This window comes from Bos taurus, chromosome 14 (assembly GCF_002263795.3).
Source record: "Bos taurus isolate L1 Dominette 01449 registration number 42190680 breed Hereford chromosome 14, ARS-UCD2.0, whole genome shotgun sequence".
Taxonomy (NCBI): Eukaryota; Metazoa; Chordata; class Mammalia; order Artiodactyla; family Bovidae; genus Bos; species Bos taurus.
In genome coordinates, this window is record NC_037341.1 from 73,879,240 (window position 1) to 73,951,328 (window position 72,089).

At 39.0% G+C, this 72,089-nt stretch overlaps 1 protein-coding gene and 1 long non-coding RNA gene across 4 annotated transcripts in view; one reads left to right on the top strand and one right to left on the bottom strand.

The window, feature by feature from the left end:
- LOC100848958 (uncharacterized) overlaps positions 1-9,456 on the top strand; it is a 9,653-nt gene extending 197 nt beyond the window's left edge. Inside the window, exons 1-2 of the long non-coding RNA XR_237420.5 lie at positions 1-691; positions 5,032-9,456. The exon at positions 1-691 is cut by the window's left edge and continues 197 nt beyond it. This is a non-coding gene — a long non-coding RNA (uncharacterized lncRNA). The remainder of the gene's footprint in view (positions 692-5,031) is intronic.
- Positions 9,457-17,205: 7,749 nt separating this feature from the next.
- On the bottom strand, positions 17,206-57,432 carry RIPK2 (receptor interacting serine/threonine kinase 2). Of its 3 annotated transcripts, none has more exons than XM_025001635.2 (11): positions 44,782-44,897; positions 43,907-43,970; positions 40,659-40,814; positions 34,997-35,154; positions 33,635-33,684; positions 32,682-32,843; positions 27,042-27,127; positions 23,298-23,387; positions 22,168-22,261; positions 19,510-19,665; positions 17,206-18,953 (listed from the first exon to the last, which is right to left on the bottom strand). In XM_025001635.2, the coding sequence occupies exons 1-11, from the start codon at positions 44,796-44,798 to the stop codon at positions 18,610-18,612; spliced, it is 1,377 nt and encodes a 458-aa protein (XP_024857403.1). In that variant the 5' UTR covers positions 44,799-44,897; the 3' UTR covers positions 17,206-18,609. The 3 variants fall into 3 exon arrangements, with proteins under 3 accessions (XP_024857403.1, XP_005215727.1, NP_001029782.1); NM_001034610.2 differs by lacking the exon at positions 43,907-43,970 and adding an exon at positions 56,990-57,201 and having other exon boundaries at positions 18,600-18,953; positions 44,782-44,935; XM_005215670.4 differs by lacking the exons at positions 23,298-23,387; positions 43,907-43,970 and adding an exon at positions 56,990-57,432 and having other exon boundaries at positions 44,782-44,935.
- Between the last annotated feature and the right edge of the window lie 14,657 nt (positions 57,433-72,089).

Sequence of the window (72,089 nt, forward strand, 5' to 3'; positions counted from 1 at the left end):
CTCCTGCTGCTTTTAATAGAGGACTGATTTCAGGGAGAAAGTAATCTTGAATGAGATATTAAATAAAAGGAAAATGTTCTTCAGAAAATTCAAGAATACACAAGATAACATAGATACTCACCAAACACTAACTGAACAGTGATTATATGCTGGACTCTGGGGATACAGTTATAATAGAGACAACCCTGCTCTCAAGGAGCTTATCAGTCAATGAAGGACAAAAGTAGTAATAACAGCCGTTTATTAAATGCTTACACTATGTGGAGCTTGTTTCCACTTGACGTAATCTTCACAGCAACTCTATGATGTAGTTAGTAATATTTTCACTTTGGAGATACAGCAGCTGAGGGACGGAAAGGAGAAGTAGCCTTTCTAGGGTTCCACAGCTGGCAAGCGACAGAACTGGAAATTTGAATCCAGGGAGTGGGATATCACAGTGTTGACCTGGCCCTGTTTTCCTCCTCAACAGTGCTTCCCTGATGGAAAGGAGGAAGACGTGACATTGAATGCCGTGTACCAGCATTGCGGTGGGTTCTGGGGATTCCTGGTGTGTAGGATTCACTGCGAAGATGGAGGCCAACGGATAGGCATGACGCAGTTGTCTCAAGTGGAAGTACATGTTGCGAAAGGAGCTTGGAGAAAGAGGTGGTTATGAGAAGCCTCTGTAAGAGTCGATGCCGAGCCTTGATGGGTGAGTAGGGGCCAAGCAAAGAACAGAGGGAAGCACCCTCCAGGCAGAGGACGCTGGATGTCTGAATGCTTGAAAGAGCATAGTTTGCTGAGAGAATGCAAATAATCTGTATAATACGAGGCAGGGGCTACAGTAAGGACTAGGAGAATAAGAGGAGAAATGGCAAAGCTCACTAGGCCAAGAGGAGATAGTGAAGTCTATTTAGTATTTTTAATGTTTTATTGTTTCTTCAAAAGTGAAAATTTTATTTTTGAAAAGGATTTAAATAGTGTATGATAATATATAAAAGTAAAACAAGCAAAAATCACTTGAAAGTCTTCTCAATCTGAGGTTACAACTGTTGATCCTTTACTGGGCATCTTTCTATACTCTTTCTCTCTATATATGTAATTTCATGCAAGTAGAAATATACTATGCACATTGTTATGCAACTTCCGCCCATTTTTTTGTCAATGATGAGAATCTTGGACTTTATTCTAAAGAGCATTAGTGATTTTCAATGAGGAGATATCATAATAATATTTGTAAATTATGAAAAAACACACAACGGTATTGTACAGGGTCAACTTGAGGCCGTGGTGGTGGGAACACCAAAGAGCCCAGGGAAGGAATGATGGTGATATGAATCGGGCAATGGTGATGGGCTGGAGAAAGGGAGGCGTCCAGATGGCACAGGAGTAAGCGTGGCGTGCTCTGCGATTGTGGAGGTGGAGTTGTCAAAAGGAGGGAGGTGCTGAGGAAGAGAGACAGAGGAAGAGAAATCGCCAGTGATTCCCAGGTTGCTGGCTGGGAATGTGTGGGTATTAACCAGCAGTTTGGAATGCCTGTGGGATGTTCAGGTGAAGAGAGCAAGTAAGCATTTAAATATACAGGACTGCAGCTCAAGGTAGAATTCAAAACTGGAGATAGAATTCTGGGCATATCATCAGTGGTTAAAGCTAAGAGAGCTGAGGACTGGTGACACAGGCCAAGCAGGAAACGTTGAGTGGGGACCTTGTTTTGTTCAGTGTTATATTCTCAGAACTGCCCCTAGCATGTAGCAGGGGCTAAGTGTTTCTTGAATGAGTAATTAAATAATAATAAACGTTTTTTCTATTTCAACAGGGAAGCTTCTTATTGTGGCAGCATAATGTTCCACTGAGTAAATATATTACAACTTGCATATCCGTTTTCTTATTTTTCCAGTTACTGATAGCTGTATGAAAACCCACCCCAAATCTAGTGGCATAGGAAACCACTTTGTTATGCACACAGATTCTGTGGGTCAAGGATTTGGAAAAGGCACAGAAGGTTTGTGTATTCTCCACAAAGTTTGGGACCTTAGCTGGGAAGATTTTTAAGGCTGAACTAATCTGTAAGCTTGTTAACTCATTTGGCAGTTTATTCTGGCTGTTAACTGAGGCCTCATCGGAACTGTCCATGTAGCATCTTGGGTTTCAAGAGCTAGTGTCCGGAGAGAGCCAGGCAGAAACTGTATTGCCTTTTATGACCTAGTCTATGAAGTCACAAGATGGCATTGCTGCCATAGTACAAACTAACTCAGTTTCAAGGGGAGGGAACGCAGATCCTATTCCTCAGTGGGAGGAGCGTGCAAAGTCAAAGTCACACTGAAAAGAGCTTGTGGGATTAGAGCTGTTGTTACAGTCATCTTTGGAAAATGCAATCTGCCACAGCTCCCCTTTGTTCCTCACTATTTGTTCATTACGATAGCCCTTTCTTAGCTTTCCGGTCAATCATGTCACAATGTCAACAACACTAAGTAGGTAATTAGCTAAGACCCCCGTATTGTTCCTGTAAGGTAAGGGAGTTAGAGAAGGTGAGGTTTGGAAAAAGAACCAGACTAGCACTTTATAGGAACAGATCACCTTTAATGAGGCGAGAAGGGGCAGCAATCAGATTAGTGAGCTGCCGCACTAACCCAAGAAAAGAGTGAGTATATATAGGCATATATGTGGAAATCTGCTGTCTTAGGGGGCCTGTTCTTCTCTGAGTTTGTTCCCAGTAGTTACCTCTTAAACGCCTGGGGCAAGGAATTCTGGAGACCAGCCAGAGGCTGGACCAGCTGGGAACTGGGTGTTATCAGCCTTAAAGCCCATTTTTTTCCCCCAGCTGAGAGGGTTCTCTGTTTTGCATAGAGTGGTGGGGAGGACAGGAAGGGAGTTTTAACTCCAGGCTATTTTGAGCCGTGTAACTTTCCTTCAGTTCCCCAACGAACTGAGAAGCTAGTATTCCCCTTGCATCTGATGCATAATTTTACACTTAAGTTTTGTGTTAGTTACCATTAAACTTAATTATCACTCAATACACATTTATTGAGAATCTGCCATTTTTCACTCTAGGCAATTGGGATAGATTGAATATAATACAGAAAAATGGTTCCTTCTCTCAAGAAGTTTATAATCTAGAGGAAAAAAATAATTAGAGATGTCCATAGTAGGTGTGGACTTCCTGGCGGCTCAGACGGTAAAGCGTCTGTCTGCAATGTGGGAGATCCGGGTTCAAGCCCTGGGTTGGGAAGATCCCCTGGAGAAGGAAATGGCAGTCCACTCCAGTACTATTGCCTGGAAAATCCCATGGACAGAGGAGCCTGGTAGGCTACAGTCTATGGGGTTGCAAAGAGTCGAACACGACTGAGCGACTTCACTTTCACTTTCATAGTAGGTGAACACAGACTTCTATTAGCTTGCTCCTCTATCAACAAGCAGAGAAGGCAATGGCACCCCACTCCAGTACTCTTGCCTGGAAAATCCCATGGACGGAGGAGCCTGGTGGGCTGCTGTCTATGGGGTCACACAGAGTTAGACACGAATGAAGTGACTTAGCAGCAGCAGCTACCAACAAGGATGCATGCATGCGTGCTAAGTTGCTTCAGTCGTGTCCGACTCTGTGACCCCATGGACTGTGCCCGCCAGGCTCCTCTGTCCATGGGATTCTCCAGGGAGGAATATCAGAGTCGGTTGCCATGCCCTCCTCATCAACAAGGAGAGGTAGGATATAATTTGTTTTTAGGGTATTGAGTCCAGAAAAATTGTGTTTAGTAGCTTGCTAGACTCCAGACAGGTGCGCTGCCAGCGTTCCCCAGTCCCGGCAGTCTGATGACCTCTCAGAAAAGGAAGTGAGCTAACTGAAGAGTGACTTATGCTTTGTGAGTTCATGCTGGTTTGGAGTGATCACTGCTTCCCTTTTCCCCTTTTTATAGATCTCATTCTAATTTGGATAATCTTAAATAACTTTCTCACGTGTTTAGTAGTCATCCATATTTCATTTTTTAAAAGGTTCAGAACCCCCTAGAATCTCTCTGGAGATACTAACATGCTTATTTTAGCATTTTATTCTATGTTCCTATATTGTGCATCCTCTGGGGTTAGATGTATTCACTGAGTTTGGTCCTTTTATTTCCATTTTCTTGGTTGTTTTATCGTATTTGTAGACAAAACCCTAACTTTGTGGCTGGTGAGTAAGAATTCTTATTGGCTTGACTGGAAGCTCAAGTTTGGATTAAATCAGCTTTGACTTAAGTGGGGACGTGTGGCAGGAAGGTGGGCTTTCATTTAAGATGTGGATATGGCTTGTCTCAAGGATATGAAGCTCTCTTTTGCCGGTGACAGAGTCCTGATTCTCTGGATATGTTGTCCATTTTGAAAGCCTCTTGCGTAAAAAAAAAAATCTCACAATTCAGCCTAAGGCAACAGAGCTCTGCCTTTGCTAGCTACCTGGCCCCTGGCCAGGACTCTCTTCTTCTTGCCAGCTTCTGCTTATTTTGATTACAAGGCTTTTGCAGAATTCTGCTGGGACAGCTTGTATTTTTGAAGTTCTTTTTCATGAGTCAGGACTTGCGGATTGCTTATTCCATTGTATTTTGGCATCAGTATATCCCAGAAATTTCTCATTATTTGGGTTGACTGTCAATAACTCCCTTCTGAATTTTCTAAAAATTTTTCTAAATATTTACCCTTTTAAAAATATTTCTATCGGTTTTGGGAACAGAGGTAAATGCATGTATTCAACCAGCTCTGGTGGGAAGCCCTGATTTCCTTCTTTGGTGACCAGCAGAGAGTGCTACTGGGAATCACAGCAACCTCTCCCAACGTGTTTCTAGAAGACATCGATTTCTTCGTTCTTAAATTAGGGCACGCGTGTATCCATGTATCTTGCATCTCTCCCATTCTCTGTAGGTTTTCAAAGATTGCCAGCGGTCCTTTGCTGACACTGACAATTCCTTTTAGTGCCCTGGAAAGTATTTCATGGGGACACTGAAAATAGCTAAATGGTCTTAATACTCCTCACCTATTCAAATGAACTTCAGTTCTCTCTTATATGTGCTTGTTTTATCTTTTCAGGTGTTGGAACTTTTCACCGAAGATCTTCTTATTGATTAGAAAGAAGGCGGCCAGACCGAAGTTGTATAGTTCTACATTTCCCCCCTGCCTATTAAATATTACACCATCACCACTAATAATAAGGAATTGCTTTTGTCCTTATTATCTCTGACTTTTAATTTTTTCTCAGGGATAAACTCATTTCAAGCTTTGGCACTCCTGGCATTGGTCACAGAGGCCTGGCCATGACTCTAAACTCGTTCTTGATTTTTACCTCTGCCGCCGTCTTGTGTACCTGTTCTTTTAAAGTCTGAGGGCTTGAAACGACTCCTTGTACCATCTTAGCAGCTCAAGGGCAGTAAAGGTAGAAGGAGAAACTAAAGGCCAGGAAGTAAGAAGTAGGAGTAAATCACTGGTGACGAAATACAGGCAGTGTGAATAATAAATTCTGAAGCATTTGCTGATAAAATACCATGTATGCAATAACTCCCCTGCTGAGGCGCTGGGTCCCACCCGTCACCTCTGACTTGTGTCGTAATAACTCTGTTCTACTGACAAGAATGAGTCATCTAGACCAAGAGGCTTCACCGTGTACCCCGTGTCTGTCGTGTATGCTATTGCAGTTCAGTTCCTTTCTATTTTGATAACACTCCTTTGAAAGGAAAGAGGGGACTGGTAGCTAGGGGAGAGCGGACTGTATTTTCAGGCCCAGAAGAAGAGATGAGAGAGGGAGGTGAAATAGTCTGGTGAGAATGGGCTGTAAGTGACCTCCTTCTCAGTTCTTTGCTGTCTATAACTGCTCTCTCTACTCCTTGAAACCCTGTCCTTGGCTTCATCAGTAGTACACTCTCTTGATTTTCCTTTTGCCTTTCAGGCCCATCACAATCCCCTTTGCTGACTCCCCCCCCCTTTTTTTTTAATTCATCACAAATGGAAATCCTTTTGAAAAGGCAAAATGCTTTTGATATAGCCAAAATGTCATGTTTTAAATGAAACTTAACTCAGAACATTATTTTTGCCGTGTGAGAATTACTTGCAGATTATTCAAAAGGAACTCAACTGGAAAGGAAACAAAAGCAACCAAAAGTCTGGAAGGGTTAAAAAATGTTCTGAGACTGTCCTTAGCTTGAAAATAAAGGTGATTTCTTAACAAATGGCAGAAATACTCTGTCACTTTGACTCATTCATTTAAAATGTGCTGACAGGAGACCAGATGGTAGAGGAGAATGATGGGGGCTTACCTCCTCCAACCAAAACACTGAAATCACGAGTGCCTGCTGAACAGTCAGTGACATAAAACACTGGAACCTACCAAAGAAATATTCTACATCCACAGATGATGAAGAAGCCGCAACAAGATGGTAGGAGGGGAAGTTTTGTGATATACTCAAATCCTATACCTGCTGGGTGGGCAACCCACAAACTGGAAAATACTATATCATAGAGTTTCTCTCTAAGACTGAGTGCTGAGTCCCATGGCAGGCTCTCAAGCCTGGGGGTCTGACGTTGAGAGGAGGAAGCCCTGGAGCTTTCGGCTTCGAAGGCCAGCGGGGCTCGAGTGCAGGAGCTGCAAGGACTAGGGGAAGAGAGACTCCACTCTTGGAGAGTGCCCGGGAGGTTTCACGTGCACTGGGACCCAGGCAAAGCAGTGACTCCACAGGAATCTGGGCCAGACATATTTGTGGGTTGTGGAGGGTCTCCTGGGGAGGCAGGGTCAGCTGCTGCTCAGTGTGGGGGCGAGGACAGAAGTGGCAGAGGCTCCGGGGAATATCCATCAGCGTGAGCTCTCTCAGAGGCCACCATTTTGGCACTGAGGTCTGACCCTACCCAGGAGCCTACAGCCTCCAGTGCTGGGCTGCCTCAGGCAGACAACCAACAGAGTGGGAACACAGACCCACCTCTCAGCAACAGGCTGTCCAAAGTCACCCTGAGTGCACAGCTCCCTCTCCACACACCCACTGACATGGCCATGCCCACAGAGGGACACACCTAGCTCCACCCACCAGCGGGCAGGCATCAGTCTCTCCCACCAGGAAGCCTGCAAAAGCCCCTAGAGCAGCCTAACCCACCAGGAGACAGACACCAGAGCAAGAGCCGTAAGCCTGCAGCCTTAGAAATGGAGACCGCAAACCCAGAAAGTTAGACAAAGAGAGATAATAGAGAAATACATTCCAGATGAAGAAAAAGATAAAACCCCTGAAGAAAACCTAAGTGAAGTGGAGATAGGCAGTCTCCCTGGAAATGAACTCAGAGTAATGATAATAAAGATGATATAAGGTCTCAGGAAACAAATGGAAACATGGACCAAGAAGATACAAAAACTGTTTAACAAGAACTAAAAGATTTAAAGAACAACAGAGATGAACAATACAATAAATAAGAAACACACTAGAAGGAATCAATAGCAGAATAACTGAGGCAGAAGAACCAAGGTGAGCAGGAAGACAGAATGGTGGAAATCACTATTGCAGAACAGGGTAAAGAGAAAGAATGAAAAGAAATAAGGACAGTTATGAGACCTCTGGGACAACATTAAATGTACCAACATCCACATTATAGGTGTCTCAGAAGGAAAAGAGAAAGGACCCAGGAAACCATTAATATTTGAAGAGATAATCGCCAGTAACTTGCCAAAATGAGCATGGAAATGCTCACTCAAGTTCAGAAAGTGCACAGAGTTCCCTGCAGGGTAAATCCACAGAGGAATGTGCCCAGACACATATTAATCACATTGACAAAAATTAGAGTCAAAATAAAAATATTAAGACCAACAGGGAAAAGCAACAAATAGCAAACGAGGGAATCCCCATAAGATTATCAGTTGCTTTTTCAGCAAAACTCTGCAGGCCTAAAGGGAGTGACACAATATATTTAAAGTGGTTAAAGGGAAAATCTATAATAAACATTGCCCATCAAGGCTGTCATTCAGATTCAATGGAAAAATCAAAGGTTTTACAGATAAACAAAAGCTAAGAGAATTCAGCACCACTAAACCAGACTTTTACAAAAACTAAAGCTTTACAAAAAATGCTAAGGGAATTTATCTAAGTAGAAAAGAAAAGGCACAACTGGATGAAGAAATCATGAATGGGAAAGGCAAAGATACAGTAAATGTAGAAAATCACCCACACAAATATGGTATCAAAACCAGAAATCATTAGAAAAGGAGAGTATTAGAAACTGCAGGTTATTAGAAATTATTTGAAATTGAGACCAACAAATTATAATACAATCTTGCTTATATACTACTATATCAAAACCTCATGGTAACTGCAAACCAAAAATCCACAATAGATACCCTCACACACACACACAGCAAACCAAACACAGCTCTAAAGATAGTTATCAAAAGAGAAGAGAAGAAAATAGGAAGGAAAGAAAACACACCTGGAAAAACCAATCACAGCAACATCTTTTATAATCCATCTCCCAGAATAATGGAAATAAAACAAACAAACAAACAAAAAAACACACACAAAAACAATGAGACCCCCTTAAAGTCAAAAGCTTTTGCACAGCAAAGGAAACAATAAACAAAACAAAAAGACAACCTACAGATAGGGGGAAAACATTTGCAAATGATGTGACTGATAAGGGATTAGACTCCAAAATTTACAAACAGCTTATGACACATAATAGCATCAAAACAAACAACCCACTCAAAAATTGAGCAGAAGATCTGAATAGATATTTCTCTAAAGAGGACAAACAAGATGGCCAATAGGCACATGAAAATATGCTCAAAACCACTAGTTATTAGAGAAATGCAAATTATAACTACAATGAGATATCACCTCACACCGGTCAGAATGGCTATCATCAAAAAGTCCACAAACAACAAATGCTGGAGAGGGTGTGGAGAGAAGGGAACCCTCCTGCACTGTTGATGGGCATGGAAACTGGTACAGCCACTCTGGAAAACAGTACAGAGGTTCCTTCAACCAAAAATAGAGCTACCACATGACCCTGCAATCCCAGTCCTGGGCATATAGCCAGAAAAATACATGGCCGGAAAATATACATGCACCCCAATGTTCATTGCAGCACTGTTTACAGTAGCCAAGACATGGGGACAACATAAATGTCCACTGACAGATTAATGGATAAAGAAATGGTGTATATATATAAAATGGAATCTTACTCAGCCATTAAAAACAGAATGAAATAGACTTCTGGTTCAAGATAGTGGAGTAGAAGGTTGTGTGCTCATCTCCTCCTGTGAGAGCACGAAAATCACAATTAGCTGTTGAACAGCCATCAGCAGGGGCTTTCCTGGTAGCTCAGCTGGTAAAGCATCTGCCTGCAATGCCGGAAACCCCGGGTTGATTCCTTGGTTGGGAAGTTCCCCTGGAGAAGGGATAGGCTACCCACTCCAGTATTCTTGGGGCTTCCCTGGTGGCTCAGATGGGAAAGAATCTGTCTGCAATGCAACACTGATTTTAAAAACATGCAGTTTAAGATTTATCTAGCAAGTACAACCCGCAGATTGTAAAATCGATACTTTTCACAACTGCAGAAGTACACATTTGAATGACACAGAAATTCCCAAATTTAAACGCCATTGGTATACATCTTGAGAAACAAATGAAACTTTCAAAAACATAATGCCATTTCTACAAAATTTAAATGTTAATGGCACTTTTGCCTAAGTCAGATTTTAAAAGTTTAAAATCATTTAACCTCAAATGATATGCTTACCTACAGTGAGCTTATTTTGCAGACATCTGCACTTTTTCCACAATGTCAATGTGTTAAAAAATGTGTTACAAAAAAATAAAGGTATAATTCTTATGTTTTCCGTACTTTCATATTTAACCTTCCTTTTTTTCCTATGCAACCTATGCAATACTCACTCCAGAACATTACTGGTAGTATCAGGGCAGCGTCTTTCTCCTAGTTTCTTGGTGGCACTTTTGAACAATTGTTCTTTTCCATCCCTCAGTCACCTGTCCTCAAGTCATGTTGCTCCCAGTTTTCTGTCAACTCTGGCCTTGGGGTAAAGAGGCAAGCACGGAACACCAGGATAAACTGTGTCATTTCTCCTTTCATTGATACACTCAACCTCAATCAACTGTGTCTTTGTTTTCACACCTCACAGTGGAGCTTTGTATGCTTTCTCACCCAATTTGTTGTTGTTTAGTTGCTCAGTCGTGTCTAACTCTTTGAGACCCCATGGACTGCAGCACACCAGGCCTCCCTGTCCATCACCAACTCCTGGTGCTTACTCAAACTCACGTCCATCGAGTCAGTGATGCCATCCAACCACCTCATCCTCTGTCGTCCCCTTCTCCTCTTGCCTTCAATCTTTCCCATTCAGGATCTTTTTCCAATGAGTCAGCTCTTCACACCAGGTGGCCAAAATATTGGAGTTTCAGCTTCAGTATCAGTCCTTCCAGTGAACATTCGAGACTGATTTCGTTTAGGATTGACTGGTTTGATCTCCGTGCTGTCCAAGGGACTCTCAAGAGTCTTCTCCAACACCACGGTTCAAAAGCATCAATTCTTCCACGCTCAGCTTTCTTTGTAGTCTGACTCTCACATCCATACCTGACTACTGGAAAAACCATTGCTTTGACGAGACAAACCTTTGTTGACAAAATAATGTCTCGGCTTTTTAATACACTGTCTAGGTTAATCATGGCTTTTCTTCTAAGGAGCAAGTGTCTTTTAATTTCATGGCTGCAGTCATCATTTACACTGATTTTGGAGCCCAAGAAAATAAAGTCTCTCACTGTTTCCTCTCTTTCCCCATTTATTTGCCATGAAGTGATGGGATCAGAGGCCGTGATTTTTGTTTTTTGAATGTTGAGTTTTAAGCCAGCTTTTTCACTGTCCTCTTTCACCTTCATCAAGAGGCTCTTTAGTTCCTCTTTGCTTTCTGCCATTAGGATGGTGTCATCTGCATATCTGATGTTACTGATATTTCAATTTCTCATCCAATAAGGCAACCCAAACGATACACGAGAGCCCAGAGCAGGCAATTTTTTTTCCTTTTCCTTCTAGATGATAATTTTGGACTTATGAATTCATGTTAAATGCAATATTCTGTAATGCCTAGTGGTAGAAATTTTAGGCAACTTCAGAGAGTTAAATAAAGTATATGAATTAGGGACATGTCCAAGGTCACGCTGCTGGACCAAGTCAGGGCTAGAATCCAAACTCCAGTTATAGTGCTCCTTCCTCTGACTCATAATGCCGTGGGCGTGAAGCCTAACTGAAGAGCAATAGCCTTGAAATACTCTTGGTTTACTCAGAGGAGTGAGGAAAAATGATAAAGCATGTGTCATTTGATTCTCTCTAAATGTTCAGGACCCTTATCTTAAAATATTTCTTGAAAAACAGCTAACATTGAAGTTGGATGATTCACAATGGTCGTTTACAATATTTTTTTTTAAATGCCCTAGGGATTTTCATAAAAATTTCCACTTTCCTGAAAGGCTTTTATTTCCTCATCTTTCTCTTTCTGCCTACATATATACATGCAAATTCTTCATTTCCTACTGTCTGTACAGAAACAGGCTCTATTGAAATAGGTAACCTAAGTGGAAAAGGGTCACAGTTACTATAAATCATGACTAGATCAGTGAAGTGAAAGACCAATGGCACAACGTCATTATTGTTAGTATTGAGAAAACATTAGCAGAAGAAACTGATGTTGGTTTACTGTGAGCTAATAAGAGCAATAACTACTTAAGAGTTTAGGGCTGTAGTTTCATTCACTATTCACTTTTATGATCGTAATGCAACTTAACTTTTTGTTAATGAACTAAGATCATAAATATATGCCCTTGATATAGGATACCCTCCTGCCCAAATTATAGATATTGGGTGAATTTTTGTGGAAAAATAAAGAAAAAGAAGTATAACTATGTAGTCAAGTATTTTTAAAATTCCACCAGTAAAATAAGCCCTCTCCAGCAGAGAAAGGGTATTCACAGTATATAAATATATATACACACATATAAAGAAACTGATAAAGAAACTAGGTTACAGACAAGTTCAAGTCATTTTAGAAAATGACGATTGTAAACATCCAATGAGTTGTACTTAGATTTTTCCTCTCTTTTCCTCTTGTTCACCATCCAAATTCTTCAGGTAACACTAGCACAGTAACTGAACGTTATTTTGTTATTGGAGCTACAGCATATACAGGGAAACAAAACATTGGAAATCAGAATAATGAAACACAATTCGGGGAAATATTTACTCTAAATATTGCTAAGTATGACTCCCAGAGGCATTTCAATAGAGGTTTTCTTTTTTTTTTTTTTTAATTTTATTTATTTATTTGGCTGCTCTGGGTCTTAGTTGTAGCATGTGGGATCTAGCTCCCTGACCAGGGATCGAACCTGGGCCCCCTGCACTGGGAGCTCAGAGTCCTAGCCACTGGACTACCAGGGAAGTCCCTCAATAGAGGTTTTCCCCAGCATACTTTAAGATATGGCAGACCTCTTATTAAAAATTCCAAGGAAAAAATTTCATTATTTACCTTTGGGGAAAAAAAATCAATTATCATAGAAGCCTTATTGTACAAAACTTCTTCCATCTCCCATCTTATATGGCATAATTTTCTCCCTTCTGTTTGGAAGCAGAAAGAATCAGGTTATCACCTTTTATAAATATTTAAGATTATCTTTAAAGGAAGAACAATGAAGAGAACACATTCCTGAGCCATACTCAAGACAACTACCTGCCCTTAAAAAACATTAAACTATTTTCTTATTTTAAGTAATAAACTATGGTTTATCATTTGAAATACATGTAAGTGTCATATTTTCACTCTGAATGTAAGGTTTATCTCTTACTTCCCTATATTTAACATTGACATTCAAAATAAGACTAACAGTAGATAGCAAAATAATAAATGATTAATCCTATGAAAACTAGAATCATGGCATCCATTTCTGTCACTTCATGGCAAATAGAAGGGGAAAAATTGGAAGCAGTGACAGATTTTATTTTCTTAAGCTCCAGAATCACTGGGGATGGTGACTGCAGCCATGAAATTAAAAGACATTTGCTCCTTGGAAGGAAAGCTATGACAAACCTAGACAATGTATTAAAAAGCAGAGACATCATTTTGTCAACTAAGTTCCGTATAGTCAAAGCTATGGCAGAGACATAAGAGACACAGGTTTGATCCCTGGGTCAGGAAGATCTGCTGGAGGAGGAAATGGCAACCCACTCCAGGATCTTTGCCTGGAGAATCCCATGGACAGAAGAGCCTAGGGGGCCACAGTCCACGAGGTTGCAAGGAGTTGGATACAACTGAAGTGACTTAGCAAGCATGCACGTGGTGTTTTCAGTACTCATGTATGGATCGAACCATAAAGAAGGCTGAGAGCCAAAGAATTGATGCCTTTGAACTGTGGTGTTGGAGAAGACTCTTGAGAGTTTCTTGGACTGTAAGGAGATCCAACCAGTCAATCCTAAAGGAACTCAATCCTGAATATTTGTTGAAAGGACTTATGCTGAAGGTGAAGCTGCAATTCTTTGGCCACCTGATGCAAAGATCCTACTCGTTGGAAAAGATCCTGATGCTGGGAAAGGCTGAAGCCAAAAGAAGAAGCTGGGGGGACAGAGGATGAGATAGTTAAATAGCATCACTGACTCAATGGCCATGAATTGGAGCAAATTCCAGGAGACAATGAAGGACAGAGGAGCCTGGAGTGCTGCAGTCCATGGGGTCACACAGAGATGGACATAATTTAGTGATTGAACAACAACTAAGCCCTATGAATAGGCATATAGAAGTTATTTATTATTTTTCCCTGTTGTGGTCATTAAGCTTGAGTTTGTTTAGATGTAAAAGCCACAGGCATGGTATCCAGTCCCATCACGTCATGGCAAATAGACGCTTGCTCCTTGGAAGAAAAGCTTTAACAAATCTAGCCAGTGTATTAAAAAGCAGAGACATTACTGACAAAAGTCTGTCTAGTCAAAGCTATGGTTTTTCCAGAAGTCATGTATGGATGTGAGAGTTGGACCATAAAGAAGGCTGAGCACTGAAGAACTGATGCTTTTGAACTGTGGTGTTGGAGAAGACTCTTGAGAGTCCCTTGGACTGCAAGGAAATAAAACCAGTCAATCCTAAAGGAAATCAGAAAATTTCCTTTTCTGCTGGAATTCCATCACCTCCACTAGCTTTGTTCATAAGGTCCACATGACTTCACACTCCAGGATGTCTGGCTCTAGGTGAGTGATCACACCATCATGGTTATCTGGTCATTAAGAGCTTTTTTGTACAGTTCTTCTGTGTATTCTTTCCACTTCTTAATTTCTTCTGCTTCTCTTAGATCCTTGCCATTTCTGTCCTATATCGTGCCCATATTTCCATGAAATACTCCCTTGGTATCTCCAATTTTCTTGACGAGATCACTGTTCTTTCTCATTCTATAGTTTTCCTCTATTTCTTTGGACTGTTCACTTACGAAGACTTTCTTATCTTTCCTGGTTACTCTCTGGAACTCTGTATTCAGTTGATCATATCTTTCCCTTTGTCCCTTGCCTTTCGCTTCTCTTCTTTTCTCCACTATTTGTAAGGCCTCCTCAGACAACTACTTTGCCTTCTTGAGTGGTATGAGCCACAGTCAGCTCCCGGTCTTGTTTTCAGTGGCTGTATAGAGCTTCTCCATCTTTGGCTACAAAGAACATAATCAGTCTGATTTCGGTATTGACCATCTGGTGACGTCCACTTGTACAGTTATCTCTTGTATTGTTGGGAAACAGTGTTTGCTATGACCAGCGTATTCTCTTGACAAATTCCTTTAGCCTTTGCCCAGCTTCAGTTTGTTCTCCGAGGCCAAACTTGCCTGTTACTCTGGGCATCTCTTGACTTCCTAACTTTGTGTTTCAATCCCCTGTGAGGAAAGGCTTTTTTGTTGTTGTTGTTGACCCTGTGTAGACTGTATGTGCCGACTTTTGGTGCAAGCGCTGTTTTCAGTGTGGATGCTTGCCACATATTCCTCAGGGTGCACTGGCCCTTGTTCCCTTGTTCGGGGGTATGGCCAGGGTCATGGTGACCGGTGCTTGCAATGAATGTTGGGCAGGAGCTCTTCTTCGTGGTTGTCACCACCTGCTGGGGGCAGGATCTTTTGCCCAGTTGTTGTAGAAGTTTCAAGCAGTTTTAAGCTGAGCTGTGAGATGGACGGGACGGGAGGGCTCTCTCTGGGAAAGAAGCGACTGCATTTTCTCCCCAAAAGCTGTTTTGCTAGTAAATGCGGTTCTGTGATGCCACCTGCCATTGGGTGTGCATGCCAACAAAGACCACCATTGCTGGCCTGTCGTCTGTGCCCGCTTCCATGGCGGGGGGTGGGGTGCCGTCATTGGCTTGGAGGTCCCTTAGGCCTGCGTGTGTCCTCACAAAGCCACTGGCATGAAAACCTGCAGAAGCTGGTTCCTGTGCCCAGCTTGGGAATGCTAGTAATTTGGACCAGCCCCGCCTCCAGGTGTTCACACCCATAAAGTCTGCAAAACTTGCTGCACCTGGCACCCTACCCCACCGTGAGCAAGCTGATAATGGCGCTGTTCCGGTGGACCCACACCCCGGCCCTGCCTTCTGTCGACAGCGTGGCTCCTGTAGCAGACCCACACGGCCCCGTGCACACCCCGGGCCCTCAGGCTGGCTGTGCAGCCAGACTGAGTTCCCTCCCCTGGTCTGTCTGCCGAAGCCTAGGTCTCAGAGCTGAGTAGCTGGGCACGCCAACAGGTGTGCCTCTGGGGCGGGGAAGTGTGGAGACGCATCAAAGACCGACAGTGCTGGGCTCTTTTCATCCTTCGGTGTATAGGGCAGCTTCTGCACTTGCTCTGAAGCTCCTCTGTCCTGGCAGACCTCCCCACCAGTGAAGGGAAGTTCCCAGAATGAGGAAACATTTTCCCCAGTTCTCTCCCAGGGCAGTAGATCCTGTCCAGATTCCTCTCCCCTTTATCTTACCTGGTTATCTGGGGGTCTCAGTTGTAGCCTAGGTTGTATGAGATTTCCTGCAGACTTTCAGTAGGTCTTCTGCAAGGATTGCTTCACATGTAGATGTATTTTTTATGTATTAATATTTGTGGTAGGAGGTGAGTTGCATACCTCTCTACTCTGCCATCTTGATCCCCTTCTCTCTGTTTCTTAAAACAAAAGGTCTCAAACATCAGAGATTGAGTCTGAGTGATTGGAAAGATCTGAGTGAGTTAGGGACCATGAGTTTGTACATCTCACAAGTTCTGGCTGATTTTCATGCAGCTGCTCTGTGGACCAATCTTCTGGGTAGCACTGCCTTAACATATAGTGCAAAGAATGCATAAGCATTACCTATTACTACCTAGTTAAAAAATATATTATTATAAAATTTTAGGTCCCTCCTTAGAGTGACTGAATCAGTGTCATTTTATTCTATTGTTCACATTCACATATACTACCTATAATTTAGTACTTCAAATTATTTGAATATTATAAAACTTTACATAGTATACATTATAAATAGAAAAATGGTGACACATATGTAGGTCATCTTCAAATGAAATACAATTCAAAAAGTTACAAAATTCCTGCTAAACACTGTTCCTGAAGTCGTTTCTTTTTAATAAAGGATGATAAAGAGGATAAAGGATGATAGCACAACTTTAATGTTCTCCTTTACTTAATTAGAAGACTTGATTAAAAAGAACTTCCTATGTGACAAAATGTTAATTTAGTGCTGCCTGTCTACATACTACCTAAAACAATCTCATCCACTACCAGCTGTATTCGCATTACATCTTGGGAAGTGTGATTTCAAGGAAACCTCTTCCTTCTCTCTTCTCAGCTTTCATTCCAGTGACATTCATTAAGGAGATCTTCAGACAGTGTCTCTGCCAGGCCCTGTGCTATACTGACAGGTCAGACTCAGAATACTCTGTGGCACCTTCCCCTAAACATCACTGCATTATCAGGTATTAGTGTAATGGAAACTGGCTGCTGAGACTGCAACGATTCTATCAGGGGCTAAGAGCTCATTGTAGATTCGTCTTGATCCTCGTCATCACCATCTTTGTCAATACGTTGTTATTATGCAGAAGAAGGCTGCAGAGCTGAAACAGACGGCTGCATCTGTGCTTCGCATATGTAAGCTAGGGAAGAAAGTGGTTGATGTGCACGCAGTCATATGCATACAGACTGGAAACCTCGAGTTTTTAGATCTGGGCAGAAAATGAAAAACAAAAAACAAAAAACCAGGGCAAAGTTCACTTTATCAATCCAGGTACCACATCATTAAACTGATATAAAAGTTAATCTGAAACCGTCAAGATCCAATTAAAAAAAAAAAAACAACAACAACTGTATAAAGGGGAAAACCTCCAAATAATTTTCTCCCTCATTTCCCAAATTAAGTCTTTATCCAAACACTTTAAAAATAAAATATAATAAAAGATAACTCATATACTAGGTTTCCACCTTTCCCTAGTAATGGCCATATTTCTCAGAGACAGTGAAGAGGCACCAGAGGCCCAACTCCAAAATGGAGACTAAAATATCTATTTTAATAAAACATTTAATTGCCTCAGTGACATCTATTGATTTTACTCTTTTTTTTCAAACTGTGGGTCATACTGTATAGCCCAACTTCAAAGTTTGTCCTTTCAAATTTATCTTATATCACACTTTTTGCTGACATTGCTAATACACCTCTTCAGAAAAGGGCTATTATTTCTTATTAGTTTTCACCTTAGTGACATAACGCATTAACCAAAAACAAAAAACAAAAAACTCACACTATATATACCATTGGTTTGAACAAGAAAATGAAAAAAAATAGCTCTAATAATATTATACAGCAATCAAAACTTATGAATTAAGCTTGAATGTGATCTGGAAGGCTTCACATGATGTACTAAGTGCAAAAATCAGGTTGAAGTATGATGTGTTGTAACAACGATAATATTAAGAAACAATCCTTCCCCAAAAGAGCATATATTTTAAATATAAGTAGGAAGAAAGCGATAGAATGATACATATTAATCTGTTAATTTTGGTTGTTACCTTGGTTGACAGTTCAGGCTAGAAACAGGAGTACAAACACATGTTGAAGGATTTTTTTTCTTTATATGCTGTACTCCTTTATCTTTGAAACATTTTAAGGAGGTCAATAAATAACATTTAAATGTGTAATGTGGATAACAGAGCTTAATGAACAACTCTGAAGAGGACTGGAACCTGAGACTGTAGGGTAGGAATGCTATACTACCCCTGATTTAAGTCTAAGGGGTACACCTCAAAAAGCCAAGCATCTCAAACAAGTAATAAATAATCCACAAAGAAAGCATATGTGAAAATGGTTTCCACGAGAAACATGTGGAACCTGAAAACATTGCTTTGTATAATAAACATATAATTATTAATTGAAAAAAGTTTTAATTAACCAAAGAAGACAAAAATTGAACTATGCAGCAAAATACAAACTTTCTATGGTTTTAATTAAAAAAATACTATAATATCATGGAAGGAGACTAATATTTATCTGAAGAAGAAACTGCATTGAAGTTTTAAATACTCATATGAATCTCATAAAAACAACATTATCAAGGCAAAAGAAATATAAAATACTCTTATACACTGACTTCTTTTCTTGGAAAGAGTTATTTTTTATGGCTTTTATTGTGAAAGAAATTTAAAGATGGTGATTGAGAAAGCACAAGTATTTCTGGGTAAGGCTGAAGACCCATTTGCTTATTATCTTTCAACTTTTGTACTATAACTCTGGCAAATTCTTCTCCTTGAATGTCAGTGGTATCCAATAACTGTCTGACTTTTGAGGTCCTTGTAGGTTTGGTACTAATGAGTTCATAGTCCTCCTTCATTATCAAATCTCTGGACAGGAGGGCGTCTAGAGATTGGTTAAGGCAGGCTTCAGTCATCTGGCTCACAATGTCTTCCCTTTTACTCTGGATCCACTGTTGGGCTATACCAGGCTGAAATCGCCCTGCAGAAAAGCAATGACAGGTAAAGAAGTGGGGACAGATACACAGTTATGAGTAAAATCAGATGAAAAACAAAATAATAAGACATAAAATCTAATTTTTCTGTAATTAAGCTAATATGGAACAGCACTATTTTGAAGGATGCTATTAATTTTCAGGAAAAATTCAGATATTTGGGTTATCTCTTCCCTTCCCCTCCAAGAAAATGCACTGCATTTTTACTCTCTGTAAATCGTGGAGGCAAATGTCACTTTTTTTCATATTTTTTTTTTAAAACATAAAGGATACTTGAATATTTGATAAATAAAAATGTATTTACTTTAGTGACATATTAAGTCACACCTTCTCTGAGCACTCCTTCCCTAGACAGATGTTCATGGAATACCACTTAGGCTTGTGTTTACATGTTAACACTCTTCAGGGATTGGCAGTGCTTTCCTACTCACAGTATGTATATACCATACTGAAGAACATAAAACATTAAATAGCATATCTACTGAATATACAGTTGTGAGGTAAATGGCATCATTTACAAAGCATTTCACAGCACATATTTACCTGAGTTTCCCTCAGCTGAGAGAGGATTCACTATTGCTAAAGAGCATGGGGCAGTCCTGTGGTCACAGAACGCTACCTGACAATCCACACAGAAGTCACTGTTCCGACTGTGATTCACTGAACATTGATGGAGCGCAGAGAAATCTTGAGTTTTTGCTATAAAACACAACATCTCCATTAGGGGTAGAATATTCCTATTAGCTAAAATATGAACGTCTGGATCACACAGAGGGTGGTATTTAATGACTTTTAATTTTCATTGTATAAGCTCATTCATAAACCTAACTCACAAGAAAATAGTGTTTAGATCAAAAAGGTTTATGATGAATTTTTTTAAATTTAATTTTATTTTTAAACTTTACATAATTGTATTACTTTTGCCAAATATCAAAATGAATCCACCACAGGTATACATGTGTTCCCCATCCTGAACCCTCCTCCCTCCCCATACCATCCCTCTGGGTCGTCCCAGTGCACTAGCCCCAAGCATCCAGTATCGTGCATCGAACTTGGACTGGCATCTCGTTTCATACATGATATTTTACATGTTTCAATGCCATTCTCCCAAATCTTCCCACCCTCTCCCTCTCCCACAGAGTCCATAAGACTGTTCTATACATCAGTGTCTCTTTTGCTATCTCGTACACTGGGTTATTAAACCATATTTCTGTCTGTGCTTGTCTGTCCTATATAAATTATAAATCACAGAATTTTACTTCTTTATATCATATTTTTTCTTCTGTGTCATCTTCCCCCTTCTGCACTTCAAATGTGTCCTGTGAATTTATATGTCTTTCCACAGTTTCCTTTGGCATTCTTATTAAACATCAACGTCTCAATGGTCACCTCCCTTCCCAAATCCATGAAATTGAATTTTCTGTCTTCACTGAACCTTAAGTCTTACATTTTCAACAGGATATAACCCTCATATATGCTAAGCACCTCAAATTGTAAAAAGTTAAAAAAAATTATTCATCTTAGCTCTAAAACCCATTTCAACTCCTATTTCTGTTAATATCACCAATGTTCTTCCAACTAAACTTGTTCAAAGCTTTATCTTCATCTTTTTTTCTCTATTCCCTCCTACAAGTGAAAAGTTGTAGTCCTATCAGTGTGTCCTCTGTAACATTTCTCACACCATTCTCCGCTTCGTATCCTCTGGAGCAGGTTTCATAATTTCTCATGGAGTACATTAATAGACCAATAGTCTCCTAACCCGGAGAAGGCAATGGCATCCCACTCCAGTACTCTTGCCTGGAAAATCCCATGGACGGAGGAGCCTGGTAGGCTGCAGTCCACTGGGGCGCTAAGAGTCAGACACAACTGAGCGACTTCCCTTTCACTTTTCACTTTCATGCACTGAAGAAGGAAATAGCAACCCAGTCCAGTGTTCTTGCCTGGAGAATCCCAGGGACGGGGGAGCCTAGTGGGCTGCACAGAGCCTATGGGGTTGCACAGAGTTGGACACGACTGAAGCGACTTAGCAGCAGCAGTAGTCTCCTAACTGGGCTCCCCACCTTGAATCTCCTTTCCCTTCCAAAATATCCTATATATTCCAGCCAGGATGAATCTTTCTAAAGCAAAAAAGTTTATCATGTCACACACACCCTTGCTCAAAAATTTGCAATAGTTGCTTCCTACCCAAGCAAATGAGTCCAAATGGCTTAGCCTAGTATTAGAATTCATCCTGATGACTCCACCCTCCTCATCTTTGATGACCTTTCCATTCACCGTCTTCGCCAGCTGGACCCAACTACTCACTGTTCTCTGGGTTTTCTTGCTTCTTTGCCTCTATGTAGTTCCTTTTGCCTGGAATGCCCATCCTTTATAACTATAGGTCCAACTTTCAGCCAGAAATAATTTCTTCATGATGACAACATGGTGTAGTAGAGTGACATGAAAATATTTATCAAAAAGACCTGGGTTCAAATCTTGGATTTGCCAGTTACTAACTATGTGATCCAGCAGTCTTGATCTTAAGAATCTGTAAAATGAGGAATATCTCCCTCACAAGGTTGTTGTGAAAGTACTTTGTAAAAATTTACTTTTCCACTATACTACCATAGCTCTACATCCCTATATCTCGTACAGTATATTACTTTTTATCTAATACTGTGGTGACTTAGTGGAGAAGGCAATGGCAACCCACTCCAGTACTCTTGCCTGGAAAATCCCATGGACGGAGGAGCCTGGTGGGCTGTAGTCCATGGGGTCCCTAGGAGTTGGACACAACTGAGCGACTTCACTTTCACTTTCATGCATTGGAGAAGGAAATGGCAACCCACTCCAGTGTTGTTGCCTGGAGAATCCCAGGGACGGAGGAGCCTGGTGGGCTGCCATCTATGGGGTCGCATAGAGTCGGACACGACTGAAGCGACTTAGCAGCAGCATGGTGACTTAGAAATATTTTTCTTCTTTCTTACAAGATATTTTTAAAAATATCTTTCTGTAGTGTCTAACAGAATGCTTTTTATACTTAAATGTATTTGTTTAACATCCCATTACTATTTTCACATCTTTAGACTGTCACTTTTAAAAAATAAGTTATGAATGCAAACGAAAGACACGTTCCATACGAACCATGACTACCTGCAAGAATATAATCTTGAAAGAAAATTGAAAACTTGTAAGTAATAACTGGCTGAAAAATATACACACCAGATAAAAAGTCCTTGTCTTGAGGAGCTGACAGGGACCTTGAGGTTCCAGGAGAACCACTAGTTTTATGGAGCTGAGAGGATCCACATGACTCCTAAAATAAATAGAAGATAAATTGTTTATGTTAATGCAAAATTATTTAAAAAGTTATACAGCTTTAATTTCTAAACAGGTCTTGCTTTTGGCTTATTATAAACAAAGAATCAAGACTAACACAAATTATACTTTACAAAATTAAACACATATATGAAATAACAAAAAGCAAGGTGAACTTGATTTATCAGGTCAATTGGGTGAGTGGGGCAATAGTTAAATACACTAGAAATCATTATTTTTTCAATATTTTGTATATAATCTCACAGACTGTCCAGCTGATGAAAAACTTAACATCTGTAGCTCTGACTACCTAATATTGATTCAGATCAAATGCCTATTCTCAAGCCTCAGGTTCCTTCAACATGGAGGAGCAGAAATTCATGGAAGAAGTAATACTGAACTTAGCTCCAATCCCAGCTGTGTCATGGAATTACTGCCTAACCTTTGACAAGGCATTTAAATAATCTGGTTCTCAGGTTCTTTCTGTACACCTATCTAAAAACGTGCATGTATGGGCTCAAAGATCCAAGAGACAGCATATGTAAAGACTACACACTGTGTTTTATGGTTCATTTTGAAGGTATTATTACATTTCTGAATCTGTAAAGAGAACATATTTTATATGTTGCTAAAAGAAATGATTAATATGAAATAATTCTGAATAAATGCTACCAAAGAAATCTATTTGAATAGCCACATAAATAGCATTTTCCTTTATCCAGTCATTGTAAGAAGTTAAGAACAAGGCAGGTAGTGCAGCTTATAGTGGCCAAAGTGTATCAGTGATTTGCCTATGTACTGCCCTGGGACACCAGTCTTCACATAAAATGATGACAGGGACAGAATTCAATGCCCCAGAAAGAAGCGAGGACTGTGATTTGATGAGATGAACCAAACTGGAGATGGCCATCTTAAAATCTTAAAACCTCCCTGGACTTGAGCTTCCCATCTATAAAAGAGCAAGACAGACTAAATGATTTTTCATATTCTTCTCACATTTTGAGTTTAATTAGCATAATTTTTTTTTTTTTTACCTCCCGTGGACCAGAATTTACAGGTATGTTCGGAGATAACTCCCTTTTCTTCTTGTCACTTAAGTGAACAGTTCTTGATGCATTCTGTAACTGAAATACATACATACATACATGTGTTTGAATTAGAGGTGATGTATAGAACAGTCTTTTGGACTCTGTGGGGGAGGGTGAGAGTGGGATGATTTGGGAGAATGGCACTGAAACATGGATAATATCATATGTGAAACGAATCGCCAGTCCAGGTTCGAAGCATGATACAGGATGCTCAGGGCTGGTGCACTGGGATGACCCAGAGGGATGGTATGGTGAGGGAGGTGGGAGGGGGGTTCAGGATGGGGAACACATGTACACCCATGGTGGATTCATGTTGATGTATGGCAAAACCAATACAATATTGTAAAGTAATTAGCCTCCAATTAAAATAAATAAATTTATATTAAAAAAAAAAAGAATTAGAGGTGATTACAAAGTTATATGCGGAGAAGGCAATGGCACCCCACCCCAGTACTCGTCTGGAAAGTCCCATGGACGGAGGAGCCTGGTGGGCTGCAGTCCATGGGGTTGCTAGGGGTCGGACACGACTGAGCAACTTCACTTTCACTTTTCACTTTCCACTTTCATGCGCTGGGGAAGGAAATGGCAACCCACTCCAGTGTTCTCGCCTGGAGAATCCCAGGGACGGGGGAGCCTGGTGGGCTGCCGTCTATGGGGTCGCACAGAGTCGGACACGACTGAAGCGACTTAGCAGCAGCAGCAGCAGAAAGTTATATGAGTAAAATACAATCTACTTAACATAATTTTATATAGTTATGCAAAATCAATGGAAAGAAAAGCTCAATCAGTTGAGAATATAATACCTAACTTAAAGGTAGAGATAGCGTAGAATAGGGGAAATAACTTTAGAGATATATGCTTTGAATTCTGTCTCATATTAACTGGTTACCTTGAACAAATTCATCTTTTAAAATGGAATGATATTTACATGCAGGGTCATTCCAAAGATTGAGATAATAAAGTACCTAGTTCAAACTAAGTACTTTATATATTTTAATTTGTGTGTACCTCTATCTATCCATAATTATTAAGCATTTACTATATTTTAGGCACCATGATTCTAAGTAATATTATTATTTCTATTTTAATGATAAGAAGTTGAGGGCTGGACTAAGTAAAGGAGGCAGAGTGACCTAACAGAATGATGGGGGCCAAGCAGATCTGATCAGAATGCAGGAACCCTGTCTGATTTGGGGCATGAGACTTAATCTTAGTTTCCTTATCTGTAAACTGGAGATAAGAGTATCTATTTTTGTGAATTACTGCAACAAGGATTAGAAGTAATATATGCAGAGGCCCTAAGATTACTTTCTAAGCATTCAATATATGATATCCATTACTAAATAGATGATTTATTTAAATGCTATGCCTTTGTACTAAAATCATTTAGTGATTCACTCCTGTCTCTTTAAGCCAGGTTTGGATTAACTGCCATCACTATTGAGTGATTTAAAAACAAACTCATCAGTCTGGTTTTCTTCCTCAAACCAACATAATATCAGCTGCTCTACAGAACTTTAGAAACTGGTGGGATCCATACCCAACACTTCATTATTCACACTTAACAACTGTCTGCTCTGTAACATGTCTAAGAACTTTTAAGAGAAAAAAAATTACTATTCATCTGTGTACATAATCTATCTGACAGTATTTTGCACACAGCAGTCCAATGAAAATTTGTTAAACAGATTTTTATATGAACCTTTTAAATTCATCTTTAGATCCATTTCTGTTATATAAATCTTTTCTGTGCTTTTAAATTTATTAAAATATTTCTGATTATGCATTATCATTAATTACAAACACCATTTTTCATAACTCATCAGTTAATTCAAATTATTTATGAGTCAGACCCGAGAAAGAAATACAATGAAATATGAAGAAAAAACTTTGATTCAGTTTTTACTATTGAAGATATAACAGATGCTATCCATGAAAACATGTATTATAGGAGCCAGTTTCAAAGAAAAAATGAAAAAAATGTGTGGAATTCAAACAAAACAACTACCCCAAATGGTGATCTTTATTTTCAGGAATTTCTTTGTGAAAAATCTTATTATCTTATTAAATTTGTATTCCATTCTTGGCCCTGCCATTAGTTAGCTGTGTAGTGTTATGTGACTTACTTCCTTATACCTCAGTTATTTCGTCTATGAAATGGAGATGATATTCTTTCCCTAAGAGTTTTACAGAATTGATACAAAGATTCCAAAAAAATAAAAATGTAACTAAAACAACTCTGAGTGAAAATAATACTGCAACTTAAAAACACTGACTAAAGACAGTAATGTTATTATTATATGATATTCATGTATTTGAAAATACATACTTTAAATTACTTTAAGAAGCAAAAATTTCTCCCCAAAATTAACAGTTTTAAATATAGATCCTAGTATTTAAGTTGGCTGGGGATAAAAAAAGGAACTGAACTGCTTCTCTTCCAGTTCAGTTTCTTATAATCAAGGTTGTAGGAAAGGTACAAGAAAACAGATCCTTCTATCCATCTTTGCTTGGCAGAAGAGCAGCAAGTTGTAAGGAGAGAAAAGGGAACTGAAAAGACAAAGCAAAAAGAAATATTATCAGAAGTTTGTTTCTACTGAGAAGTGGAGAGACTGGAATGTTCTGGAAAAGACTACCTACTCAGAACCAGGGAAGTAAATGAAAATTTATCAAAATATTAAAACACAGTTCCTCAAAACATTCAGGCACTGATATTGCCAACATTTTTTTAAGTTTGAGTGAGGGCAATTGTTTCCTTTATATACTTCCCTTTAAACCAAAATTTTATGGTTATCCTTTATGCACTTCCCTTTTAAACCAAAATAAAGTTAACAGATCCACAAACTGCAAGAGGCAAGCAATGTCATTTAGTGATAAATCAATGGTAGATTATGCCTGTCACAGCCCAAGAATTCAGCTAATAAATGACAGTTTTTATTATCATATCCCAAATGCTATTTCGTGAAACCCAGCAAGTGTTAAACTAAGCTGACTTTGTCCCTAAATGACTGTAGTTGCTTTTTAAACAATTTTTAATAACAGCAAGAAAACCCTGCAGTAATAGGTCCCTTCAGTTGTTCTTCTGATTTACAAGAGCCAGAATGAGTAAATGAGACAACCATTCTAGGTAATTCATATCAACTGCTGCTTTGGTCCATGCAACATGGAGTGTCTGAGTGGGAAAACAAAATAAATACACAAATAAGCAATAAAACATTCACATTTTGGTCTCAATTATTAATAAAAATTCTATAGCTTAATTTGGCAATAAACCTCTGAAAAACCCAAGAAACCTGAAAAAAGATAAGCACAATCATCCAGGCATCTTTTACTCTGTATGTATCAAAACTTTTGGGAAATAAACATAGATTAAACAACAACAACTGTGGTAATTTAGGGTAAAATTATACACAATTCAGGCACTCATTGCACATTTCAAATTTACATTTGATATATGGGAGGTCTGAAAATGTCTTGGAAATCTGGAGGTGGCTGTTTGAATAAAATGGAGAAGTTCTTTGGTGACAGATTTAAGACTGCATTCATACTCTCTAATAAATTCTACTGCCTCAGTACTGTAGCCTATATCTGTGGAAGGTATAAAACTAAAGGAAAAAAGAAAAAAGAACTAAACTACAAGTCTCCACGATTTAAAGTTTTAAATTTCTAACATTTCATATGACAATTTACCTTTGTTTTCTTTAGCTGAATAACAGCTTCAAGAAAAGTTATCTCTTCAAATGTTCTCAAAACTGGTTCAAGTTCTATTAAACATTCTAAATAAGAAAAAAAGAGTTCAGGTTGCTTATAACCATTAAAATGAAAAACATAAATGCTAATATTAAGTGATAAGGCCTTAAGTCAATTTTTTCCCAAACTGATGACATTCAAAATCATTAGAATGTTTACTGCCAAAATAAGAATGCTTATTATAGGCATAAAGATAGATATATCTAAATAAAGACAGATCAATGGAATATAATTTAGAGTCTAAAAATAAGCCTTTGCAAGTATGGTCAATTATTTTTTGACAAAGTTGCTAAGATAATTCAACGAGGAAAGGACAGTCTTTTCAACAAATGTTGGATACCCACACGAAAACAGATTTTAGACTCTTACCTCACAACATACATAGAATTAACTTGAAATGGACTATGCACCATGGACAGAGGAGCCTGGTGGGCTACATACCATGGGGTTGCAAAGAGTGGGACATAACTGAAGTGACTTAGCATGCATACACAGACTATGCACCTAAATGTAAATATTAAGAAATCTTCATTGCCTTGAGTTAGGCAAATAATTCCCAGGATATGGTATCAGAAATAGGATCCATAAAATATCTTTGATAACTGGACTTCAAAAAAGTTGAAACACTTACATTAAGAAAAATGATGCATTAAGAAAAACAGTGCAATTAAGAAAAATGAAAAGACAAGCCCCAGACTAGGAGAACATTTTTACCTATCATGGATCTGGTAAAGAACTTATATCTAGAATATAAAAAGAACTCTAACAACTTAAGACAAATAACCCAATTTAAAAATGAGAAAAGGATTGAATTTCAGCAAAGGAGACACACAAATAGCTAAAAAGCACATGAAAATATGCTTAAACACCATTAGACATTAGGAGATGCAAATTAAAACTACAGTGAGGTATCATTCCATACTCACTAAAACAGCTATAATTAAAAAGACAAAATAACAAGTACTGACAATGATGCAGAGAAAAGGAAAACCTCACACATTGCTGGTAGGAACGTATCACAGTGCAGCCGCTTTGGAAAACAGCTTGGCGATTTCTTTAAAATGAAGGATATATTTACCACACAACCAATTGCACTCATAGGTCAGAGAAATGAAAACATATGTTCACATACACACGTGCATATGAACAGTCATAGAAGTATGATTAATAATAGCCAACAAGGAGAAACAAGTCATAATTCTGCTATTACTACAGTAATATACAGACAAGCTGCTCAAGGGAGAGGTCAGGGCTCCAGAAATAAAACTGGGCATCAAGAAGGTAGAGATGGTACAAAAGCCATGGTTTGGCCTGGATCGTCTAGGGAGAGAGTGCAGGTGGAAAACAGTAAAGAAGCCATATTTAGCTCTAAGCCATTTTCAACAGTTAGAAACTGAGCAGAGGAGGAAAAAAAGAGAGGAAGAGATGATAACAGGGAGGGACGCATAGTCTCTTGTGCCTTTGAAGCTATCAGGGGGAAAGTTTCAAGGAGGGAAGGAGTCAGCCAAAACTCTTTACTGAGAGGCTAAGTGAGATCATCAGTATTTCAACACTGCTTTCCTCGGTAACTTGAACAAACACAGCTTTAGTGGCAATATGAAACAGAAGACTGTTGTACGTCTGTTAATAAATAAATTAGAAGGGAAGAAGTAGAGACAACAAGTATGGGCAATTCTTACCAAGTGTTTAGATCCAAATGCAAGTGGAAAAATGATACCAGACCACCTGACCTGCCTCTTGAGAAACCTATGTGCAGGTCAGGAAGCAACAGTTAGAACTGGACATGGAACAACAGACTGGTTCCAAAAAGGAGTATGTCAAGGCTGTATATTGTCACCCTGCTTATTTAACTTCTATGCAGAGTACATCATGAGAAACGCTGGGCTGGAAGAAGCCCAGCTGGAATCAAGATTGCCGGGAGAAATATCAATAACCTCAGATATGCAGATGACACCACCCTTACGGCAGAAGGTGAAGAGGAACTAAAAAGCCTCTTGATGAGAGTGAAAGAGGAGAGTGGAAAAGTTGGCTTAAAGCTCAACATTCAGAAAACAAACCTCATGGCATCTGGTCCCATCACTTCATGGGAAATAGATGGGGAAATAGTATCAGACTTTATTTTTGGGGCTCCAAAATCACTGCAGATGGTGACTGCAGCCATTTAAAAGATGCTTACTCCTTGGAAGAAAAGTTATGACCAACCTAGATAGCATATTGAAAAGCAGAGACATTACTTTGCCAACAAAGTTCTGTCTAGTCAAGGCTATGGTTTTTCCAGTGGTTATGTATGGATGTGAGAATTGGACTGTGAAGAAAGCTGAGTGCCCAAGAATTGATGCTTTTGAACTGTGGTGTTGGAGAAGACTCTTGAGAGTCCCTTGGACTGTAAGGAGATCCAACCAGTCCATTCTAAAGGAGATCAGCCCTGGGTGTTCTTTGGAAGGATTGATGTTAAAGCTGAAACTCCAGTACTTTGGCCACCTCATGCGAAGAGTTGACTCACTGGAAAAGACTTTGATGCTGGGAGAGATTGGGAGCAGGAGGAAAAGGAGACGACAGATGAGATGGCTGGATGGCATCACCGACTCGATGGACTTGAGTTTGAGTGAACTCCAGGAGATGGTGATGGACAGGGAAGCCTGGCGTGCTGCGATTAATGGGGTCACAAAGACTCGGACATGACTAAGCGACTGACCTGATCTGATCTGAAGGATGATGTGGGGTCAAGAATTTTTGTCCTATATAAAGATAGGATCTAATAGTATAATAGATCTGTATGACAAAGGAAGGATCCAGTACACAGGTAGAGACTGGCAATGCAAGAGCGGAGAGAGAATGTTAAGGAACAGAATGCTGCAGAGGAAGAAAATGGCATCCAGAGACAAAGAAACACTGCTGAGAGTTGTATAAGAACACTTTTCTTTCCACTGTAAAAGAGAGAAGCAGTAAGACAGGTCAAGTACAACTAAGTTGATGGATCGGGTGGTAGAACTATGAGGGAGTTCTCTCTCATGGTTTCTATTTCCTCAGTGCTCAAAAGAAACATGGAACATGGGGTGTAGGAAACTTAAGAAGGGAAGATAAGGTACAATATGGATTACCTCTGTCTTCTCTGAGTTCAGAATCTATTAAGAAAAGCTACAAAATTATGACAGATGTTGATCAAAATATCACCTTTATTACAGATAAAACTAAATGGAATTATGTCCCTTTTCAGATCTGTAGCATATAGGCTTACTAGTAATATTTTGCCCCTTCAACTGAGTTTTACTCACTCAGCTACAGGCCTCACCTGCTTCCATATGGAGAAGCAGAAAAATGTATGCATCTTTTAGACAAGCTTGCTTCCAAAAGTAGGAGAAAATTGAGAATGGATTAGCTAAGTATGGTTAGTTTTTCTCCAAAATTAATGGATGAGCAGGAGTGTTGAGGGGCAGACAGAAGCTGGAAATGTTCCTCCCATGCTTCTCTTCTTGGAGATTGAAATGGGATTTCATCTCCACTTTGGGAACATAAAGTATGGGACTTATGCATCTCCTGCAGTAGTTCAAGATGATCATCTAGGACAGTAATGTTCAAACTTTTGGGTCTCAGAACTTCAAAATTATCCCAAAGAGCTTTTGTGTATGTTGATCATATCTATTGACATTTACTATATTAGAAATTAAAACTGAGAACATTTTAAAACATCAGAGTATATGAAAATACAGTACATTATCCCAATGATATCATTACACCTCATTTAGTCTCTGGAAACTATTTTTCCAGAGGATGAGAGTGAAAAGGGAAAATAATACCTTAATATTTATTAGTTTGAAAAAGTTTTGATTTTGTGAATCCTTTATAAGTCTCAGGGACCAACCCACCTTCAGGGGTCCCTGTACCACCAATTAAGAATAGGTGATCTATGAGAATGTATTTGAAAACATAACAGAATGCTAGTAGTGTTTAGAGTTCAGTTTTAGCTATTAAAGAAAAACCAATGAATTCCATTTCTGGACAAGATGAAGCAACAACGACCAATGCATTCTCCTGTCTTAAATACCTAACAGTCAGACAAAATGCATGAAACAGTGGTTATTAAGACACTAGGTATCAGGCAACAAAAAGGGACAGTGATCTCTGAGTGACTGAGGTGAGCCCTACCACAGCCTGACTGCCCAAGCATCCTGCCTTGAGAGTTTCCAGCTATACTACAGGGATAGGCAAATAAAGGTGAGGCCTGGTGGAACCTCAAGCTGAAGACACCGGGCTTGGAGTTAGGGTAGACCACAGCACAGCAGACAGAGTTCATGGGACACTGTAGGAAAGAGGAGAACGCGTAGAGAGAACTCCAGAGATCTGCAGAACATTCCTCTCAAATATTCAGCAGCACTGACCAATGCAGGACGTAGAAGTCACTAAGCCAAAAGCCAGTGTTTTCGATGAACAATAGGGAAAAGCTAGGAAGTCTGTAGAGAAGTTAAGTGAGTATTAGTCTTAGTCTTAGTATTAGAGAAGAGAAAAAACTATTAGTTGCTCAACTGTGTCCAGAGTGTCTTTGCGACCCCATGGACTCCACCCCATGTAGCCCACCAGGCTCCTGTGTCCATGGAATTCTGAAGGCCAGAATACAGGAGTGGGTAGCCATTCCCTTCTCCAGGGGATCTTCCTGACCCAAAGAATCATCCTGCAATGCAGGAGACCAGGGTTTGATCCCTGGGTGGGGAAGATCCCCTGGAGAAGGGAATCGTTACCCACTCCAGTATTCTTGCTGGAGAGAAGTAAAGTAAGTTTTGACTAATGGCATGATCTTCAGAAGAGCTAGAATCTTAGGAAATGGAGAAGAAATTACAGTTTGAAAATGGCACCGGGGACAAAGGAGATATATATATATCTCCTATTAAATGGTGCTTGGAAATAAGAGAGAAAATGCTAATCCATTATTACAGCATATTTTGATTTTTTTTAAGTACAATGCAGATAAGCACTAGACATAAGTTTTGAATGCAAAATATATTTCATTTTTTTTTCTAGTTGGAAAGAAGATTCCCAGTCTACAGCTTGTCTTTTAATTTTCTGTAGCATCTTTTGAAGTGCAAATTTTTCAATTTTTTTGAAAATCAGTTATCAAAAATTTTTTAATAGATCTTGTTTTTGATGTTATATATAAGAGCTCTTGGCTCAATCCAAGGTCATGAAGATTTTCTTCTATGTTTACATTTAGGTGATGATCCATTCTACCTCTGAAATATATTTTAATTCTATCTGATTTTTTTGATTTCCAGGATTGGTCTAGAGATTCTACTCTTGCCCTTCTCCAATCAATTTTTTTACACAGCAACAAATAGCTCCTAAACTTAAATTTATCATGTTCTTTCTCTGAAAATTTGTATTTGGAATAATCTTCTAATCTTTTTATGATAGCCAACAGTCTCTCCTTACCACTTCAATCTCATCATCTAACAACTGAATCAAAAAAAAAATAATGAACTTTTGACTTTATCATCTAACTTGTGTGACTGTTCAAGGAATACTTTATTTACAGCATATTCGCTATTTTTGCAATTCAAAAGGTCCAGATTAAAACTGTACACTTACTTAAGAAAGACGGTCTTTCATCTGGATTTTGCGCCCACCCACTTTCTATTAGAGAGATCATAAGTGCTCGATGAGGTATATCAAATGGCAAACTTTCTTCATTAGTGTCAGGTCGATGTCCTTGTGACACACTATACATAATCTGCAAAGGATTGGTGACGTCTGTCAAAACAAATGAAAATATATTTCATTCATTAGAAATATATTATGATCTAACATATTAATTACATTCTAAACTCAACCAGATGAAAATCAGAGAATCTTAAAAACCTTAGGTATAATTCATTACCTCCCTTTCTGTCAAAGGAATATTTATATCCCAGCTATTCCCAGACTTACAGGAGGAGTTTATAGCTTCACCTCTTTAATTCTGGGCTTGGCCACATGATTTGATTTGGCCAATGGAATATGAAGACAGCAGAGCAAAGCAGAGCTCAGCAGAGCTGAGTAGAACTAGCAGAGCCGAGAAGAGTCACAGCAACTAATCATCTAGTGTGAATAAGAAATAAGTGTTTAGTTTGTTAGCTACTGAGATTTTGAGGTTGTTACACAGCAAACTGACCTAAACGAACCTCAAAGAAATAGACAACATTATCAGAAAATGTGAAAATTATTCTTCAATGTCTGCTGGTCTTTAAAGGAGCACTAATTAAATTTTCATATAAAGAATTTTATAGTTGGAATGAACCTTAGAAATAAGAATTCAAAATTCTTATTTTGCAGATGAAAAAAATGAGGACTTAAGAGATTCAGTGGCTTAATAATGGAGTTAATTATTATCAGAACAAATCTATATTTTTCTGATCCTTAATTCAGTATTTTCCAATATACACGGGATTCAAGTGTGCTTTCCACAAAATGAATGGTAGACAGATTTAAAATAGGTGATCTTTATTTAGATAGCTCTTAGTGTGATTTACCAACATGATGTCATAACAAGGAAGTACACTTACCTTCAAAAGGCTGTTTTCTGGATAAGACTTCCCATATAATAATTGCATAGCTGTTTAAGATAAAATATACATATAGTAACTATGCATAATAAACTACATAGTACCGATTTAAAAAGCTGACAGTTGAGATACCATTTTTGAAAATAATAATGTAGTGAAATGCTGCTTAAAGAATCGCTATATAGAACCAAGATGCTGAATATTTGTATACAGTTTTACTTTGAAAGGAAAATAATTCAATTTGAAAAATTAGGAAATTGGTACAATAAAAACAAAGTAATAGGCAAGGATAACTTGTGGATGATTCATTAATACTATGTCCTTTACTTACATGATTCTATCATTCACACAAAATAAAGAGTAATAAAAAAGACTGTCTCATGTAGCCCTATTCTACTGACTTTTTTCTGGTGTGAGTACTGTCTCTTTTGGTAAAGTTAAATGTTATTCACACTTTTCCCTCCCTCTCTCAAGGTCACATATGATAAAAGCCCTTGAATATTACAAATTAATAGAATGTAAAAGTAGCTTAAAGCGAGGCACCTTTATTTTTATATGTTTTTATTTTTATTTTTTTGGCTGCTCTGCACAACTTGCGAGATCCGTTTCCTGACCAGGGATTAAACCTGGTTCATGGCAGCGAAAGCCTGGAATCTTAATCACTAAGATGCCAGGGAATTCCTTAAAGCAAGGTATTTTTAATTTGAAAAATATTAACCACTGTCTCTAATTTATTTTCACTACACCTATGAGAGAAGCATAAGAATCATACTTTTAAACTGTAGCTTCAAAAAAAAAAAAATAATAAACTGTAGCTTCAAAACTCTGATTGATTAATCTTGTGGAGAAGAAAATGGCACCCCACTCCAGTACTCTTGCCTGGAAAATCCCATGGACAGAGGAGCCTGGTGGGCTATGGTCCACAGGGTCACAAAGAGTCGGACACGACTGAGCGAGTTCACTTCACTTTCAGTTCAGTTCAGTTGCTCAGTCGTGTCCAACTCTTTGCGACCCCATAAATCGCAGCACGCCAGGCCTCCCTGTCCATCACCAACTCCCTGAGTTCACTGAGACTCATGTCCATCGAGTCAGTGATGCCATCCAGCCATCTCATCCTCTCTCATCCCCTTCTCCTCCTGCCCCCAATCCCTCCCAACATCAGAGTCTTTTCCAATGAGTCAACTCTTCGCATGAGGTGGCCAAAGAACTGGAGTTTCAGCTTTAGCATCATTCCTTCCAAAGAACACCCAGGGCTGATCTCCTTCAGAATGGACTGGTTGGATCTCCTTGCAGACCAAGGGACTCTCAAGAGTCACTTCACTTTAGGCAAAGTTAACTCTGAGCAAAAGTAACATACTGTACCTATATATATCATGCTTGACAGAAGCCCTTGCTTTCTGTCCGGGTTCATAGTTTTCAGGTGGCATATAGACAATTGTCCCTCCTTCAGGTGCAGACTTACTACTTCGTGATTGTGAGAGGGACATCATGCGCCATTTTGATAAACCGAAATCTGCAATCTGGAAGGGAAAAGAGTAATTTAAATCCAGGAATTGTTTGCCTTTCTTTATATTTACTGTGTTTAGACATGAGACCAGAATAAATGCTATATATACACATATATATTAGTATTTTATTTCTATATATTCCACCAATCTCTTAACAAATTGGATTCCATAGTGCTGAACCCCACCCCACAACATCCTTAGAAGCAACACAAACTGACTGAGAGTTCAGAATAATATCACAAGTTTTAAAAGAAACTAAGATTTCAAAAATTAAACAGGAGTATTTTTTGCATTTAGAATAAAAGAACAGAATGAGTATATCCACTTTACTTTTTGTGACAAGTAGCTTTATATCATATGCTTTCAGAATTTACCTATACCTCACAAGACTGCTGAACTACTCACGTCTGATATGACCATCACTGTGTACATGTTCTTCTTTATATGTGCTTAAAACAGTACTTTCATATTTTGAAATAAGTAAAATTCCATTAAAGTATAACTCATTATTATATGAGTTTTGCTTACCACTAAAAGAATATCTGTTGACAATAGTGTAGTTAGCAATATAACATAGTTATGTCCATGCCAAGTGGTACCTAAAGAATTGTCAGTGACAGACATTCTGTACTTCTGACATGTCCTTTGTAGTTTACTTCACTTGAAAATTTTGTGCAGATACTACACAATATTTTGTGACTATCTAAAATGTTGTAATATTTTTAAAAAGGGAGACAAAAATGTAAGAACAGAAACAATATTTAATGAACAAAAAAGTATAAGGAAAGCTTTGAAGACATTTAATTTAAATTACTTAGACCTTACACTGTGCCATTTAGGAGTTGACAGAGTGGAATGAGCTCCATCCACCATACCATTTGTGTTTCAATCGTTTAACTCTTAAAATACTTACAAGCTTTAACAGAAGAAATAATTTCTTTAGTGTTTAGATGAATTTGAGATTAAAAAATTATAGCCCCACTCCAAAAAGGGACGGAAGACTATACAAATCTTTCATATATTACCATAATGAAAGGGTAAACTTAAGAAAAAAATTAGAAAAGACCAGGAGAAAAAATGGTGCCACGACATGAAGAGCTAAACTGGACTGATTTCTGAAGGCAATGCAAGATGTTATTTAGTCACGAAGTCGTCCAACTCTTTTACAACCCCATGGACTGCAGCCCGCCAGGCTCCTCTGTCCAGGGGACTTCCCAGCAAGAATACTGGAGTGGGTTACCATTTTCTTCTCCAGGGGATCTTCCCAACCCAGGGAGTAAACCCAAGTCTTCTGCGTTAGAGGCAGATTCTTTACCACTGAGCCACCAGGGAAGCTCCACTCAGGACCGTATTTGACACATAATGGGTGAACGATGTGTGTTAGTATTATTAATGTTTTATACATAAGAATAAACCTCTAAAGCTTGCTCTTATTCATACAATACCAACAACACAGAATGCAGTTTGAGGGTCTTTAATCTAAGGGTCTTTAAACTTTAATCTAAACTCTGCGCAACTGTATCCCAGTTACTCTTACTTGCCACTACAAACTCTTATTCCTCTCACTCATCCTCTAAAAGCAAAAACAGTGCTCCAGTTACACATTGGCTAGGATAATAAGCATTACTATGAGAAGGCAAAGAAGGCTGAGTGCCAAAGAATTGATGTTTTCGAATTGTGGTGCTGGAGAAGACACTTGAGAGTCCCTTGGATTGCAAGGAAGTCAAATCAATCAATCCTAAAAGAACTCAACCCTCAATATTCACTGGAAGGACTGATGCTGAGGCTGAAGATGCGAAGAGCTGACTCACTGGAAAAGACTTTGATGTTGGGAAAGACTGAAGGCCAAAGGAGAAGGAAATAGATAGCATGGCCTACTCAGTGGCCATGAATTTGAGCAAACTCTGGCAGTTAGTGGAGGACAGAGAGGCCTGGCGTGCTACAGTCCATGGGGTCGCAGAGAGTCCAACACAAATTAGCGACTGAACAGCAACAGGTTCTTACACCTAAACCATAAACTGCAAGCTACTGGGCTAAGCACTGGTGTGAGTACAGTGCTGCAGAAAATGTATTCTTAGTTTGCTTATGTGCTCCGTTTACTTCACATTTGTGTTTTGAAACCTTATCTAGAAAAATTAATCAGAACTCCCTTTATCAGTCAATTTAGTTTGGTGTTCACATGGAACTACATTTCTTCCCCTTCTCTGTCACAAACACCATATACAAAAGACATGATTCATTAAATCTGGATCTTCCAGAGAAGAGAAAAAGTGAAGAATATGAGAGGGATGCAAGTTCTATGGTTTCTTGAGGATCCGGAAATATTTGGCATTCAACAATGAAGACAGAGAATAGGAACTTTTTATTTCTACACAAGATCTTAACACACATTTTAAAGGTAAAGGATCTGTTTAGTTAAAAACAGATGATAACGCACCAAGAATTTATTGTATAGCACAGAAAACTATATTCAGTATCTTATAATAACCTATAAAGGAAAATAATCTGAAAAACATAAAATTGAATCACTTTGCTGTATAACTAAAACTAACATAATACTGTAAATCAACTATACTTCAATTAAGAAAAATTTTAAAACCAGAGATTAAAACACTTTGCTCATAAAAATCATCCCTAATCCTACCACCCTACCAGAATAGCTATTTTCGTTTACATAGTAATGTCTGTCTCTTTAAAACTATGAAGTTATCATCAGTAAGAAGCTATGAGGAAGAACTTCCAAGCATTCTGGTTTCCACACAGGACTGACAACAGGAGAGAAACCAGACACGGTGCATGTAAATGTTTACTTCAGACAAGCCTGTCACGGGCTCATTTGTATTTAAGGTGCACTAACAGATGCTGACCAGCAGACCATCAAGTTGGGCGTATTCTTTTTAAAGTAGAAGTAGATTGATCTTAACTAGTGGTAAAGATTTTTATTTTAGATACTATTAATATGTTTCTGATTAACATTACAGTGAGAAAATTTACTTAAAAAAAAAAAAACTAACAAGGTGTGAGGTTCCATTTAATCTCATTAAGTACTTCAAGAGATTTTGTTTTGTATTTCATTTAAATAGCCCTTTCAAGAAGACAGGTAGAAAGGATAACTTAATTATTTATGAGTCACTGAAACTCTTACTTTTAAGGGACATTTACAAAATAACAAGTAGAGACACACAAGACACATATAAAAGAGTGTCACTAATTTATAAGAACTGTATTAGAAAGGTCACAGTTTTGAATGTTCTAAAAATAACAAAAATTAAAAAAACACACAAAGCCAAACTATTTTAAATTCTATTCATGTCAAATAAATACCCTACTCATCAATGAAAAAGAGAAAGTAGGGATCGTCATCACCTATTACTTTGCTTGGGTCTTCTCTAGCAAGAATGGTTTCTGGACTGAGATGAAGGAAATAAGGTCCAAGGAGGTTGAAAAATTTATATAGTACAAGTCTCAGTTCATTTTACATATATTTCAGGTTTAGTTAGAACACTAGCAAATACCTCCACAGTGCAGAACAGAGAATAAATAGTATTTGTTTTGTTGAAGGTCTGTACGAACATCATGACCTGACCCCTAAGGACAGCTGCAAACCCAAAAGGTCCAAGAACCTTGCCACCACCATCCACACCCTCTCGCCTTTTAGTATAAAAGCAAAAGCCTGAATTCTAGCTTGGGTGTGCTGGTTCTTTGGGACACTAATCCACCATCTTCTTGGTCTACTGGCTTTCCAAATAGGGTTGCTGTTCCTTGCCCCAACACCTCATTTGTTGATTTATTGGCTCTGTTGCATGGTAAGCAGTATAAAGTTGGACCTGGTAACAAGGACACTTGGGAAAGCAGTCAAAGAAGGACTTTTGTAACATTTGTATGAAAAAAAAAGGAGAAACATGGGCTAACAGTTCTTTTAGGAGTATGCCAAACAAAATGAATGCTTATTCTCCAAAAGTCCTAATTAATAAAAGGCCTGAACTTGACCTGAAGGGAGGTTTTTAGCACCATGTTGTGTAGCTCTGATTTGAGCACTGTAATGGTTAATAGGTAATCATGACTTGAAGACACAAAAAGTAGCTAATTAAATTTAAGGATGACACTAAGCTAGAAGACAAAGTTAAAAATCCTTGGACTACAGAAGAAAAAGGTCATGACAGCAAAAGCATGATCATAAAAGAAAAAAATTAAAACTTTTGCTCTGTGAAAGACCTTGCTGAAAAGGATGAAAAGAACAAACCTTGGACTGGCAGAAAAGGTCTCCCAACTATCAGTATGTATCTGATGAAGGACTTACATCTAAAAATACACAGAACTTTTAAAACTCAATAGTAAAAAAGCAAAGAGTCCAAGTAGAAAATGGTCTTAAGATCTGAAGACACACATCACTGAAAAGGATATAGAGATGGCAAATAAATAAATAACACTATTCAACATCATTGGAAAGTGAAAATTAAGATCATGGTATATATCACTATACATCCATTAGAATACCAGAATAAAAAACGGTGATAAAACCAAATGCTGGTGAGGGTGCAGAAAAGCTGGGTCTTTCATACGCTGCTGGTGAAATGTACAATGGTGCAGCTACTGTAGAAAACAGGCAGCTTCTTAAAGACCTAAACATACTTTACCATATGACCACACAGTTAAACTCCTGGGCATTTATCTCAGAGGAATAAAAACTTACGTTTGTTCAAAAAGTTGTACAGGACTATTCAATGGAGTTTTATTTTAACTGCCAAAGGCTAAAAGTAACTATGGTTAAACAACTCTAGTACACCCACACCATGGAATATTATTCACCAACGAAAAAGAAAACAATTCTTGACACAAGCAAAGACTCAAATGGATCTCAAAGGCCTTATGCTAAATGAACAAAGCCAATCTCAAAATATCATACATTGTATGAGTCCATTGTCAAAACAACAAAATTATAGAAAAGAAAAACAGATTACTGGTTGACAGCGGTTAGGGACGATGGAGGGAAGGTGAACATGACTATGCAGGGATAGTATAAGTGGTATCTTTGTTGTGATAGAATAGTGCTGTATCTTGACTGCTATCATAGCCACAGAAATTTACACAAGATAAAGTGAAACAGAACTACAAACTACATATGTGTACTGTACCAATGTCAAATTCCTGGCTTTGAAATGGTACTATAGTTATATGTGACGTAACCACTGGTAGAAACTGCGTGAAGGGTACATGAGACTTCTTTACTCTGCAACCACCTAAGAATCTCTAATAATTTCAAAATAAAAAGTAAATAAAGGTATACTTAACAATTTAAATTAAGAATATAATGACTTTGTATCTGAACCATACTTTTATGAATATCTGTAGTCTAGGAATAACTAACCCACTGCAGCAGGAAGAAGTGGCACTGAATTAGGGGCCATGGAAAAGGCAGAGACATTAAATTGGCAAGGTAGAAAAATTAACTAAGAAGTCTTTAAAACTATTAAACACAAGGATGCAGATAAGCTTTTTTGAAAAACAGTAATTACCTTAACATGAAATTCATTATCCAATAAGATGTTTTGAGTCTTCAGGTCATGATGAAGTAGAGGAGGATTCATATTGTGCAGGTAATTTACACCTAGAGCAATTTCATGCAGAATACGAAATCTCAATGGCCAAGGAACATCAGGATATTCGATTTTCTTTATATGAAAATAAATAAAACCAAAATTAGTGGCCAAATTTATTTCCACTTTGAAAATGAAATATTCCATGAGAATAGTATAAACTAAATATCTAGTATAACTAAGTATAGGGCAAAATATACTTATTTTATTACATAGTATCTATCTGACATTCTTTAACATCCTTGGATCTTATTTTCCTTATAGAGAAAATAATGACTTTACAGTACTAGTATTTCCTTTTAGTATTTACTGGCAATGCACTACATGGTATGGGGTCTCTCTTCAGTTGAGTAGTTTATTTTTATCTATATAATACCCAGACACATACATTTATACTCGACATATCTTCTCATTCTAGGTTGTTCAGTTGCTAAGTCACATCCCACTACTTGTGATCCCATGGACTGCAGCATGCCAGGTGCCTCTGTTTTCTACTGTCTCCTGGAGTTTGTGCTCAAATTCATGGCCATTGAGTTGTTGATACTATCTAATCATCTCATTTTCTGCCACCCCCTTTTTTTGCCTTCAATCTTTCCCAGTATCAGGGTCTTTGCCTACGAGTCGGCTCTTCCCATAAGATGGTCAAAGTATTTGAGCTTCAGCTTCAGCATTGGTTCTTGCAATGAGTATTCAGGGTTGATTTCTTTTTAGGATTTACTGAATTGATCTTCTTGCTGTCCAAAGGGCTCTCAAGAGTCTTCTCCAGCACCACAGTTCAAAAGCATCAATTCTTCGGCATCCACCCTTCTTATAGTTCAACTCTCACATCCCTATGTGACTACTGGAAAAACTATAGCTTTGATTACATGGACCTTTGTAGCAAAGTGATGTCTCTGCTTTTTAATACGCTAAGTTTGTCATAGCCTTCCTTCCAAGGAGTAAGTGTCTTTCAATTTCATGGTTGCAGTTACAGTCCACAGTGAGTTTTGGAATCCAAGAAAATAAAATTCATCACTGCTTCTACTTTTTCCCCTTGTATTTGCTATGAAGTGATTGGACCGGATGCCATGATCTTAGTTTTTACAATAGTGAGTTCCAAGCCAGCTTTTTCACTCACCTTTTCAACCCTCATCAAGAGGCTCTTTAGTTCCTCTTCACTTTCTGCCGCCATTAGGGTGATATCATCTGTACGTCTGACGTTGTTGATTTTTCTCCCAGCAATCTTGATTCCAGCTTGTGATTTATCCAGCTTAGCACTTCACATGATGTACTTTGCATAGAAGTTAAATAAGCAGGGTGACAATATACAGCTTTGTTGTACTCCTTTCCCAATTTGGAACCAGTCAGTTATTCCATGATTGGTTCCAAATGTTGCCTCTTGACCCACATGCGGGTTTCTCAGGAAACAGGTAAGGTGGTCTGATGACTCCCATCTCTTTATGAATTTTCCAGTTTGTTGTGATCCACACACTGAAAGGCTTTAGCATAGTCAATGAAACAGAATATGTTTTTCTGGAATTCCCTTGCTTTCTGCATGATCCAATGAATGTTGGTAATTTGATCTCTGGTTCTTCTTCCTTTACTAAATACAGCTTGCGCATTTATAAGCTCTTGGTTCATGTACTGCTAAAACCTAGCTTGAAGGATTTTCAGCATATCCTTGCTAGCATGTGAAATGAGCACAACCGTATGGTAGTTTGAACATTCTTTGGCATTGCCCGTCTTTGACACTGGAATGAAAACTGATGTCTTCCAGTCTTGTGGACACTATGCATTTTCCAAATTTGCTGACATATTGAGTGCAGCACTTTAACAGCATCATCTTTTAGGATTCTAAATAGCTCAGCTGGTATTCCATCACCTCCACTAGGTTTGTTCACAGTAATGCTTCTTAAGGCCCACTTGACTTCACACTCCAAGATGTCTGGCTCTAGGTGAGTGACCATGGTTATCCAGGTCATTAAGACCTTTTTTTGTGTAGTTCTTCTGTATACTCTGGCTACCTCTTCTTAATCTCTTCTGCTTCTGTTAGCTCCTTGCCATTTCTGTCCTTTATTGTGCCCATCCTTGCATGAAATGTTTCCCTTGATATTTCCAATTTTCTTGAAGAGATTTCTAGTCTTTCCCATTCTATTGTTCATTTAAGAAGGCCTTCTTATCTCTCCTTGCTATTCTCTGGAACTCTACATTCAGTTGGGTATCTTTCTCTTTCTTCCTTGCCTTTCATTTCTCTTCTTTCCTCAGCTTTTTGTAAAGCCTCCTTGGACAACCACTTTGCCTTCCTGCATCCTTTTTGAGATGGTTTTGTTATTGCCTCCTGTACAATGTAATGAACCTCTATTTATAGTTCTTCAGGCACTCTGTCTACCAGACCTAATCCCTTGAATCTGTTCATCACCTCCACTGTATAAACATAAGGGATTTGATTTAGGTTATATCTGAATAGCCTAGTGGTTTTCCCTACTTGCTTCAATTTAAGTCTGAATCTTGCAATAAGGAGCTCGTGATCCGTGCCACAGTCAGTTCCAGGTCTTGTTTGGCTAACTGTATAGAGCTTCTCCATCGTTGGCTGCAAAGAACATAATCTTTTTTTGATATCGACCATCTGGTAATGTCCATGTGTAGAGTCATCTCTTGGGTTGTTGGAAAAGGCTGTTTGCTATGACCAGCATGTTCTTTTGACAAAACTCTCTTAGCCTTTGCCTTGCTTCATTTTGTATTCCAAGGCCAACCTTGCCTGTTATTCTGGGTATCTCTTGACTTCCTACTCTTGCATTCCATGTATAATATAGAAACATTACAAATGTAATGCCTTTATTTCCTGGTACTTACAAGTAATAGTCATCTGAATTTTCTTAAATGTTTTCCTAACTTAAACATTATTACAGCTTCCCAGGAAGAGGAACATACTCAGAAAAAGTAGATAATCATTGGGGAAGAAGGTAGATGAGTGCTCAACCTGTATTTTATGATTCCTTCCAGAAATTAGCAATGCCCCTTAGGAGGCTCTAGAATTTCTAATGGGCTCCAAATTTGGGTACCACAGTATCTACTGGGGTGCTGGGGTATGAGAGGAAAACATTAGTGTCTATGCTTACATTCAGTCAAAAAAAGGAAATTGTGTTTTGTATCTTAATTGCTATGTTGGTTACACAAATCTTACTCACTGACACTAGTCTCTTTACTCTGCCCTTGTTTTCGATTGTGCCGTCACAGACAATGTGTTGCATCCTAAAATAAAGAGGAAGTCACTCCATGAGTGGTGATAGGGGCACCCACGCTCCCTCATTTGCTTATAGAACATTGTGATGCACCAGAATTTAGGAGTGTTCAGTGACTGGATTTTACAGATTATGTTACTACTCAGTTTTAACTAAAGCAACCTTAACAAAACAGACCCAGGTATTTAAAAATATCTCTTGAGGGAACCTGTGGGCTAGAGATAATCTTAATAAGGTCAAGCAAACAACAGTAGATGAATACACACATTTTGAGAATGAGGACCTCGCCCCCTCAAAGTTGTTTACTAATGGTTTTCATAGTTAAAGACAGAGTAATTGGTACCTTGAGCAAAAGGTAATACGGCTCATGCCATTGCCTATTATTGGAAAAACTCAGGTATTTGATACTCAGAGATAGATAATTTGGTCTATTAATTCAGAACTTTGTGAATTGATACTACTAACATTTAATTAGAATACTAAATTATCTTTAACATAAAATAAAAGCTGGCTTAAGCCAACAATAAACTGTACAGTGTACAGAGTCTGTCTTTTTTCTCTCCCGCTCCTCTCCCACATATATATACCTGTGGATACTGGAATTCAGTGTAAGCCTCAGGAACCTAAGCAGCATAATCGAGGTGACTAGAATGCAGGGTCTGGCTGCACAGTATTTTTAACAACACAAAAGAAGCCAGAAATGGTGAAATTTTACCACTGCAACTGTTTGTCATTATTCTTATTTTGGCTCACATGTAAAACCAAAGCACTGTATAGGTTAACTAACAGAATTCTAGCCACTGAAAATGTATAGTACTTACCCTATGTAGGAGCTCATTTAATGATCCATTTGGCATGTATTCGGTAACTATTCCTAAAAATTCAGGCTCATTGCAAATTCCCAAAATTGGAAGAATGTAACTAAATCGAGCTTTGTGTAAAATTTCAGCTTCTCTTAAGACATCATTTCTTTCACTAAAGAAAAAAAAAAGCATAATTATTTCAAAATAATGAAAAATACACAATTATCATGCCCATAATATTAATTAATTCTGGATTTTTCCATTCATTCATTAGCTTTTGATCTCATGTAAATTAGGCAACTTTTCTTAGTTTCTTCATATTTAAAGGAGGGATAATCTCTACCTTACATATTCCATAGGTCTGTTTAGAGACCAAAATAACATATAAACCACTGACAGAAAGAAGTGCTACACATAGATCAAAACTGTACTTTTCCTAGGAAAGGCAAAGAACACAATGTTTGTTTATAAAGTCTATTTGTATTAAAACGATAGGTGCTTGAACCAATTACATAAGTTTCTGTTGTATTAAAATGATAAAATTTTATTAGACTGTTACATTAAATTTTACGGTTGCATATCATGTAAAAATTTTCTAAATATCCTGAATATTAAAACACTTAAATGTTGTAGATTTTAATGACTAGATGATAATAGTCGCATAAGGGTCAATAATACTCAGAAATTATAGGCTGGAACTCAGGAAAAGAACACTGAGAAGAGATAAATGCTTATAACATTCCTGGGCTAACTCTGGATTCCAGATTTATTTCCTTATTCATTCATAAAAGAAATAAGTGTTGAACTTTCATTATGAATAAACCACAGTGCTCAGCCTTATGGAGACAATTAAGTTAAAAAAAAAAAACCCCAAAACATAGTTTGGTGAGTTCCCTGGTGGTGCAGTGGATAAGAATCTGCCTGCCAAGGCCGGGGACATGCATTCACTCCCTGGTCTGGGACAATTTCACACGCCATGGAGCAACTAAGCCCATGGGCCACAATGACTGAGTCCACTCACCCCAACTACTGAAGCCTGCATGCTCCAGGGCCCTGCAGACACAACTAACGAGCCCCTGGGCCACGACTACTTACGCCAGGGCACCTAGAGTCTGTGCTCCACGAGAGAGGCCACCGCAATGAGAAGCCCACGTGCCACAACTAGAGTAGCCCCCACTCTCTGCAAATAGAGAAAGTCCATGTGCAGCAACAAAGACCTAGCCCACCCGAAGATAAATAAAGCAGTGTGTACATGTCAAGTAAATAAAAAATTAGATAAAAAAATACAGTCTGTGATCTCAAGCTGTCCAGAAACCTTTTTAAGAAACATACATACTCATCGTGATCTTGACTGGTACATTTCCAATGACTAGTGGGCTTCCCAGGTGGCGCTAGCAGTAAACAACCTGCCTGCCAATGCAGGAGACAAAAGAGACTCAGTTCAAACCCTGGGTCAGGAAGATCCCCTGGAGGAAGAAATGGCAACACACTCCAGTATTCTTGCCCATATTACTGATGAACACAGACGCAAAAATCCTCAACCAAATATTAGCAAATCAAATACAACAACACACTGAAAGCTTCATACACCATGATCAAGTGGGATCTATCCCTGGGATGCGAGGATTCTTCAATATATGCAAATCAGTGAATATGACAAACCATATTAACAAACTGAATAAAAATCACATGATCATCTCAATAGATGCAGAAAAAACTTTGGACAAAATTCAACACCCATTTATGATATAAACTCTCCAGAAAGTGAGCATAGAGGGAACCTACCTCAACATTATAAAGGCCATATATGACAACCTACAGCAAATATTCTCAACGGTGAAAAACCTAAAAGAATTTCCCCTCAGATCAGGAACAAGACAAGGGTGTCCACTCTCAACATTATTATTCAGCATAGTTTCAGAAGTCCTAGCCACAGCAATCAGAAAAGGAAAAGAAATAAAAGGAATCCAAATTGGAAAAGAAGATGTAAAACTGTCACTGTTTGCAGATGACAATGATACTTTACATAGAAAATCCTAAAGATGCCACCAGAAAACTACTAGAGCTCATCAGTGAATTTACTAAAGTTGCAGGATACAAAATTAAAACAGAAATTTCTTGCATTCTGATACACTAACAAAGAAAGATCAGAAAGAGAAATTAAGGAAACAATCCCATTTACTATTGCAACACAAAGTATAAAATACCTAGATATAAACCTACCTAAGGAAGCAAAAGATCTGTACACAGAAAACTGAAAGACATTCAGGAGACATCAAAGATACAAACATATGGAGAGATTCTTAGATTGGAAGCATCAATATTGTGAAAATGACTATACTACCCAGAGCAATCTACAGATTCAATGTAATCCTTATCAAATTATCAATGGCATTTTTCATTGAACTAGAACAGAAAATTTTACAATTCGTAGAAAATACAAAAGATCCTAAATATCCCAAAACAACCTTGAGAAAGAAAAATGGGAGCTGGAGAAATCAGGCTCTCTGACCTCAGATTATACTACAAAGCTACTGTCATCGAGACAGTATGGTACTGGTACAAAAATGGAAATACAGACCAATGGAATAGGATAGAAAGCCCCAAAACAAATCAGTGCATATACAGTCAACTAATTTATGACTAAAGAGGCAAGAATATACAATGAAGACATCCTCTTCAATACGTAGTGCTGGGAAAACTGGACGGCTACTTGTGAAAGAATGAAATTAGAACTCTAATGCCATACACAAAAATAAACTCAAAATGAATTAAAGACCTGAATGAAGGCCAGACACTGAAAAATTCTTGGAGGAAAATATAGGCATAACATTCTTTGACATAAATCATAGTAGGATCTTTGCTGACCCACCTCCTAGAGTAATGTCAATAAAAACCAAAATTAACAAATGGGATCTGTGCTTATTATGTGCACATGAGCTCATTCGCTCAGTCGTGTCTGTTTCTTTGCCACCCTATGGACTGCAACCCACCAGGCTCCTCTGTCCATGGGATTTTCCTGGCTAGAATAGTGGAGTGGGTTGCCATTTCCTCCTCCAGGGGATCTTCTCGACCCAGGGATCAAACCCACATCTCCTGTATTGGAGGTGAATTCTTTACTGCTGAGCCACAATTGAACTTAAAAGTTTTTGCACAGCAAAGGACACCATAAACAAGACAAACAAGGAAATATCTGCCAATATTTTCTCCCTCAGAATGGGAAAAAATACTGGCAAATGAAGTAACTGTCAAGGAATTAACCTCCAAAACATACAAACAGTTCAAGTAAAAAAAAAACCAAAACACAAAAACCCAATCAAAAAATGGGTGGAAGACCTAAATAGACACTTCTCCAAAGAAGGCATACACAGGGCCAACAAACACCTGAAAAGATGCTCAGCATCATTAATTATTAGAGATGTGAAAATCAAAACTGTAATGAGATATCATTCACACCCATCAGAATGACCATCATTAAAAAAAAAAATCTACGAACAATAAATGCTGGAGAGGGTGTGGAGAATGGGAACTCTTGAACTGTTGATGGGAATATAAACTGATAAAGCCCTATGAAGAACACTATGGAGATTCCTTCAAAAATTAAAAATAGAACTACTGTATGACCCAGGAATCCTACTACTGGGCATATACCCAGAGAAAGGCTATAATTCCAAAAGATAAATGCACCCCAATGTTCACAGCAGCACTATTTACAAGAGCCAGAACATGGAAGCAACCCAGATATCCATCTACAGATGAATGGATAAGGAAGATGTGGTACATATGTACAATGGAACATTGTTACTCAGCCATAAAAAAGAACTAAATTGGATCATTTGCAGAGATGTGGATGGACCTAGAGACTATCCTACAGAGTGAAGTTAAAAGTCAGAAAGAAAAAAACAAATAGCATATTTTAACGCATATATGTGGATTCTAGAATAATAGTATAGATGATTTTATTTGCAAAACAGAAATGGAGACACAGACAACAAACATTGGACACCAAGGCGGGAAAGGGGGTGGTGGAATGAACTAGAAGATAAGGACTGACATATATACACTATTGATACTATGGGTAAAGTAGATAACTAACGAGAACCTACTGTATACTTTAGGGAACTCTACTCAGTGCTCTGTGGTAACCTAAATGGGAAGGAAATCCAAAAAAGAAGGGAGACATACATACATATATATATATATATATACACATATATACACATACACACACACATATACATATATAGATGATTCAGTCTGTAGTACAGAAGAAATACAACATTGTAAAGCAACTATTACTCCAATAAAACCTCCCAGAATATTGGAAATAAAAGCAAAAATAAACAAATGGGACCTAATTAAACTTAAAAGCTTCTGCACAACAAAGGAAACTATTAGCAAGGTGAAAAGACAGCCTTCAGAATGGGAGAAAATAATAGCAAATGAAGAAACTGACAAACAACTAATCTCAAAAATATACAAGCAACTCCTAAAGCTCAACTCCAGAAAAACAAATGACCCAATCAAAAAATGGGCCAAAGAACTAAATAGACATTTCTCCAAAGAAGACATACAGATGGCTAACAAACACATGAAAAGATGCTCAACATCACTCATTATCAGAGAAATGCAAATCAAAACCGCTATGAGGTACCATTTCACGCCAGTCAGAATGGCTGCGATCCAAAAGTCTACAAGCAATAAATGCTGGAGAGGGTATGGAGAAAAGGGAACCCTCTTACACTGTTGGTGGGAATGCAAACTAGTACAGCCACTATGGAGAACAGTGTGGAGATTCCTTAAAAAACTGGAAATAGAACTGCCTTATGATCCAGCAATCCCACTGCTGGGCATACACACTAAGGAAATCAGAAGGGAAGGAGACACGTGTACCCCAATGTTCACTGCAGCACTGTTTATAATAGCCAGGACATGGAAGCAACCTAGATGTCCATCAGCAGATGAATGGATAAGAAAGCTATGGTACATATACACAATGGAGTATTACTCAGCCATTAAAAAGAATTCATTTGAATCAGTTCTAATGAGGTGGATGAAACTGGAGCCTATTATATAGAGTGAAGTAAGCCAGAAAGAAAAACACCAATACAGTATACTAACACATATATATGGAATTTAGAAAGATGGTAACAATAACCCTATATACGAGACAGCAAAAGAGACACTGATGTATAGATCAGTCTTATGGACTTTGTGGGAGAGGGAGAGGGTGGGAAGATTTGGGAGAATGGCATTGAAACATGTATACTATCATGTATGAAACGAGTTGCCAGTCCAGGTTCGATGCACGATACTGGATGCTTGGGGCTGGTGCACTGGGACGACCCAGAGGGATGGTATGGGGAGGGAGGAGGGTTCAGGATGGGGAACACATGTATACCTGTTGAGGATTCATTTCGATATTTGGCAAAACCAATACAATATTGTAAAGTTTAAAAATAAAATTAAAAAAAAAAAAAAAAAGCAAAACTACAAAAAATGTGAAGCAATGACGGTCTGAAGCTATAAAGGTTGCAGTGGAAATGGGAAGAAAAACATTAGCTGAATAGAATGCCCAGGCTGTGATGACTGACTGACTTTATTGATTAAGGGAGTATAATATACCTTATTAAGGAAGTATAACATACTGCACTAAAGGCTACCCACTCTAGTATTCTGGCCTGGAGAATTCCATATACTGTAGAGACCATGGGGTTGCAAAGAATCGGACACGACTGAGCGACTTTCACTTTCACTCTCTAGTAGAAGCTATTTGGCTAGTGGAGGTGATGGAATTCCAGTTGAGCTACTTCAAATCCTGAAAGATGATGCTGTGAAAGTACTGCACTCAATATGCCAGCAAATTTGGAAAACTCAACAGTAGCCACAGGACTGGAAAAGATCAGTTTTTATTCTAATCCCAAAGAAAGGCAATACCAAAGAATGCTCAAACTACCACACAATTGCACTCATCTCACACGCTAGTAAAGTAATGCTCAAAATTCTCCAATCCAGGCTTCAGCAATATGTGAACCATGAACTTCCAGTTGTTCAAACTGGTTTTAGAAAAGGCAGAGGAACCAGAGATCAAATTGCCAACATCTGGTGGATCATCGAAAAAGCAAGAGAGTACCAGAAAAACATCTATTTCTGCTTTATTGACTATGCCAAAGCCTTTGACTGTGTGGATCACAATAAACTGTGGAAAATTCTGAAAGAGATGGGAATACCAGACCACCTGACCTGCCTCTTGAGAAATTTGTATGCAGGTCAGGAAGCAACAGTCAGAACTGGACATGGAACAACAGACTGGCTCCAAATAGGAAAAGGAGTACATCAAGGCTGTATATTGTCATCCTGCTTATTTAACTTCTATGCAGAGTACATTATGAGAAACACTGGACTGGAAGAAGCACAAGCTGGAATCAAGATTGCCGGGAGAAATATCAATAACCTCAGATATGCAAATGACACCACCCTTATGGCAGAAAGTGAAGAGGAACTAAAAAGCCTCTTGATGAAAGTGAAAGTGGAGAGTGAAAAAGTTGGCTTAAAACTAAACATTCAGAAAACGAAGATCATGGCATCTGGTCCCATCATTTCATGCGAAATAGATGGGCAAACAGTGGAAACAGTGTCAGACTTTCTTTTTTGGGCTCCAAAATCACTGCAGATGGTGACTGCAGCCATGAAATTAAAAGACGCTTACTCCTTGGAAGGAAAGTTATGACCAACCTAGATAGCATATTGAAAAGCAGAGACATTACTTTGCCAACAAAGGTCTGTCTAGTCAAGGCTATGGTTTTTCCAGTGGTCATGATGGATGTGAGAGTTGGACTGTGAAGAAGGCTGAGTGCCAAAGAATTGATGCTTTTGAACTGTGGTGTTGGAGAAGACTCTTGAGAGTCCCTTGGACTGCACGGAGATCCAACCAGTCCATTCTGAAGGAGATCAGCCCTGGGATTTCTTTGGAAGGAATGATACCAAAGCTGAAACTCCAGTACTTTGGCCACCTCATGCGAAGAGCTGACTCACTGGAAAAGATGCTAATGCTGGGAGGGATTGGGGGCAAGAGGAGAAGGGGACGACAGAGGATGAGATGGCTGGATGGCATCACTGACTCGATGGACGTGAGTCTGAGTGAACTCAGGGAGTTGGTGATGGGCAGGGAGGCCTGGGGTGCTGCGATTCATGGGATCGCAAAGAGTTGGACACGACTGAGCGACTGAACTGAACTGAACTGATGACTGTCATTTAGTCACTCAGTTGTGTCAGACTCTTTTGTGACCCCATGGACTGTGGCTCATCCAACCAGCTCCTCTATCCATGGGATTTTCTTGGCAAGAATACTGGAGAGGGTTGCCATTTCCATCTCCAGGGACTTACTCCACTGTACAACAGCAATCCAAGTTCCCCCTCTTAAAAGGAATCTTTCTCCTCTGTCAATAATGTTTCCCCCACCCACATTGGTTAATGACAGGAAAAAAATCTTGCCAGCAAGCCATGTCCACTTCTAATTCACTGAAACCATGTTTCCTAGGAAACATACCTCCCTTAAGTACTAAAACCTCCAAAACCACTAAGACTGAGGCTTCAGGGACCAAAAAATTCCTCAAATTCTCTTACTAGGCATAGTAAGAGAATACAATGCAAAAGCGTACGTGTGTACATCAAAAGACATACACAACAATGTTCATAGAAGCTCTCATCCTAATAGCCAAAGAATGGAAACATCTCTATCAACAACAGAATGGATAAATAAATGTGTTATAAAGTAGAATACTGAATACTTTATAGCAATGAAAATGAAGGTTACCTGCTCCAGGTAACAACATGGATAAATCTTACAATGTTAGATAAGAGAAGCCAGAAATTAAAGATACATTATGTATTCAATTTATGTAAAGGTTAACCACTATCAAGCCTAATCTTTGGTTTTAGAATTCAGGATAGTATTCACCCTTGGGAAGGATGACGAGTAATGACTAAGAAGTGATATAGTTATTTATGTGGGTGGTGACTGTAGTTATCTTTACTTTGTGATATCATGCTGAACAATTATATTTGTGTTTTTCTATACACATGCAAAGAGTCGGACACGACTGAGCGACTGAACTGAACTGAACTGATACACATGTTATGCTTCCATTAAAAAGCTTATTTAAAAGAAATTCATATAACTGTCATCTTGCATATAATGTAAAATTTTTCTGGATGCTTTTGTTTAAACCACCCAAGATCTTGACGAATGGCTGCTGAAAAACACATTCCAGACCAGACTATGAGGCTTCCTTTTAAAAACAAACAATAAACAAAATAAAGAAAAAATATCTTAGCCATCCATGTTTTGAACAGGTAATATATTTACATGTTTCTAAATTCAAGAGTTACAAAAATACATCAAGAGCCTCTATCCTTCCTGTTCTTTAGACACTTAGTACCCCAACTGTGAGACAACCAATTATACCGGTCTGTGAGACCAGCTTTAATTAAATTTGTTCCCTAAATTGAAAGAGGTGTGTGTTTGCCTTAGGAAAGGTAGATCAACAAGACAGTTACAGAGTAGCACCTTTGCAGGGAAAACCCAGGATTGACCTGAAGGTTCCTAGATACCCTGAGAATTATAGAGAGGGCATGCTAGGGGAAATCTTGGTGATACTTAACATACTAATTCCTCCTCCCATTAGGAGTATGAGGCATTCTCCCTTCTCTTGTGATCCTACTATGTCACTTTACCAAAGTTGGTTTTATTATCCCTATGAGAGCACTGCTGCTGCTGCTGCTAAGTCGCTTCAGTCGTGTCCGGCTCTGTGCGACCCCACCAGGCTCCCCCGTCCCTAGGATTCTCCAGACAAGAGTACTGGAGTGGGTTGCCACACTGGGCTTAGATAAATGAATAATTTTCTAATGGTCATGTTAATAATAAGTGGCAGGTTTGGAGTCAGATTTGAATTGCAATTGTGGGTTCTAACACCTTTGTTTTTTCCTATTACTGCTTAATCAGAGAAAGAAAATTCCTGAAGTTATATTTTGAAAAGAAGGAGAGAGTGGGAAAACAGAATAAGCTACAACAATTTAAAAATAGGTTTTTATTGAGTTGGCCAAAAAGTTCATTTGGGTTTTTCCATGCCATCTTGCAGAAAATATGAATGAACTTGTTGGCCAACCCAATATATTAAAAAACAAAACAAAACAAAAACCCAGAAACGTAAAACACAGCTTCTATAGACATATTGGCAAAAAATAAATTTTCAGTCACAAAACAGTTAAATTGTTTACACAAGGTGTTTGAACAACCAGTCAAACTCATGTACTCATAGGAGCTGGGAGATTGCTGGGGAAGGTCCATTCATTGGGCAGAAGTCAGGTTATAGAGAATGACTCATCAATCACTAAAATAAGAAAATGTAATAGCACATAAACTTATTTTTCTTTCCTCTCAAAGAACAATGCAAACATTATCCACACGAGAGCCCAAGAAGTACATGTATTTGTTATTCCTACTTCATAAGTGAGGACACAGCCATCCTTTGAGTCAACTGCATATCCAGTGCTATGCTGAGATGTCATAAACACAGATAATGTTAACATTCTAGGTAACGAGCAGGAGGAAATACACGGTGCAGTAATGCCAGAGTGTTGTGTTGGTCCTTAAGGCTTCTTTGAAGGCAGAATTAATTTCCTACCCAATTTGGTAGGAATTTTGGATTATGAAAATTGTTAATGAACATGGAAAGTGAACTCCCGCTTCATTTCTTGGCTCCAAATGGCACAAAACTTAGATAAATTAAAATCTTGAGAAGCAGCATCCAAAATGGGAGGATCAATCTGCTTTAAAATACCTAATGAGTCCGTAACTGCTCGATTTCCATATATTTTAAGTTGATTCTCAAATACATCCACCCTCTCTAGTCAATTACCACCCTTCAAAGTTGACTACATACACATACATATATATGTAATTGCCCCATACTTGCTACACAGAATTCAAGACCTAGGGTAAACATACCCTGTGTATCACTCAATCTGAATTATGGTACACAAAAAATGGAAGCAATCCCTAGAGGTATCTCAAACTTACTGTGGGACCTTGCCCATCCAAGCCTGATAGCAAGAGAACGAAAAGAAACCACAGGCAGATGAAAGTCAGTAGCATTAGCAGGGCTGAAACTGAGGAATTTAACTGCTGTTGGATACTGACAACTAATCAGGCATCTCAGTTCAGTTCAGTTCAGTCGCTCAGTCGTGTCCGACTCTTTGCGACCCTGTGAATCGCAGCACACTAGGCCTCCCTCCCCATCACCAACTCCCGGAGTTCACTCAGACTCACGTCCATCGAGTCAGTGATGCCATCCAGCCAGTGATGCCATCCAGCCATCTCATCCTCTGTCGTCCCCTTCTCCTCTTGCCCCCAATCCCTCCCAGCATCAAGAGTCTTTTCCAATGAGTCAACTCTTCGCATGAGGTGGCCGAAGTACTGGAGTTTCAGCTTTAGCATCATTCCTTCCAAAGAAATCCCAGGGCTGATCTCCTTCAGAATGGACTGGTTGGATCTCCTTGCAGTCCAAGGGACTCTCAAGAGTCTTCTCCAACACCACAGTTCAAAAGCATCAATTCTTTGGCGCTCAGCCTTCTTCACAGTCCAACTCTCACATCCATACACGACCACAGGAAAAACCATAGCCTTGACTAGACGGACCTTTGTTGGTAAAGTAACGTCTCTGCTTTTCAATATGCTATCTAGGTTGGTCATAACTTTTCTTCCAAGGAGTAAGCGTCTTTTAATTTCATGGCTGCAGTCACCATCTGCAGTGATTTTGGAGCCCCAAAAAAGAAAGTCTGACACTGTTTCCACTGTTTGCCCATCTATTTCCCATGAAGTGATGGGACCAGATGCCATGATCTTGTTTTCTGAATGTTGAGCTTTAAACCAACTTTTTCACTCTCCACTTTCACTTTCATCAAGAGGCTTTTTAGTTCCTCTTCACTTTCTGCCATAAATCAGGCATCTAGCATGATGTATTTTCACTTACATGATATAGGGGGAAGACCTGGGTTCGATTCCTGGGTTGGGAAGATACCGGGGAGAAAGGAACGGCTACCCACTCCAGTATTCTGCCCTGGAGAATCCCATGGACTGCATAGTCCATGGGGGTAGAAAAGAGTCAGACAGGACTGAGCAACTTTCACTTTCATTGGGGGAGGTGGGAGAGGAGAATGTTTGCAATCATGGGTGTTAACTTGCTAAGAATTGAATGCAGAGCCTAGTTAGATTTCTACCGGAAGGAAAACGCACTGACTAAACACACTGACCAATACACATAGTTGAAAGGTTTTTCTGGAAACAGAAACTAATGCTAGCCCTCCCATGAAATCTAGATAGTGCACTAAAATTGTTCAATGGGAGAGGCATTCAAAAGTTTTGTCATTTAACAGTCTTCTGATTCCAGTTTATTGTTAGTAAAAATTACACAAGTTTCCTCCAGAGACAGACTTCCTTTCCCGTGAGAGTGAGGAGAAACTAAATTGAGTTGAGTTTGATGTCTAAACTTCTCTGACTACACGTAGTAAACCAAAACCACAACAAAAAGCCCAAAGCAAAACGTCCCAGATTCTACAGCAGTGCTGGTCAATAAAAACACGTGACCCACATATACAATTTGAAATTTTCATGTAGCCACTTAAAAAAAAAAGGTAGAAAGAAATATGCAAAGTGAACTTTACCAATATATTTATCACAACATATCAAAAGATACCATCTAAGCGTATCATATAAAATTATACATGAGATATTACAAGTTTTGATAGTAAGTGCTAGAAATCGAACGTGTATTTCCCACTAAGAACACATTTCAGTTCAGACAGCCATATTTTCAGCACTCAACAGCTATGTGTGGCTAAACGCTACCCATTGGGCGATGCGACCCTAGAGTTAGACTTCAAAAGAAAAAAACGAAGTCAACGCAACTGAATTTCAGTAGAGAGGACGTTTAGAGTTGGGCTGTGATTGTTGGCTCTGGTGTCTGGAGAAAGGAAGCCTAGGAAAAAAATAACAAAGCAGTGACAAGAAGCGAGACTGTGGCATCTCCAGAGAAGCCGGCCTTTCCCCCAGGTGAGCCTAAGCCTCGAAGGGCCGCTTCGAGGGGAAGCGGTCACCGCCGTCGGGGCTCCGGAGCCCAGGTGCCCGGGGTGAGAGCCAGTGAGAGGGGCAGGACCGCGGCCCTACCTGTCGAGCAGCGGGCTGTGGATGTGCAGGTGCTTCACGGCCACCTGAACGCGCCAGTCGGCGTGGCGGGCGGACGACACGGTGCCGGACGCGCCGCGGCTCAGGTATCGCAGGTCGGCGAGCTTGTGGTACGGGATGGCGGGCAAGGCGCTGCAGACGGGCTCCGCGCTCATGGCGGCGGGCCGCGCCGGCCCTCCGGCCGCCGGCCGCTCCCGGAAGTGCCCGCCGCGGCCGCAGCTCCGCCCGGCGCGGGGCCGCACACTAGGTCGCGAGGCCGTTCATCCCCCAGGCGGCCCGCGCCACGCTCCTTATCCAGGGCCCGGGCGAAGTCTCTCTGGAGACAGGTTGAGGCCGAGGAGACGGGGCGCTCCGGAGACGGGCTTCCTCTCGCCGACCCGGCCCTCCAGGGCGCGGCAGCCGGCCGCTCGGAGCTCCGCCTCCACAGACGCTCCAGCGACGTCAGCGGGCGGACGCCGAGCCGGGGGCTTTCCCGCGCGTCCGCCCGAGGTCGCCGCCGGGAGTTCCGACCACGTGTCCCAGGCCGGCGCGGCGCGGGCGACGGCCTGAGAGTGGGAAAGGAGCTCGGGGCGCTCAGTGCGTCTTCTCTCCGCGCCCTCGACCAGCCAGGGTTTGGAAGGGTTTCTTATGAGGAAATTTCCCCTCAGCCGCCTCACACTTGGTCCGCAGGCCCTCCCGCCTGGAAGACTCTCCTCTGGTCCCGTCTACTAGCAACATAGTTTTCTTCCCCTCACCTATGTTTTCTCCTGACGCCCATAATTACAGCCAGAGATTGAAAAATAACCTTGAGAGATTCCTTCTCTCTGATTTCAGGTAAGACTGCAAACGTTTCTTTCTCAGATCTGGGAAGAACGCAGTATTTAATGCCAACTGAAAAACGATGGAAGCATCTTTTCGTCTTTTTTTTACCTTAAACACCTGTCTACACCTGAAATGGCTATTTCGCAACGTGTGGTGCAGACATTGTACACAATAGCAAGTTCGTGCTAGGCATTTAATGAGTTCTAAAACGTAATTAATAGGGAATGCTTGAGTTGAATCAGGGATTTCTGCCTAGGGAAATTCAACTCTTCCTTTATTTCTTTATTGCCGGAAATGTGAGTAGCAATGCTACATTTTTCAATTAATGGAAGCTGTAATAAAGATTGTTTTGAAATCTGGTAACTTAAATTGCTTAGCTTTTAAGCTATGGTCTGATAATCTGTGGTTTATTTCTAAATAAGCTTTTTGCTACAAAAAGTGCTTAGAAAACTTTTCGTATTCATTCATTCATTCAGTTTACAAACTAAGAGCTCTAGAGAAAGAGAACAAAAAGTAGGGAGGAAATTATCAAAATAATAACTCAAGAATTTTTGCCAGGATCAAAGGTCAAAGGTCTTCATATTGAAAGGGTCTACCAGCTAAGGTGGCCGCAGTGGTAAAGAATCCACCTGCCAATGCAGGAGACTCGAGAGACGCCGGTTTGATGCCTGGGGTGGGAAGAGGAGGAGGAAATGGCAGCCCACTGGAGTATTCTTGCCTGGGAAACCCCATGGACTGAGGAGCCTGGCAGGCTACAGTCCATGGGGTCACAAAGAGTCCAACACAGCTGAGCGCGTGCGCACGCACACACACATACACAGCACCCACAGTGAATAAGAAAGACCTATATTAAAGTACATCATTAAAAAGATCAAGACACTAAAAGCAAATAGAAGATTCTAAGAATTCAGAGGGAAGAAACAAGAACAAACGGGTGGGTATTAGAATGGCATCTGATTTCTCAGTGATCATGCTTTTATGCTAAAACACTGCAGTGAAATTTCAAATTTTGTATTACAATAGCTTCCAATCTAGAATTCTGTAGTCAAACTATTCATAAAGTATAAGAGCAGAATAAAAACATTTCACATACATAAAGGATGCAAAAACATTTATTTTCCATCTATATACTTTTTTAAAAAAGAAAACTACTAGAGGATGTACTGCAATAGAACATGACAGCAAAACAAGAAAGACATGGGGCCCAGAAAACAGGACCAGAAGGATGTGAAGGGAAATGCCAGGTGAAAGATATGTGGCCGGATCAGAGAGCAATTGCTTTCACTGGAGCAAGGAGATGGCAGATTCCAAGAAGAAAGACTGATAAAAATTATTTATTTAGATGATTAATTTTGAGTATTTGTGTGTAGTTATATAGCTAGATGTTTGATAGATCTAAAGAAATATGTGATAAAATTTGAGCAGGAGATTTAAAACTATAGGAAAGCGAAAAAAAATTATTAATTCCATGAAACTAAAGATTATATAAGAATGGAAGCAGCATTTCTCCAAACTGTTCTGTGGTTGAAAAGTTTAAGACTTTTTAGAGCTTCTGAAATACTAGTATATTATAAATCTCTAAGAAGGAGAGAACATGCAGCATAGAAGTCTATAAAATTTATATTTTAATTGCATTTCTTTTAAATTAAAAAATAGTATTATAGTCACATGGTTCAAAAATTTTTAAATTTAAAAGCTCCAATAATCCAATAGGAAATTAAGGAGTGGACATAGATACTTCACAAGAGGAGATATCTAAACAGTAAATAGCAAATGAATGTGAAAAGGTATTCTATATCTTTAGTTATTAGAGAACTACAAGTTAAAACCACAATGAAATAACACTACACAAATACAAGAATAACTGAAATGAAAAAGACAGAATATACCAAGTGTGGATAAGGTTCTGTAGCAATTGGAACTCTTGTACATTGCTGATAAGAGTGCCATTTGGTATAACCAACTATTCAAACCCTGTGGCAGAATCTATTAAAATTACAGATATGCGCATCCTCAGTAATTCCTTGTCTAGGTATGTTGTTCAGTCACTCAGTTGTGTCCCGACTCTTTGCGACCCCATGGACTGCCACAAGCCAGGCTTTCTGTCCTTCACCATCTCTTTGGAGTTTGCTCAAACTCATGTCCGTTGAGTCAGTGATGCCATCCAACCGTCTCTTCCTCTGTCATCCCCTTCTTCCCCTGCCTTCAATCTTTCCCAGCATCAGGGACTTTTCCAATGAGTTGGCTCTTCGCATCAGGTGGCCAAAGTATTGGAGTTTCAGCTTCAGCATCAGTGCTTCCATTGAATATTCAGGGTTGATTTCCTTTAGGATTGACTTGTTTGATCTCCTTGCTGTCCAAGGGATTCTCAAGAGTCTTCTCTAGCACCAAGTTTGAAGGCATCAATTCTTCGACTCTCTGTCTTTGTTATTGTCCAGCTCTTACAGCCATATGTGACTACTAGAAAAACCATAGCTTTGATGATAGACTATATGGACCTTTGTTGGCAAAGTAATGTCTCTGTTTCTTAATATGCTGTCTAGGTTTGTCATCGCTTTGCTTCCAAGGAACAAGTGTCTTTTAATTTTATGGCTGCAATTACCATCTGTAGTGATTTTGGAGCCTAAGAAAATAGTCTGTCACTGTTTCCACTTTTCCCCCGTCTGTTTGCTGTGAAGTGATGGGACTGGATGCAATGATCTTTGTTTTTTGGATGTTGAGTTTTAAGCCAACTTTTTAACTCTCCTCTTTTATCTCATCAAGAGTCTCTTTAATTCTTCTTTGCTTTCTGCCATAAGGGTGGTGTCGTCTGCGTATCTGAGGTTATTGATATTTCTCTCTGCAATCTTGATTCCAGCTTGTGCTTCATCCAGCCTCGCATTTCGCATGATGTACTCTCCATGTAAGTTAAATAAGCATGGTGACAATATACAACCTTGATGTACTCCTTTCCCAATTTTGAACTAGTCTTTTGTTCCATGTCTGGTTCTATTTCTTCTTGACCTGAATACAAGTTTCTCAGGAGGCAGGTCTGGTCATCTGGTATTCCCACTTCTTTAAGAATTTTCCACAGTTTGCTTTGGTCTGCTCCGTCAAAAGCTTTAGCGCAGTCAATGAAGCAGAAATATATGTCTTTCTGGAATTCTCTAGATTTTTCTATGATCCAACAGATATTGGCAATTTGACTTAGTTCCTCTGCCTTTTCTAAATCCAGCTTGGAAGTTCTTGGAACTTTGGAAGTTCTTGGTTTGCATACTGTTGAAGCCTAGTTTGAAGAATTTTGATTACTTTACTAGCATGTAAAATGACTGCAATTGTGCAGTAGCTTGAGAAGGAAATGGCAACCCTTGCCAGGAGAATCCCATGGACAGAGGAGCCTGGTGGGCTATAGTTCATGGGGTGGCAAAGAGTCAGACACGACTGAAATGACTTGGCACGCGTGCACATGCAGTAGTTTAAACATTCTTTGGCATTGCCCTTCTTTGGCATTCAATGAAAACTGATTTTTACCAGGCCTGTGGCCACTGCTGAGTTTTCCATATATGCTAACATATTGAGTGCAGCACTTTAACAACATCATTTTTCAGGATTTGAAATAGCTCAGTTGGAATTCCATCACCTGCACTAGTTTTGTTCATAATGATGCTTCCTAAGGCCCACTTGACTTCTCACTCCAGGATGTCTTCTCCAGGTGAGTGATCACAACATCATAGTTATCCAGATCACTAAAATCTTTTTTGTATAGTTCTTCTGTGTATTCTTGCCACCTCTTCTTAATATATTCTGCTCTGTTCAGTCCACACCACTTCTGTCCTTTTTTGAGCCCATCTTTGCATGAAATGTTCCCTTGTAATCTCTAATTTTCTTGAGATCTCTACTCTTTCCCATTCTATTGTCTAGGTATACTGATATTCCCTGCTGGCTCAGACAGTAAAGAATCTGTGCGCCTGTAATGCAGGAGACCTGCGTTTGATCCCTGGGTTGGGTAGATTCCTGGAGGAGGGCATGGCAATCCACTTCAGTACTCTTGCTTGGAAAACCTACAAGGACAGAGGAGCCTGCCGAGCTATAGTTCATGGGGTCGCAAAGAGTCAGACACGTCTGAGTGATTAATCACAGCTTATACTAGAATCCTCACAGTAATGCTATTTATAATAGCTTCAAACTGGAAATTACCCAAATATCCATAACCAGTAGAATGGGTAGATAATTTGTGGCACATTTAACATAATGGAATATGAAACAGCAATGGTATTGAATAGGCTACAATATTGATGAATCACAAATATAATATCAGATGAAAAAAGCTGAACACAGAAAAGTATACATTTTATGAGTCAATTTCTGTTAAGTACAAAAATAAACAAAATAGCCTATGCTTTCAGAAATCAGGATAATAGCTACTCTTGTAGGGTGGCCATAGTGACTAGAAGGGACATGATGAGGATTTTGGGGTGATAGAAATATTATTTCTTGATCTAGGACCTAGACTCTTGGTGCCAGTTACATGGGTATGCTCAGTTGTGAAAATTCTTTGAGGTTATACAATGTGCACTTTTCATATATATATGTATGGTTACACTTCAATAAAAAGTTAATAGATTTAAATACGAAATAAATAATATATGTGGACATACATATATATATATCATGTCTCTTGGGTGTATGTGTGTGTTTGTGTGTGTATGTGCTCCGTCATGTCTGACTCTTTGCGACACCATGGACTGCAGCACACCAGGCTTTTCTGTCCTTCACTGGCTCCCAGAGTTTGCTCAAATTCATGTCCATTGAGTTGGTGATGCTGTCTAACCATCTCATCCTCTGCCGTCCCCCTCTCCTTTTGCCTTCAGTATTTCTCAGCGTCAGGGTCTTTTCAAATGAGTCTTTGTGGAGGGTATAGTGTTTAATTAATGGCCATAAAGAATGGCTAAAGGCAGAAAACCTAAAGAATACTGATGCTAAACTATATCAACTAAATGAGAAACAAAAAATGAGAATATTTATGGAAATTAGGTTAAAAAGAAGCATGATATGTATATGTTGAATTCATCTATTCAGAATTCTGTAAAATCATATTAAGACACATTTTTCCATTTACTGAGAATAAAAATTATTTATGCTGTATGTGCTATTTTGGGGACATAGTTGCTCGAAGTGATATGCTTGAAATCTCTCATAGTCTCTTAAATTAGAAACAAGACAGAAAAGTGGAAAAATAAACCACTTATTAAAAGTACAAATAAAAGATTTAAAAACATTTCATATTCTATTTTTTTTTCTATTGTTTGGTCTAAATGCATCTGGTAACCATTGAGGGAAACTGGGTGAAGGATATGAGGGACCTCTCTGTATTATTTTTGCAATTTCCTGTGAGTCGATTATCAGCTCCAAATAGAAGGTGTTAAAAAGTTGAACTTCGATGTATTAGTTTCCTGGGACTACCATAACAGAATCACAAGAATTATAAGAAAGGTATGTAAATGAGTTGGGCTTCCCTGGGGGCTCAGCAGGAAAGAATCTGCCAGCAATGCAGGAGACCTGGGTTCTATCCCTAGGCCAGGAAGATCCCCTGGAGAAGGGCATTGCAACCCACTCCAGTATCCTTGCCTGGAGAATCCCATGAACAGAGGAGCCTGGTGGGCTACAGTCCTCGTGGTCACAAAGAGTTGGACACAACTGAGCAACTGAGCAAGCACACGTGTAAATGAGAGGTAAGCTTTCCTTGATTCTTCAGATCTCTAATCCAACTCCTTAAGGCAACAGACAAATTTAGCAAATATTATGTGCCATAATGTAGGTGCTACAAGGATAACCAAAGACATGTGATCTCTATCCTTAAAATACTTTTAGTATTCTAAGGGAGATAGAACCTGAGCATACAATTACAGTAGAGTGTGATACATGTTCTGATAGGGAAGTCCAGCATATGATAGTGAAGTCCAGAGCACACTTGGATACTAGCGAAAGAAGCATGGATGGTAATTTAATGAAGAGAGGTAAAGCAACTCCCCAAAGTCAACAGAGTTTTAAATTACAGGGACATGATTTCTGCACAAATCTATTTGAATTAAAGCTCACATTCTTTCCGGGAACTGCTAGAGTATTCCATTTTCAGTTTCACATTATATGATGTCCCAGGAGAGGAATTTAGTAGCAAGAGGGAATTTCCCAGCTATAAAAAGACAATGATGGACCAAAACTAACTATTAATGGATACTTCATGGGAAATTCCATTTGCTTTGGACATTTTACTTGGCAGGTTTCCAAGAGTGGAAAGCCATGTTACTAGTAGCTCTGTCTGCATTTAAAATTTTTAGCCTCTGAATTTAGCAGGATATTTTGTTTTCCAAAATGACTTCAGAACTCAAAATCATTTTCTCCATCTGTCACTCTTATCTTGTATGCAAAATATACTAAGGTATATTTTTTAGACAATGCACACACACACACACACACACACAAACTTTTTTTTTTTTTTGCTTTAGGCAGTGACTGTATGAAAGAGATTGTAAATTTAGTACCCTTTTTAGTGTCCTTTTTTTGGGCAGACACAAACAAAATTATGGAAGAAGGCAGAACCTTTCTTATTGTAGTAGCCAGTATAGTCTAGGTCATAAGAGCACAGGCTTGTGTAATCAGAAACTATGACTGAAGCAGGGATCCAGAGAGGGATCCAGAAACTATGACTGAAGCAGGGATCCAGCAGCAGCAGCTGAACAGGTTTCCAGAGAGAACTCTATAAAGTTTATTGAGAACTAAGGAACACGCAGGAAGTTTCTTAATTTTCCCAGTTGTAAAAAGGAATAGAAATGTCTGCCCTGCCAGGGAAACCCTGTTGTACAACTCCAGGGGACACTATTCCCGCTGGGGAGGTGCCAGTGTGAAAAAAGTGTAAATGGGCCCCCTAGTGTTACACAATGTGGAGGCCCTACGGCTTACCTCTCTCCCAGAATTGTTCTCAGAGACTCAAGTTATACAACGAACATAAAAGACCTATAAATTATAAACCTGTCAATCTATGTAAATAATATAATAATACTTTACAAGTTTTGCCCTTAAAGCAAAACATTCTTACCTAGTCTGAGAAAGAGCAAAGCAGCCGCTATTAGCTGGGAGCTGGCTTGGCATTCTCAGTGAATCTGTGGCATTCTCCTGTTCAATATAAATAACTTTCATAGAACACCAACCTCAGACAAGGCTCCTTTGCCACTGTAGAGCAAGACAAAATAAGACCACTTCATGATCACGTTTGAACAGAGGTAAAAGCATTGTTCAAACCACAAAAATGAACAAACATCTCCCTTTCTTGGCTAATAGTGAGTACCTACTGCTTCTTTAACAATTTTATTTTATTTTTTTTTATTTTTTTTTTAAATTTTATTTTATTTTTAAACTTTACATAATTGTATTAGTTTTGACAAATATCAAAATGAATCCACCACAGGTATACATGTGTTCCCCATCCTGAACCCTCCTCCCTCCTCCCTCCCCATACCATCCCTCTGGATCGTCCCAGTGCACTAGCCCCAAGCATCCAGTATCGTGGATCGAACCTGGACTGGCAACTCGTTTCTTACATGATATTTTACATGTTACAATGTCATTCTCCCAAATCTTCCCACCCTCTCCCTCTCCCACAGAGTCCATAAGACTGTTCTATACATCAGTGTCTCTTTTGCTGTCTCGTACACAGGGTTATTGTTACCATCTTTCTAAATTCCATATATATGCGTTAGAATACTGTATTTATGTTTTTCCTTCTGGCTTACTTCACTCTGTATAATAGGCTCCAGTTTCATCCACCTCATTAGAACTAACAATTTTAGCTTTAACTTGATCTCATTGTTTTCATTGTCTAGATACAAATTAAGATATCCAATCAGAGAATCACTCCTCTTCCAGATGGTATCCAACATAGGGAAGATACCTGTTTTTCTTGAATGCTCCTCAAAATCACCTAAAATAAGCCCAAATCCTATAACAAATTATTTCTAATATCTTACTGAAATGTCCTGTGATTCCTAGTGTTACAGAACTCCTGCTTGCAGTGAGTCAGTAAATCCAGTTCATAGAACTGCGGATGTGCTGCTGATCATCTTTGACTAGAGGACATTGACAGGTTCATAGAGCAGTTATTGCCCAGCCTGGAGCCCTCACTACCTGCATCTCAGCTCTTCTAACTTCTGTAGGGACACGTCTATGGTGTTGATTCTGTTTCACAACACAGAACTCCTGAGGAAGAGATTCTGGCTGGCCATAATCTCATCTTTCAAGCCCTTTGTGGATTATGGGGTTATGGACACGAGGTACTGAATTTCTAAAATGGCAGCAACAATATAGCAACAGCAATAACAGCTAACACATATAATGCTCGCTATGTGTCAGGTAAGCAATTTCCATAGAGTAATTAATTTAATACAGCAACACTATAGAGTAGATACCATTGTCATTCTCACTTTGCAGATGTAGAAATCAAGGCACAGAGACGTTTATTACTTGTGTCAAGTCCCACAGCTATTAAGAAGCAGAGCCAGCCAGCAACTGAACAAAAGAAATTATATTGCTGTATTCTGAATCAGTTCAACTGTTCTCACATATAGAGTACTGAGAGATGGAGCATGACTGAATTGGCCCCACTCAACACAATTTTAGGGCTTCCTGGTAACTCAGAAGGTAAAGAATGTGCCTGCGATGCAGATTCCCGGGTTTGATACCTGGGTTGGGAAGATCTCCTGGGATAGGAAATCGCCTGGAGAATTTGTATATTTAGTGTATTTGCCTGGAGAATTCCTTGGATATGAAGCCTGGCAGGCTACAGTCCAGGGGGCTGCAAAGAGTCAGACATTACTGATTGACTAACACTTTCAGCACACTTTTATATGAAGAGTTATGTTATATGTGAGCAAGGATATGTTTTAAAGAAGTTCAGTCTAGTAATCTTAAAGTGTTGATATGTCTCTTTGATAATGGTATCTGTTAGGAATGATTTAAACCTTATGGAACCAATCCTGTTGGCTATAATTTGCTTTATTTTTTATGTATTAACATTTTAATTTGGCACTTATTGACTGTCTATGGTGTGAATGGCTCTTTGTACATAGACTGGGACACACAGGCTCTTTGTACATAGACTGGGACCCACAAATAAGCTCTACATTGCTATCTACAAAAGTTATGACTAAAGTCTTTATATACATCATTTTTATCCTTAGAAATCTTTCTTATTGGAATAGCAACTTAGAATTGGGATATGACCAGATTAAGGCAAATGCTGTAGAAAGTCTCTCTTTAGGAATTTGAACCCTAGAGTATGTGTGTGTGTGTGTGTGTGTGTGTGTGTGTGTGTGCTCAGTCATGTCCAGCTCTTTGCACCTCCATGGAATGTAGCCCGCCAGGATCCTCTGTTCATGGATTATCCAGCAACAAGAGTACTGGAGAGGGTTGCCATTTCCTCCTCTAGGGAATCTTCCCAACTCAGAGATCAAACCAGCATCTCTTGCAGCTTCTGCATTGAGATGATGGATTCTTTACCACTGAGACACCTGGAAAGTCCATGGGGTATAATTGGCACTAACTTATCTAATTCTAGCAGAAATATATGAGGCTTTGATATCTAATGGAGTGAAATGTTTCCTTCTTCATTAACCAATGTGTATGACCTCTTTCGTATTTTGTAATCTCAGTGAGTCTCATTTCTTTCATATATTAAAGAGTGAAAACAATATTTTTTCTTAAGTGTTTTAGGAGAATTAAATAGGATAATGTGCAATAAGATTATACCCAATAAATATTACTTTTCTTTCAAAAATTACTTTATTTAGAAAATACAGTGTTTGAATCTTGCCAATTTTAGTTTGGGCTTCCCAGTTGGCCTGATGGTAAAGAATCCGCCTGCCAATGCAGGAGATATGGGTTCGACTTTAGGTCAGGAATATCCCCTGGAGAAGGAAATAGCAACCCACTGCAGAATTCTTGTCTGGGAAATCCCATGAAGAGAAGGCTTGGTGGGCTACAGTCCATGGAGTTGCAAGAGTCAGAGATGACTTAGCAACTAAAACAACAATTTTAGTTTAAGTGAGAATTATCAACTTTATAAGATGATTGTCAAGGTTGGCTTATGCATTACTGAAAATGGCTTAACTGTGTAGCCATGCTCTTGTTTCAAATGTGATCTCTATGAAAACGTGGGCTGTATCTGTGTTGTTCAGCATTACTTAGGACAATGAATGAAAGTCATGATAATCTACCGATTGTTACTTTAGGCTGTGGAAGGATCTTATGGCCAGCAGAAGACTACAGTTCTTGGCTGAAAAGCATGCGGAGTTATCTGGTGTGCTCATTTCAAGTTTTTGTTTTTTCAGAGTTACAAGATCATGTTTAAAAATCGTTAGAGTTCACAGAGGTAAAGTTATGACAGTGCCAGACTTTTAAAAACCTTTGCAGCCAATATTCGGATCACTCTCTGAATCTAAACTGGATCTCTAAACTCTTAGACTGTATCCAGCATTTTCTTTCAGCTATTTAGAAGTTTAAATTATTACTAAATAAACCATGTATAACTGAATCTGTTGGATGGAAGATGTTTTATTTCCAGCATAGTTGCAAATATTCACTTAAGTTTATTCTTTAGTAGATTTAGCATCTGATTGAATGAGTAAATCAATCTTCCTTTAAAAACTTACTATGAAATAAATGATAGAATTATTAAAATCAAATACTAACTCCTCACACATAAAAATGTTTTATGTTCTACCAAATATAATATCATAAGACAAGCTTGTGTTGTAATATTTTCCCTATAGATATTTGATGGGGGAAGAAGGCTGAGCACTGAAGAATTGATGCTTTTGAACTGTGGTGTTGGAGAAGACTCTTGAGAGTCCCTTGGACTGCAAGGAGATCCAACCAGTCCATTCTGAAGGAGATCAGCCCTGGGATTTCTTTGGAAGGAACGATGCTAAAGCTGAAACTCCAGTACTTTGGCCACCTCATGCAAAGAGTTGACTCATTGGAAAAGACTCTGATGCTGGGAGGGATTGGGGGCAGGAGGAGAAGGGGATGACAGAGGTTGAGATGGCTGGATGGCATCACTGACTTGATGGATGTGAGTCTGAGTGAACTACGGGAGTTGGTGATGGACAGAGAGGCTTGGTGTGCTGCGACTCATGAGGTCGCAAAGAGTACGACACGACTGAGCGACTAAACTGAACTGAACTGAACTGAATAAATAATACGAAGGCAGGAAGATTCCAAAGAGAAAGGGAAGAAAAAAGGATGAGCTACTATGTTATCAGTCAGGTAAAATACTCCTTTTCTCCTAAAAGGAGGACAGGCCTGATGAGAGAGGGGGCATGGATGGTGCAGCCATTGGCTGGGTATATTATTCCAAGGAAAGAATTCCTCCTGGAAGAGAATATCTGGAATGAGTGGATGGTGGTAAGTGTTCTCCCCAACAATTTCCATTTCAAAGATGGGAAAACTGAGTCTCAGAGTTGATTGACTAGCCTCAAGTATTAAAATTAACAAGTGATAGAACTGGGAGTAAACCAGATAGTTTATTTCGGGTTTATTACATCAGGGAACCCTTGTTAATGAGGTCCATGATACAGTATCCTAGAGTTACAATATAACTAGGACTTATAAAAGTCAAAGCCAAATATCATAAATTTGCAGCTTTCTTTATATTTGCTTTGTGATGAGGTGATGAACTTATTGCTTCCCTTGTGGCTCAACAGGTAGCTTATTAGAATAAAGGCATTGTATATATTTGGTGAGTACTCACACTGTGCATAACACTGAATTAAATGCCTGAAATACTTCAGTCATTAAGAAGCTATCACTGGAGAGATAGCAGAGTGTACATATGACTTTACATACAAATATTTAACAAAAATACCGTAAAAAGATTCAGTTATATTCATGCTGAAATATGGAAGTTACCAGAGAGTTAGTGAATGAGGAATTGAATCACTATTATTTTGTAGACTGTGAATGACTGGCAAAAATTTATGGGAAAGGATGATCTGAAAGTCAGTTCAAAGGAAAGAATCACTTTAGTTGCTTTCAGAGACTTTTTGGTACATTTTGTAGAGGGCTGCAATATCCAAGAATGAAAATCACATCTTTCAGGACAATTGGTGGGTCTGCATGCTGCAAAAGAGCAGTTGAGTGGCAAATGAAGTCTGGACCTGCCTAACTACACTCTGTACAATAAAGCGTTTTAAGAGTCAGGTTCCGTATTTCAGTACCTGCAACGCGTATCCTTACTGAAACTAGCTTTCCTCACTCATAAAAGAAGTGCCCTATGAACTGCGACATATTAATTAATTTTCATTTTGGAGGATAGCTCTATTCTAAGGTTTTATTTATTCTAGTTTAATGTCATTTGAGGGTGAACACTGGACAGGGCACATACAGAAAAACACAAGTTATTTCCTGCCTTCCAGGAGTTTTAAGAGAAGAGAGAGGAATTTTTAGAGGCTTAGCATTTATTCCACCCTTGGATGGTTTCCTGCAAACATGGTTTCTGAACTTACTCATCTGGGGAGTGCAATAAATATTTCTCCACTGACTAACATAAGACAGGCAGATCAAGTAATTAAATGTAACACTTAAATTCACACAATGTAGCATGTTATCTCACACATGGAAATTGGCAAAATGTGAAGAGTAACCAAACTGGCTTTTAGGATCTAGCTATGCTAGTCAGATTTGATTTATTATCTCTCCTCTGCCTGTTGTAACTTGTGTTTATTTATGTAATCTTCATGGATACTTCTAAATTGTTTACAAGAGCTAGACACTATGGTTTTAATAAAGTCACCATATGATTAAGGAATTGTTTTCTTTTTTAAAAAATTATTTAATTGAAGGATAATTACTTCACAATATTGTGATGGTTTTTGCCATACATCAGTATGAATCAGTCATAGGCACACATGTGTCCCCTCCATCCTGAACCCCCCTCCCACCTCCCTCCCCACCCCATCCCTCCAGATTATTGCAGAGCACTGGTTTTGGGTGCCCTGTGTCATATATCAAACTTTCACTGGTCACCTACTTTACATAAGGTAATGATTACATTTCAATGCTCCTCTTTCAAATTGTCCCACCCTCTCCTTCTCCCACCAGGTTCAAAGTCTGTTCTTTATGTCTGGGTCTCTTTTGCTGCCCTGCATGTAGGATCATCTGGACTATCTTTATAGATTCCATATGCATGTGTTAATGTACGGTATTTGTCTTTCTCTTTCTGACTTATTTCACCATGTATAATAAGCTCTGGGTTCATCCACCTCATTAGAACTGACTCAAATATATTCCTTTTTATAGCTGAGTAATATTCCATTGTGTGTATGTATCAAAGTATGTTCTTTATCCATTCATCTGCTGATAGCTTTTGCACAGTGAAGGAAACTATAAGGAAGGTGAGAAGACAACCTTCAGAATGGGAGAAAATAATAGCAAAGGAAACAATGGACAAATAATTAATCTCCAAAATATACAAGTAGCTCATGTAGCTCAATACCAGAAAAATAAACAACCCAAACAAAAAGTGGGCAGAAGACCTAAAACAGAAATTTATCCAAAGAAGACACTCGGATGGCCAATAAACACATGAAAAGATTTTCAACATCACTCATTAATAGAGAAATGAAAATCAGAACCGCAGTGAGGTGTCACCTCGCACCAATCAGAATGGCCATCGACAAATACCTACAAATACAGAGGATGGAGAGGATATGGAGAAAATGGAACACTCTTGCACTGTTAGTGGGAATATACATTTATACAGCCACTATGGAGAACTGTGTGGAGATTCCTTTAAAAACTAGAAATAAAACTGCAATATGACTCATCAATCCCCACTACTTGTCACATACTCTGAGAAAATCACAATTCAAAAAGACACATGTACCGCAATGTTCATTGCAGCACTGTTTATAATAGCCAGGACATGGAAGCAAACCTAGATGCCCATCGATAGATAAACTGGTAAAGAAGTTGTGGTACATATATACAATGGAATATTACCCAGCCATAAAAGGAATGAACTTGAGTCATTTGTAATGAGGTGTATGAACCTAGAATTTGTTATACAGAGTGAAGAAAGTCAAAAAGAGCAAAACAAATATCGTATACTCACAGATATATATGGAATATAGGAAAATGGTATTCATGCACCTATTTGCAGAGGAGGAATGGTGACACAGACCCTGAGAACTAACTTGTGGACACAGTGGGGCAAGGAGAGCACGGGAAGAACTGAGAAAGTAGCATTAAC

Excerpts from the sequence above, each read along its gene's own strand:
- RIPK2 (NM_001034610.2), bottom strand. The coding sequence starts at position 57,162 with ATGAGCGCGGAGCCCGTCTGCAGCGCCTTGCCCGCCATCCCGTACCAC. Across the intron at positions 44,936-56,989 it reads CACAGCCCGCTGCTCGACAG|TGAAAGAAATGATGTCTTAA; the intron begins GTAGGGCCGCGG and ends TTTTTTCTTTAG. Across the intron at positions 32,844-33,634 it reads CAGAAAACAGCCTTTTGAAG|ACGTCACCAATCCTTTGCAG; the intron begins GTAAGTGTACTT and ends TTGTTTTGACAG.